Genomic DNA, 72,089 nt, shown 5'->3' with positions numbered 1-72,089 from the left:
TTAGAAAATGTTGATGAGGAACAAAATGACACTCCAAGACATCTCACATCAAAGCTAGGAAATAAATTGCTAGGTCCAAGCATTCTTGAAACTTGGAAACAAAAATGCAGTAGAGTAAGGCTAAAATTAAAACAATCCACAATCTCAAGGGATGATAGGTTTGAATTACACAATTAAGATGTTGATGGAGAACCTCAAGTTCAAATATGGTGTAACGAGTGTAACTCATTTTATGGAAAGGGCACACTAGGAGGAAAGAATGCTGCATATACTTGTTTATCTAACTTCATGAGAACACACATTTTGGATGGTAAGTGGCATGAAAAAAACCATCTTATGTTTCGAGGGCTTAAAAAGGTGAATATAGAATTCACAACGATCGAGCAAGAATCAGATGATAGAAAAGAGATAGAGGCTTCGAGAAACATGAAGGTATTATTTATCTTATTTCTTTGAGTTTATAGATGTGAAATTTTTTCTCTTATAAGAATGGAATTGTATACTAGATGACGCTCTATAATACTAGACTTGTTACATAATATAAGTTTGTTTTTTATGTAGGTTGGAATTTCGAGGTGATTGTAGCCACATTGCATGACTTTAAAGACAAAAGCTTTGCTTGTGTAAGGTGCAAGTATGATGATACATGGTTGCATCTATGCCCTCCAAGCTCTAATTTATATACTATTTTAACTTAACACACAAAGTCAATTTTACATACAAAGGCATTTTCAAAGGAGGTGGAAAAATCGAAGCCATTACTTACAGGCTCATGTGGACGTCATCGGACTAGTACATGATCCAAAGTGAACATCTCTCAGCAAATTTGTATTCTCTACAAAGGTGGGAAGCCCACCATTGAACTCTCTTAATAACCATGAAGACAATGGAAATCCATTAATAATTTTAAACTTGTTATGTTGGGATTTATGGAGTCCAGTTATTGTAGTAAACAAGAAGAAAATGAATGTGAAACCTTTATTGAATGATCAATGCGGTGGTAAGCTTTGGTTTTTAGAGCCTTTTACTAGGGCAAATTTAGAGGATGGAAAAAAATGCTTCCAAATAGATGGTTGTTTTCGAAATATTGAGTGTCAACGTGTTTCAATGAATGGGAAACCATTTAGAGACTTCACTTGTAGCCATTTCAAATTTATATCTAGCCTTAATGACTTTAGGATGAAAGTATACAGGGAGAAGCTAGTACAAGAGAAGAGAGGAAATAGGGGAATAATATTGGGTAGAAGATTAGACTATCTCACTAGACAAGAGCCTAAGAATACAACAATTGATGCCAAAAAACATATAAAAGAACTTACTCTAAAGTTATGGATGAGTAAGTCTCAGCTTGTAGTTCTTTAAGTGAAAATGAGAAGCTTATGCAAAGCCAACATGGAGTCTTTAAATCGAAAAGATGTCCAAAGATTTTGTGACAATATAATAGAAGCCCATAGATTAGGAAAATTTGGTGGAAAGCTTGGTTTGTGGGACTTTTTACAAGATATATCTACAAACATGGTACAATCAAAGGAAGGTCAACGATACAGTGCAAATACAAAGGCTTTGTTCAAGGTTACAAAGATGTGGGGTGGACCATGACTGGATGAGTTTCTTGGTAATAACCTGAATGGTCCTTCACTCTCAACGACAAAGAGGGGCCATAGACAAGCTACCAACTTTATACCAGGGATACATGGATATATATTTGATGCCATTGCTAAAATATATCAAAAGGAGAAAGAAAAACATGGCATCATATAAAGTATTCCATTTATTCTAGTGGAATATGAGACAACCATAAAGAAGTGAATAAGGTGAATGTATAATATTTTCTTTTTTGACACATAAAAAGTATTATTTATTAACTTTAAGATTTTATAACATTTACTATTTTCATTGTAGGTGGAACCCTAAAGATGATACTCTTATTGGGTTTGATGGATACAAGTCTTCAAACCATGAGTGTGGGATTTCATCCATGATAAAAGTTGGAGAAGGAAAAGTCGGATATGATGTGATTGCTGAAGCATTTGAGATTTGTATCATTGGTGGTTATGCAAGAGTCTTTGTTGCAAATCCACTTCATGAAAAACTTTAACTCTTAGTCACGGTTGCCCGTTGCACTTGTAATCAATTTGATGCAAGTTTTGTTCACAAACAATGGATTGAAATTTTGGCATTGTGAAATGAGAAGCTCAAATGGATAGTAGGTCCAATTATTGGACATGCATCAGATGGAGATAGTTGACGAAGAAAATTGATGTTGACAGATTATGTAAATAAGCATGGTATTAGATATAAGATCAAATGGGATGGATGGCCTCTTTCAACTAGCTTGTCAAATGGAGAGGTTTCAAGCATGCATGATCAAGATTTTATACACAATGGAAAAAAGCTAGTCAACATTCTTGACAAACCAAAGTGTCAATTGGCTCTTGGTGATGTCTGGATTACTTTGAATCATGTTACCATTTTCTATTATTCTTTTTTTATTGATAAGCATATGCTTAAGGAATGAGATATTAGACGAGACCATCGTCAAAATTGGGCTACAGCACAAAGGATGTGTAGTAGGCAAGTCACAAGGAGCTTTTGAATAGTTCCTACATAGGAAAACTCTTGGAATGTAGGAAATTCTCTAACTTTTCCTAGGTACGTGTATATAGATTACCTATATATAACTAGGAAATTACTTTCCCCACATCCCATGCTAGGGAATCCTAGGCATGCACGTATGAAATCCTTATATATAACTAGCAAATTTATTCCTTACATCTTAAACTAGGGATTTGTAGGTCATATAACTAGGGAATTTAATTCCCCACATCTTAAACTAGGATTTGTAGGTCATGTAACTAGGGAATCATGTTTCGCATACAACATAGTAGGGAATTTTAGGCCACACAAGTAGGGAGCTCAGCTCCTCACATTTCATACTAGGCAATTACAAATAGCCATATCAAGAACATATATATACTTCGTGCAAAATTACAAAATATTTTATGGGAAATGAGTACCAATAAATTAGGCCTAAATTAAGTATTCACTCAATAATACAACATCACTTCTCATTATTTTTTACAAAATTTTGCAAAATTTTGCTTTTTATTTCTCCAAAGATTAATTGGTAATTCACTAGCCCTATAAAGGTAACTGTGTTGATCAATTATTTCAAGCCTACTTAAGGTTGGGTTAAAGGACACATTGCCCATGTCACCTATAATAAAGTGTAATTGAGGTTAGAAATACTAAGGATTTTAATGGACAAAGTGTACTTGGAGATTAAATCCTTGAGTCAAATGGATTGGGTTCTCAAGGCATATATGTTTTACCCCACTTTCTTTGACATCAAGGAGTACCTAAAAATAATTAGCTTTTGTGCCTATTGTAGTAGAGGACTTGACACCTATTGTAGTAGAGAAGGTAGCTGCAACAGTATAATGTTGACTACCTTACTTCAAAAATGGTTGTACATCGAAAATGGAGAAAATATTGCAGTCAATGCCTCGATCACATATATGGGTTTGAGCTTCATCTTCTTGAGATTCAAAAAGTTTGTTGATGAGATCGCATGCTCGAAGCTTGATGTGGTGGAACTCTCTTTTCCAAATGCTATCCAAGTAAAACTTGTTAGGATAAATCATGTACTAGTTTTTCTATTCTTGACCCACCCCACCTCTGAAGATGATGTTGAGTAAATTGTGCTTGATCAACACAACTAAAGTAGTGGTTTCATATCAATATGACATCCTAGAATTATGATACTATCATGGGAAGTAGGTTGTCTTGATTTGGATCACCTCATATAGCATATGGCCAAATAGACATAGGCAATGTATGAAAAATAGAGGATTTTCTAGGATGACGGACATCAATTGTTGTTGGTTGGCAATATAAGCATATTAATAAGAAAATCATGCCTTATCTCATATTTGCCACTGTGAGAATGTTTATTGCAAAAAAAATTGATCAATGATCTTTGTGCATGCACTCTTAAACTAGGATAGTACAATTTCCTAACAAGCAAGTCTTGAGTGCATTTTAGGTGTTCAATATTGATCTTGTTGCAGTTGTAGAAGTCCATTGATAAGGTGGCATTATAGTTTGTGCATGCAAGCCTAAAGCTAGATGACATGGTGGTAATTTGTTTCCCAAATGCTATCGAACAAGTTAGGATGAATTTGATGTTGGTTAAGTACCTACTATCCACTAGATAAAATTGGAAAAACACTAATTAAACCAAAATGAGAATATCGTAAGCTTAGGTTTATTTGTAGCTGTAGTGATCATTAGCACTGGTAATTCTTGCCCAGTTAGGAAGCTAGGGATCTCATTATTGAGACTTATGCAATGGAAAAATCTAGCCATCAAAGTGGCATCCACCCCTCTGGTCCACACAAGCTAATAGTGGGCGATAATTGAATCTACAAGTCCTCATTTTTCTTTTCCACTCACTTGCAAATTTTCCCTACTTCCTTTATTTTTTCCTTGTAAAAAATTTTAACCTACCATGCTAAATCTAAAGTTTTATTTGAGTTATAATATTCAATGTAATAGATGCATTTGGTTATGGTGCTTACATGAGGGAAAGCGATCTTTGGATATAAGAGATATGTGGCCTATGTTTATTTAGCCCCTGCACGGCGCAGGCAAGACCTCGCCTCCCACAATGCCAACCCTCTCATGCACCCTAACCAAGATCTTCATCCCTATCTATTCGGTCCTTGCACGTGCATGCAAGACCTCGCCTCCCACAAAGCCATCCTCTTAGGCCCCCTCACCAAGATCTGCATCCCTGTGGTTGCAACCATCACCTCCGCCCTCCTACTCTAGCACAGCCATAGCCTATGCCCTACTCCACTGGAGCAATGCCACAGCCATAGCCTACACCCTACTCTAGCTATGGGCGCTACTCTAGTGGTACATTATCTACGCCTGAGCAGGGATGTAGCTATCGCCTACGCCCTACTGTAGTGGTACATCGTCTTTTACATCTTCGTCTCCCTTTCCAAGTTCAAGGACAATGGCATCGAGGAAGCTCCCCTCGAAGAAGGCCCTAAGGGCACCAGCGTGGTAGCCAAGGGCATTGATATTCAAGAAGCCATCTCTGCCGGTGTTAACCCGTCTCTTCTTCACTATCTACAAGTATCTCGAAACATTTTTAGAGATCCTCATCCCCATGTGGCTGCGGTCTTTGCAACATGTAGAGGCACATAGCCAATGGCAAGCCTATCAGAGCACAAAAGTTGAATTAATAAAGGATTTAACAGAGGATACAATAGGTGACACAAGATTTTGATTTTTTTGGTGGAGCTTATAGGGAATCATTTGGATAAGGCAAGGTGAATGAGCTTTTTGGAGTAGGTCTGTGTGGGTGTTGAAATAAGCACGAGTGCACAAATGTATAGCAGGAACATGCACCTTGAGGTTATGACACGGGGGGTTCACTCATAGTAAAGAAGACATGTCACCTTCGTGCAAGGACTTCTAAAAAAACCCCTATTTATGAAGCTTGTAAGACTAATATTTTCCCCTATTTAAGCTTATAAGATATATACATGTATGACTTTTTATGTATCCCCTTTTTTAAATGTAAGTCTTCATAGAACATATACTAACTTTCTTTTTAAAAGTTGGAATTATCCTAAGCAATTAAAAGTATCAAAATGGTCATATCACAAAGTGATTTATATAGTGGCACTTGGATACCATCGAAGCATGTGTTGCAATGTTTTTGAGTGCCCATGCCCCCTTATCACATGAGGAGAGAGAGTAGGGGAATCAAACCCCTTTATACTTAAAGTGACTACACCAAGTGGACACCAAGCTCTCTTTGGAAGAAGGGGAGTTCAATCTCTCTACCAAAACCATGGGAGAGTGCCAACTCCCCCCCCCCCCACACACAATGATTAATTCAATAACCCTACTATGTGAGGGTTTAGGGTTTTAACCTTACTTGTCAAGGTCTCTTGTATGCCATGGAGAAACCAATCTATGGAGAGAGGTGATCAAATGCATCCCCCCTTTCTTTTTTCCCTCTATCCCCTCCTTAAATTTAAGTTCAATATAGAAAATTAAGAGGGGTCTACCTCTAATGTATATGCTTAAGTGTCCCCTTCCAAAACCCCCCCTCCCTTACACTCACGTGATACCATACAACATCTATAGTGAACCCCCCGGGGGTTGTGATATGCAAGGGATCTGCATGCCTTCAATTATGGTATGCATTTGTAGTCATGTAATTGTTTAGCATTTTTTAATGATACCTTTCTATCATGTGAATTGATGCTGAATAAAAGAGGAGTTTGTTTGATGCAGTTTGCAGAAATTTCTTTTGCTCTTAAAGTACTAGCTTTTGAGATCCACATGAGAGCAAGATAAGAAGCTCAAATATTTACAATTGGTTTCCTACTTGACCAACAATAGGCTATGGGGACGGTAGAAATGTGTATGTGTTTCTTAATTAGGCCAGACACAAGTGCATACAAAATTGTAAGAGCTTATTCCAAGTTGAAATTTTAGACTTTGTGGGAAATTTAAGGGGTTTGTTCAACACACTTTTGGTATGGAATGAGTATATATACATCCAGTCTATTTTGGTTTGAATTGTTCTCTTTTCAATGTAAGAAAGTTTTTTTCCTTGTGGGTTTATTTCATCAATCCTTTTTTGAATAGGTGTTGAGGTGTGACAAAGACCTCATCTATCATTGATAGTTGAGGTGGTAGTGGAGCCTTTGTAGGGGCAGCTTGTGAAGCCTTCCAAGAAAATACCTTTCAAGAAAGTATACCTAGGTTATAAGAGGTTAATATTTGGGATATACTAAGGAGTACTAGTAACAATGTATCAATGGATTGTTTACGTTTTTACTCCCCTTTCTTATATATCATTTTATGTTGCATTTATTGGGAATTTGAAGCAAATTTCCTAACAAGGACTACAAAGAGAGCTTAGCCTCCTTTCTATACAAGTTATGGTAGACTTTGATTGGAAGTCCTATTGTTGGATTTGCATTTAAACAATATTTTCTTGCAGCCTTTCCATATTCAAATGAGCCTTGAAGAACAATGTACTCGCAACTAAGGGGAGGAATGTATATCAATAGGTGCTAAATAGGTATGTGCCCATATTTATTTGTATCAAAGATGTCTCTCAAGCCAATTGTTGGTTTTCTCTGTCTTGCTTTTGACTTCCTTATTCTTATGGACATTTTAGCTTAGATGAAAATTAGATAAGCTCTTATTGGTTGCAACAAAAATAGTTTATGTGTGCAATGCTTTTAGTAATGACTAGTTTCTAGTGCATCATGCATTGTACTCTACATCACCTATTATTTGCATGATCTAAAGTCATAAGTGTATGCATAAACAATTAAATTTTGTGCTTTACGTGAGATGCCTGCAATTATTTTCTTGGTCTAGACCTCTCTTTCTACTTCTTTCTTCTTTCTCTCCTTTTTTCTTTTATGTTGACCTTGAGAAGCAAATCTCCCTAAACACTAAATCCATGCATGTTCACTAATCATATCAAATACCCCATGTGTTATAGCTTGATGTTTGAACATGTGACTTCTTGGATGAAGATATATCAATCTTAAGATCATTGAAGTGATGCTTTTAAAACTAAGATTAGTTCTTATTGCCTTGTGCATTGCCAGTCTTATGAAATGTATTCATATTCATGAAAACTATTCTAGAGTTACAATGACTTCAAGTGAAGTAGCAAAACTAAAGCTATAAAATGGTCTATAATTTTCTTGAGTGTAGGGTAAGGGTCCCTATTTCAAAGGTCACTATCAAAGTGCAACAAATGTGGATGTGCATGACTAGACTGAAAGGAGGACATGAACATAGAGAGAAGAGAGAGAAAGAAAGTAAACCATGATTTAGGATGCCCAGTCCATGTTAGTGCATGGGCATTATCTTTTCTTACACATTTTCTCTATCCTTGGATTGCATGTTCAATGTTGTTGAGAGGACAATGTTGTTTGACAACTTGTAGCATAATGACATCATTTGAATACTCAATCCATTTACACATAGCCATAATGAAAGATGTACAAAGCAAAGATGGCATCCCTAGACATTATGGTCTTTCCAAAATGTACACTTGCAAAATATGTTAAATATTGTTGGATGAAAGGACAAATGGATCAAAGTGGTCTATAAAAGGACATGTCATGGGTTGGCCTCTCCATTACTACATTCTAGCCATTTCATTGCCATCATCTTGGTCATTATCCCATTTTCATCACTGCTTCCTCATCAACTACATTTCCAATTGAACCTATATTAATAGCAGCCAGCCATCTGCACTTGTGGTAACTTTTCTCCTATTGATTGACATCAAACTTGATGTTTCTCAAGGTTTGTTGCTACTATTTTCTATTGGTTTTATAAGTCCCCACTAAGACCTAAACTGTTGTGTTTTCACCTTGGTAATTCTACTGCCATCTCCGATGGTCTTTCTTAGTTTTCCATGCTAACAACCAGCCATCATAGTTGGTTTTTTTTTTCTAAATAGCCACACAATTGAGTGGCATCATGTTCAAATCATAGATGGATGACTACTTTGTTTAGGATCCATATTGGGTACCACACATTCTCAGACCTGCTTCAAAATTCATCAACTCACCATCAACTCGATTCCACCAATCCTTAAGATGTGGAGGTCAAGGGCTCATATTATTCTTATTTTTTTATACACACTTATCTCATTGAGTATTTATTATAGATTGTTATTGTCTAGGAAAACATATTTCTACGTGAGTAGATTTGAAAAGATACATGTGAGTGTATATAGACTTGTGGGGCCTACATATCTTAAGAGTTGATGGTTACAATGAGATATTTGATGATGCCATGGTGAAGATGTACCATACATATTAGTATGGCTAAAACTCTAAATTGGTTCTTGCTTTTAATAATTACAAATTAGAATTGGAGATTACATATTTATTATGATTAGGATGCTCCATATTCATCTCAAGGTATTAGCATCTTAATCTATAATTCTAAGGATAAATACAATAGTTGGAAGTTTTTCTAATAGGTATCATTCATCTCAAATTTTCTCAATTAGAGCTATGTATATCATGTGCTTTAGATGGTGATATTGGACCTCTCGGTCAATATACTAATAGTCAAATTCTTATACTCTATCTCTGATCTCACTAGAACAAATACATCACTTAGTACTTGCTTTGTTGGTCTACAATTTTAATAGTCTTTGGCTACATGTAGGTGTCTCATGTTGCTAGAGATGAATCTTCTTATGCATGTTATATCATTCTTTACATTGTGATATTGGTCTTGCTTGTTAGTACTAATAGTCAAAATCTTATGCTCTTTCTTTGAGCTCACTAGAATCAGTATATCATTCAATACTTACTTACACGTCTAAAATTTTAAAAGGTTTTGGTTATAAGACTTAGGTGTCTCATGTTGCTAGTGGTGAACACTCTTATGTATGCCAATGTGTAAAGCTTCTGCTTGATTGCAACATCTCATAATTGTAGGCCTTATTGGTGCTCACTAGGTTTATATTTGAGTATTGTTGCTTCTCATGCTTTGAGTGGTGACAAATTATCATTTTATTTAGTAAATGAAGCTTTAGATTGTCCTTGTTAGTCCAAAAATGCAAGTCTAGAGGTGTTAAGAGTACTATAGTAAGTCTGTTATAATAGTTATAGATAGATTGCCCTCTTGATCCATGGCATTCCTTATCATTTTCCTAGTTAGAAATACGCATAAGTAGGGAAAGTAAATAATAGGGAAAGTGGAACATTCCCTAGTTAGAGAAACTAGGGAATTACATAGGAAATTTTTATAGATAAGGAAATTTCCCTACCTTAGTTAAAGAAACTAGGGAATCGCATATGAAATTTTCTAATTTCTCTAACTAGGAGAGAGAGTAGAGGACATGTGATTCCCTAGTTTCTCTAACTAGGGAAACTCTTTGGTAGAGAAATTTCCCTATGTAGGAAATTTCCTATGAAATTCCCTAGTTTCTCTAACTAGGGAATGTTCAAATTTCCCTATTATTTATTTTCCCTACTTAAGTTTATTTTTAACTAGGGAATTGATAGGGAATGCCCTTTTTTTTTCCTATACAGGGAATGATTAAAAGTTCCTTGTGGGTCCAATGGTGTTTGTGAGAGTTAGCAAACAATGGAAAACATAGAAAAGAGTGGGGCATGATAGGAACAAAGGCTTATCTTGAAATTGTTGGAGACTACATTGATATTTTCTTGTCCCTGCACTTGAGCTTGGCGGAGAGAGTCCATTTAGCAACAAAAGTGGCATTCTTCTTCCAAATTTGGAGATATTGGATTATAAAACATGTCTCTTATACACTATCAAAGAATTTTATTAGTAAGGAGGCATTCTTAGACGTGCAGCTCTTGTGTCACTTCATTGTAGTATTTCTCATAAAATATTTTAGAGACTTTTGTCCAAATAATATGCTTCCGATACATCTCATAGGATCTGATGCAGTTGAAATCTTTTTTAGCAAGGTTGGTAGCATGGTTGGGCAAGATCGTGCTTATGACTTGATGGACATGTTGCACAGTATAGGGATCTTAAATAGGCTTTCACATTTTGAATGCAAGGAGGATGGTATGAAATTTGGATGGGCCCATTAGACGCAAGAACATGTATGGAGAGAGTTAAATCTCAAAGAGACCATGAAGAAAGCAGCTTTAGGTGATTACAAATGTGTTTCAACAACTGATGAGAAGATCATTGATGCCTTGAAAATGGGACTACAAAGTGCTCAAAAATTTGTGAAGATTTGCAAATGAAGCCAAAAGGTAAAAAGGATAAGAAATGGTGGCTAGAGCCTTGGTCTGAAGGCTTATTTGAGGCCTATGCCAATTCAAATCTACAAAATTCTGATACAAACTAGGAATCTTTAGTTCTTGTCGATGATGGAGTGGATTCAGAGGAGGAGATATCTACAAGTGAGCTCAGTACTAGAGCTTGAGAATAGTAGGTTTCTTTTTAAGTCTACGTTGGTAAGCCAACTCAATGGCAATCCCACATTGTCAAAGGATAGGCTTACGAGGGTGCGACAAGGAGTATACTATAGTAAGGAGAAGTATCAAACTCAAACAAATGATCATTTGTTTGCTACTAGTCCAGATTGTGCTATGTTCTTCCAACATGAGAATACCAATGGAAGGATCACAAGGTCATCAAAGGCAAGCTTTTCAAGAAGTATGAGACTATACAAAAGCCAAAGTGTATGGTACTTGGGAGGAGTTTAAAAGATGAGAAGAAAAAATGTATGTGCTTGTGTGGAGTATAAGAGAGGGTTTACCCTCTCGGATAGGCCATTCGGGGTAGAGGTTCAACTTGGATGGTATCAAAAATCAAAGGGACTAAGGATTTTTACATATGATTTGACAAACCTTGATATGGTAGATATTGAAAGTATCATTGCCCTTGCAAATCTCACATATGATTGCAACAATAACAAATATAAACTTGACGAACATGATTGGAAGATCTTCAATGAATTTGTAAAGGACCATTGAGATTAGGTAAAGAAACATGATTTTTTCTTTTCTTCAATATTGCTTGCTATGTAAAATGACTTTAAAAAATGTCTTGTCAATGTGTTTTTTTTGGCATTTTCCTTTATGTTAATTTCTTGTAATTTTATATTGGCTTCAGGAACATGACTAATGGACTATGGTGATGCATCTACAAATGTGAGAACGAGGATGGAGTCTGGATCATTAACAATGTTGGGGTGCTAAATAGAACACATTTATGGGCTAAATGAAAAGTTTGTATATTCACCTTTTTTGTATAGCTATATCTACTTTATAAAAGAAAACCAAGTTTTATAAATATGCAAACATAAAAAATCATGCTTTTAATTACATCATTATGCAAATAATTTTGGAATTTAGTCATGTGCCATAGAAAGGCAATATGTTTTTTCATTTAATATAGCTACCTTCAAGCTGATATTCATTGTCTTATTTTATGGTTTGATAATATTGTAACTAGGTGAAAAATTTGGAGTATTTTTTTCTTGCTATCTCTAAAAATGTGTACGTGTGTATGTATTACATGCACATGATTTTTTTTGTAGGAATGGTGGAGAAAATAATCTATGAAGAATCAAATGCAACATATGTAATGATATCCCATTGCTATCACAATAGGACAACACCAAGATCAATATTGCAATTAAGAGAGCCCTAAGATACTACTAGGATGGTCAAGATGCATATTCTGACATTTCTATTTCAATTTTTGTGATTAAAGACCACAAGACTCACTCTACGATAGAGTTGAGCAACTAGCTTACTAGTATGTGTACATTGTACATCTAGTGTCTCTATTTGGATTTTTTTTCAAAACCCTATCTTTATTCATAAAATTCTAAAATTTACCATTGGATGTTGTATATCATGAAGTTATTTTGCAAAGGTTCATCATCACTAAAGAGCTAAACTCTTTTATGAACCCTTAAGAGCTAATTGAGATCAATTCTCTGATAAAAATAGTGTTTTGTATGTATTACATAAGGATTTGCTAAATTATTTTCTTAAAAAATAAATTTAGAGTAAGGGATTTATAAACTATGGTAAGAAGTTATAGAAGGGTTTTTAAAAAAATCTAAAAAAAGGTTACATACGGATATATAAAACATGCCATGAATGCACATCATATATAGGATTTATACATAGTGACCCCCCAAGTCCCCAAAGACTTGCTTGGTGACCTACTAATCATATGAATGGTTTTCATAACAGCCTCTACCCAAAATCGATGGGATAATGCATCATGAGACAGCATTGTATGGGACCTTATCCTGTATGGTCCGATTCATGTGCTATGCAACTTCATTTTGGGGTGGATTATGAGGGACAATCAGAGGGACAATGAGCTCCCTCTTTATCCCCTTTCTATCACAAAATGCCTAAAAGGATTTGGATACATACTCCCCACCATTGTTCGAGTGAAGACACTTAAGTGTCTAATCAGTCTGGTTCTCAACCAATGCCAATAATTTTTGAAACTTGTCAACTACTTTATCCTTGTTACAAATAGGGTAAACCCATACCTTCCGAGTAGCATCATCAATAAATGTGACAAATTATTTCTTTCCTCCTAGTGATAACCCTAGTATTTGACATACATTGAAATGTACTAACTCTAGAGGCAAAGAATTTAGTGAAAGGGTCTTTTTATGAGATGTTGCACATGCTTACCATAAACATAATGATCACAATGCTCAAAATCAGCATAACGAACACATGGCAAGTAACCCAAATGAGAAAGTACTTTCATTCATATTTGACTCATGTGTCCCAACAACTAGCCATGCCATAAGGAAACACTTGGCTTCTCGGTCATGGCGACAACATGGTCACACACACTAGATACATGAAGTGGATACAAAGTATCACTATTTCAACCTTTAGCAATAACCCTAGATCCCTTATAGATCTTCCATTTTCCATCACCAAAGGTGGTATGAAAACCATCATCATTTAATTGACCAGTACTAATCAAGCTCTTCTTGAGCTGTTGTACATGCCTTACATTCTCAAGAGTGAAGATAGATCCATGCTAAAACTACAGTTGCACACTGCCAATGCCTGCAATGTCACATGCATAATTGTCCCCAAGGTGGACAACACCATGTCAACCTCCTGTATAGTCTAAAACCACTCACAGTGAGGGATGACATGAAAAGAGGCACCTGAATCCAAACTCCAAGTGTGTATGTGATCATCCATATCGGCTATCAAAGCATGTGCATTGAAACATGAAGAGACAAAGAGTACATCATTCCCACTATTACTTTCATGGCTGACTACATTCACCTCTTCGATCTTTATACTACTCTTCTTAGCAGACTGACTCTCTTTCTTCTCTTCCTTGCTATCATTTGTCTTCTTGCCCTTCCCTTTCTCTTTCTTCCATTTATAGGAGTCATGTTTGAAGTGACCCTTCTTGCCACAGTGATGGTATTAAACATCCTTACCATGATATTTATTGCATTCCTTGCTATCATGTTTGCCTTTGTATTGTGATCTGCCTCTAGTATGCAAAGCATTAGAAGACTTACAAGATGCATTGTTTTGCTGATTCATTTCTTTCATGAGTTTAATATTGATGATGACTTCAAATCTATGCTCTTGCTTTGCACTCTGCTAGAGAGATAGGATACCTTCAGGACTGCTATGAGAAATTTCAATGCTATGCTTTTGTATGCTAATTAGACTTTGCTTGTAGCACTCTTCTGGGCATACAATTCTTCCAGTCGCTTCCAAATGTCATAAGAAAAATCCAACCCTTCAATGCTAAACATCAAGGCATCAGAATTGATAGCTCAATGGTCGAGTGTGCAAGCTCATTCAGCTCATTGCAATCATCCTGCTCTACATCAACTGGTTTTGTTCCCTTTACTTTAACCGGCTTTGCTTGCTTTTTTTACAACAAGTTATCATAGCACTACTTTTTCCAAAGTGCAAAGTTGTGTGCTCCTTCAAGGTTCTTGATATGCATAAGATGATTGTCACTGCTGCTAGCCATGATTCACAGCCAATGACAGTAAATGACAACTAATGCCAAGCAATGAAAGCTCCAAAATCCACTCAATAGTATGTAAGGGATATTCCCAAGTATGTACAACAAGAACATACATCAGTTCATTGCCCAAAATGCCTCAAAAGTATTCAATGATAGTAAACATACCAATTTCCTGACAAAAAACAAAGTGCAGTCTTGAAATTCTTGACAATATAGGTAGTTGTCTTGCAATTAGGAGTGCAATCCCCTAGACATTCAAGAAAAATCTGTGTTGAAAATTCAAAACTGAAATAACCTCTTATACTAACTAATGTTGAGCTCCAAAGACCATGCAAAGTTTCTCAAAACATGACCCTAATGTCCTTGCATAGAAACATATCAAATTTCATGATAGTGAGGTATGTTGTCCTAGATATGTAGGAAACTGTCCTAAATGTATAGCAGTAGATCTGTAAGTAAAGCTGATCCAAAAAATGAGCTCTAATCACTGCTCAAATGCATTGCCGAATGAAATCCAAGCATGTAACATCAACCATAAGCATGAATATATGGTATAGAATGCCCGAGACCAAGTCTAGAAGCAAGACATAATGCATACGCAGTCAAAATGTCATTTAGCCCTGTTATTTTGGTAGCCAAATCTCTTTTAAAAACTGAGTGAAATCTCAGTCAAAATCAGCCCAAAAGCACTTCAATACATAGGCATATCATTCCTCAGTGCCTTGACATCACTTGAGCATGTATATGCATCAACATGCATGTCCAAGGACCAATGTCATTAAAGGGTAGAGAGCTGCTTATAAATTGCAGGATGTGGATTGTGTATTCCAACCACAAGCAAGTTTGCAAATTGAGGTAAATCCTTGCCAAGATTAGCTCAAAATGACCTCAAGACAAGGCCACATGATTCCCAAATCATCCAGCATCAACATACATCCAAAAATAGCTATCATATGAGCATCAATCTCAAGAGAGCAGGTGCTGCCTTATTTATTTCATATTTGAATACTCTGTATTTCAAACCTGAAGCTAAATGTATATCAGCTCCAAGTGTAATATTACACTTCAATGCTCAATGCTAAGCATTAGATGCAAAGTCTAGAGCACAACCATGATGCCAAATGAAGAGGAGCAACTACTGCTGTAGGTCCTAAGCATGCTGAAAACCAAATGTGCATACCCACGCTAATGACACCTTTAGCTTTGAAGAGATTGGAATGCTAGTCCAAGTGTTGGAGATGATGGGGAGGGTCCCCAAGTAGCCAAGGATGGCTGCCAACAAGCTCAAATGAAGAGGGAAGCTTCAAGCTTCAAGAAGAAGATTCAAACCTTGCTGCCTTGCATGCAGACTCTTCACACTGAACTCTTCTTCAACTTCAAGCTCCTACACTTGAAGAAATGCCAATCTTCTGATTGCCTAAACCAAGCTCTGATACCAATTTGTTGAGTTAGCTGCAATGGAGCTTTTGTGTAGAGATGCAGGTTGAGAGATAGAAAAGAGATAGAGACGCATCATTTGTGGTACTGAAGAGTGTACCTCAATAATGTTTTAGATAATTATATATACTATGTACTGCCTAGCCCTTACAGATGGACATGGGCACTGCCCTTTATCCCAACAGTATAAGGTTACTAACTCAACATTCTCGATTCTATTGATTACATAGAAATGGTAAGGTGCAAGGCCTCAAATTAATTCAACTTTTACTTATGGCCTTTGATTGAGTAAAGTAACGTAAGCTCCCCCTTGTAGAAGGATCTTTGTTTAACATGCTTGTAAAACTAGGCCTTAAACCTAGCCTTTTTAGCAAGTAGGGCATGAATGCCTAGGAGCCATGTTTCAACCAATTGCATGAGCTCTTCTAGGAAATTTTTCCAAGCCTTAGTGCCTTCTCGATCATCTTGGATAATAATGCACATAATAGGGATTAGAAACTCAACTATCAGAATGGCATCACTACCATAGGTGAGTTGGAATTGAGGTTGTCTTGTGGCTATTTTGTAAGTTATATGATAGGCCCAAAGTGCTACATGAGCTTACGATCCCAACTTGAGCATGATATGGAGATAGTTTTAGTCTAGATACTAATAAGAACCTTGTTCATGGCTTCTTCTTAACCATTTTCTTGGGCATCGTAAGGGCTAAACTTCCTATGGTTTACAATGAACATAGATAGCAAATAACCAATTACTTCATTAAGAAAATGTGTTCCTTGGTCACAACTCACAATCTCGATGGAGTAACCAAAGAACGAAACAACTTGGTCCCAAATAGACCAAGTAGTGGTTCGTGCATCATTCTTGTGGGTTTCCTTCGCCTCAACCCATTTAGTCACATATTTTATAGCTATGATCATATATCAAGAATGCAAGTATTGTGTAGCAAGGCTCATGGGTCCCATGAAGTGGATATCCATCTTATCTTTGGGCATGGATAACTTCGTTCTCTAGCACTCATCATAGTGCTTGAGAAATTTGACCACATCTTTAAAGAGAGTGGGCCACCACAATTGGGGTTGAAGTTTATGTTCGGAGACACATCTTCTAAGGAGAATATCTTGGTGTTAAAGATACAATTAATCAAGATAATCAAATGGTAAGTTCGAGTCTTAATTGAGAGGTATGTGAGTCTAGCATTCTTGATTGGTTATTTTGATAGGCCTTCCTTAGAACATAGACAACCTCATTCACCTTGTGAGATTTACGGTCAACCTTAAAGAGACGAGATTCTTGTTTAACATAAAAAAGTTGAGCATTTGGGAGTTAGTTATCAATTGCTCTAGCCTTCACTAGTTAGCATGACAAGTGATTAGCAATGAAGTGCTATTTAGACTTGGGAAAAACAATAGAAGCTTCAAATTCCAACAAAATTAGAAGTCATGAGGGATGCATTTGGTAGCATAAGGCTTACTTACAAGATATAGGAGTGTTTGATTATCAATAAACAATGTGAACAATGTAGTGAGGAGATAATGTCAAAACTAGTTGTTGCCAAGGTCTCTCTTTTAGTGGTGTATTATTTCATCTCGATATAAGTGAATTTTCAACTAGAAAACCTCAATATCAAATCCATATTCTGACCATTGAGCTAGCATAATACTATTCCAATTGCAATCTTAGAGACGTTGATATGTACATGGAATGTTATCATCTAATTCATAGCTTTCAAGATGGGATTAGTCATGAGAGCCTTTTTCAATAGTACTTCATAGGAGGTTTGGCATTTCTTTGTCAAGGCTAGATAATCAATAGCATACAGAATGGTGGAGCAATGGTAGGGCAGTTCATCACAAAAGGCGAAAATAATACATTTTATGAATAAGGAAGCATTATACCCCTTTTGTGTTGGTGGGTGGAAAGAGACTCATAATGACCCAAATTTTCAACATGTTAGTTGTGATTCCGTTTTTGGACATGATACGACCTAAGATGATGCCGTCTTTCACCTACAGCTAACACTTAAGAGATTTCAAGGATAGGTTATATTGCCAGCATCTCTCAAAATCTAGTTAGATTTTCTCAAGGTGTTCCTCCCAACTAGAATGGACAAAAAGATCATCGATGAGCACCTCAAGCCAATTCCTTATCATACCTTTAAAGATTGTACACATGAGTCTCTAGAAGGTTGCTAGAGCATTAGTCATTCCAAATGGCATGATGATATAAGTAAATTATAATCCCCATTCAATGGTGAATTAGGGAATTTTTGGTCTATCATTTGGATAGACTTGTATAGTTGTAACTTGGGAAATTTTCTAAGAAGATGTAGGTTTCCTTTCCTACTACTTGCTCAATCATATGATCAATGTATAGAAGAGGACAATGATCTCTCTTGCTTGTTGTGACATTTCACTTCTTATAATTGATGCATACTATGATTTTTCCATTCCTCCTGACCACAAAGATCATTGATACGCAATCCATATGCTCAATTTCATAAATGAATACTACTTTCTATAAATTTTTTATTTTTTATTTGGCATAATGAGCATAACAAGGATTGATAGGATAGGGTCTCTACTTGAGAGGCTTGGCATCAATCTTGAGAGGAATTTTGTGTGTGAGAACTTATGGTGGTATACCCTGAAGGTCAGAGTAGTTCCAAGCAAGCATGCCCTAATATGTTTAAAGCTAGTAAATGAGTCATGCCTCAACCTCTTCAATGATGTCCTCTACAATGTACACATATTTAGGGGGTTTTCCAAGCACTTCAATGTTCACTTGTTTGATATTTATTGGTCCCTCAATGGGCTCATTAGATGTAACTTTGTGTCTTGCCCCAAGTAACACAACCAATCAATCATTCTTTTTGAACTTTGTGAATTGTAAGGAAAGGTCATGTAGTCTTTCTTTTACTTTATGTTTCTAACTCATTGTTGTGGATATTACATTTAAGTGCTTTTTTCTTGGATAGTCTCGAAATTTTGTCTTAGATCGAGTAGATTGGGTTGATTGATTGGATGAAGTATGGGTTAGAATCACTATGTCCTTTTGTATCAAAGTTAAAAATTGTTGTGATGCTCTCTTAGACTTTATCTTTGTCATCAATCTTGCTCATCCTTAGGGGGAGGGAATATATCTAGCCAATGGTTAGAAGATCAAATGGTTCTTAGAGTCTCCATGTAATAATGTAGTGATGGCATTTGAGTTAATGGGTGAGGTTTTCAAAGATTCCATCTGAATGTGGAGTGTCTCCTTTCTGTTTCCTAGAAATAAAAAACCATTGCATGAGTCTTCGATGAGTTGTGCATTATGCATCATTGTTGATTGAGGAATAGGTCAAAGTTAACTCCTTTCATTACAATGAAGTTATCCTTTAACTATACCATAGTAATCTTGACTAGCTAATCCCTTAATACTCCTAACGGTCTAACTTTAAATCCATTGGTGATAGTCAAATTAAATTGCACTATTCCAATTTCTATACTTTCTTATGCTTAGAGTATGCCCTGATTAAGTATGCTCACACTGGATCTAATATCCATGATTCCTTACCACATAGTGTCTCCAAGGATTTCAATGGAAAGAATGGCATGTTGCTCAACTTCTTCCAATAATGTGTTAATGTCTAAAGTTCTCAAGGTTAGAAGGGCACTAATGTTGAACAAGGTGGAGAATTTGAAAAATCTAAAGCTGTAGACAAGGCCAAGGAAAAAGTGAAACAGAAGATAAAGAAAAGCCAATAAAAATCCGGAAATACAAGAAGTGCAAATAAGTCCTAAATCAAGGAGAGAGGTGTGCAAGAAAAAGTGCAAGTCAATACTTTTGTAAAAGAGCGCAAGGCACACCATGATTTATTTTAAGAGCACCGGACCCGTGCAAATTGTAAAGGTAGATGGGCGGTAGGAAGGAAGGTAGGAAGATAGGAGGACAATGGGAAAAAGGGGATAAGGGGATGACCACCCAAAAAGGATTTAGGGTTTTGTATATAATGTTGAAACGTGAATGAGAAGCTCATTCTTGTGTGTGGCCAAAAGTAGCTCTCTTCTTCTTCTTCTTCTTCTTCTTCTTCTTCTTGCTTGCTTTAGCTTCTACTTGAGAAGGGGAGTGTGAGAGTGAGGGTGAGGGACCGTGGTGGAGAAGCTCTCCATCTTCACCTCTCTTCTTCTCTTCTATTCTTTTCTCATGTCTTGCTCACAACAATGGAGCTTGGAGCGTGGAGCTTGAGGATCGAGCTCGCTTGAAGCTTGCACTTGGATCCTGGAGCTACCAGAGTGCTTTCGAGAGAGGAGGCAAATCGATTGGGCACGGAGGTAAGCTCACTACACTCGTAGAGAGAGATAGCACATCGACTATGTGAGAGAGGTAGCCATTAGTGCTTCAATTGAAACATTTGAAAGAATAAGTGGTCCATGGGTCTTGGCGGTTGAGCTTGAGCTTACCTCTACATTTTGGTTCCATTGCGAGGACCAATGGATTTAAGCCTTGAGTGCTTGCACGCTCCAAATCGAGCATTGAAGTAGGGTTTTTCCCAAACGGGTGCTTAAGGTAGATAGGTAGGAAGCGAGAGTTTGAAGAGGTATTCGATCTCCTTAGAAAGTAATTTTTTGGTTTTTTGGATTTGGAAAATTAGGTTGGAGTAGTGTAGGTGTTTGCTTTGTCATTTGGATGCATTAGGGTAGGAAAAAACAAAGGAAAAAAAACATGCATTCAGGTTTCTGCTATATAACAGGGCAAGAGGATTTGATTTGTTTACTGATTTGTATTTTGGAGTTTATTTGCTATTCCAGGTATATACAATCCTTCATTAGGGTCTATTCTTACATTCTGGAAGTTTGTGTGACCCCTCATAACCAAAATCATTGGAATCAAGTTGATTTTTGTCATCTTTGGAAACTCGTCTGTAGGAATCAAACACTATTACTAGAGTTCGATTCTCAGAATGGGGCTCGCACAGTCCGATTTTCAGACTCAGACCAACCCATTTTGTTTGATCAGACATACCTTGTCTAATTTCAAAAATTGAACATCCCATAATTGGACACGAAAATTGGACAACACTCCAAATCGAACATCCTAGAATCAAATATGAAAATCATACCATCTAGAATTGGACACCTGTCAAATCGGACTCCCAGAATCAGATGCAAATAGATAAAAATTAGACCTTAACCCATAATTGGACCAGTAGAATCCGATCAACCAATATTGGACCACCACTCAGACTCGGACCATCCGATCAGCCGATGATCAACCGATCGGACCAACCCAAAATCAGACATTCGATTATGATAATTGGACATGTGAGAATCAATCCTTTGAGAATCAGATAGAAAACTATCAAAATTGGATAGGTAAACATTGAATACAAATTTGACACATCCTCAGGGGGCTCACTATAGATGTTGTATGGTATTAGGTGAGTGTAAGGGTGGGGTGTTTTTGGAAGCGGACACTTAAGTGTATACATTAAAGGTAGATTGCTCTTAATTTCCTATATTGAACTTAAATTTAAGGAGGGGATAGAGGGAAAAAAGAAGGGGGGGATGCATTTGATCACCTCTCTCCATAGATTTGTTTCTCCACGGCATACAAGAGACCTTGAAAAGTAAGGTTAAAACCCTAAACCCTCACATAGTAGGATTATTGAATTAATCATAGTGTGGGAGGGGGGGAGTTGGCACTCTCCCATGGTTTTAGTAGAGAGATTCAACTCCCCTTCTTCCAAAGAGAGCTTGGTGTCCACTTGGTGTAGTCACTTTAAGTATAAAGGGGTTCGATTCTCCTACTCTCTCTCCTCATGTGGTAAGGAGGCACGAGCACTCAAAAACATTGTGACACATACTTCGATGGTATCCAAGTGCCACTACATAAATCACTTTGTGATATGACCATTTTGATACTCTTAATTGCTTAGGATAATTCCAACTTTTAAAAAGAAAGTTAGTATATGTTCTATGAAGACTTACATTTAAGAAAGGGGATACATAAAAAGTCATACATGTATATATCTTATAAGCTTAAATAGGGGGATATATTAGTCTTATAAGCAAGTTCATAAATAAGGTTTCTTTTAGAAGTCCTTACATGTAGGTGACATGTCTTCTTTATTATGAGTGAACCCCCCATGGACACATCTAACCCTTAAAACTGACCCAGAGACCATACTCGGCTGAATTCTAGAGCAAGTAATTCAAAACTTGGCTACAAACAGTCCTTCAAACCACTCATGGTGTTTAGCATAAGTAACGGCCCTGCGGGTATCGAGGGGACTACCCCCCCCCCCGAGCCCTGCTGCAGAGGGGGCTTTGTCCCCTTCGCACCTCCCCCAAGTAGGCTCGAGAGAAAATGTGTGCCGTGACAGGTCCTCCAAATTAGATCCTAATGTAGTAATGGCTTTGCACAAGCATACATTCTCACTTGCAAAACAACAACCAAAATCCCATACCTGAACAAAGACAGACATAGATCCTAGAATCTCAATGGGCCAAACTACCCAGTAAGGGCAAAAAGGCCACACCCAAAAAACATGTATATGTTGCACTCAGACTGCATCTAGTCAAAGCAGAATGCAACAACATCAAGCTACAACTTTGAGGATGACTAGACATGACAGCCTTGATAATAGATTCACCTTGAATGGCACTACACAAACCCAAGATATCAATAGAGAATCCACATTTGGTTGTGCAGTTGAGGATTCAAAGGCATGTATCAGAAGACTTGAACTTATAATAAACGACAACCCAAAAGATGAAGACATAGTACCGCCTACTTATATTAGGATCAAACTCATTGTAAAAAGAGAGCATAGTGTCGATGCTCTCATCAATGAAGGAGCTAATTTTAATATCTAGACCTATGAAGCATGGACCCTACTAGGCCAATTAGAGCTCACATTGACTAATGCAACTCTTATTCCTTACGAAGGACACCCACAAGCACTTATAGGAAAGTGCAAAATCCTTGTAACTATTGAAACAAAAAGCTTGCCTATCATATTCCATGTTTCTCCAAATAGTGCTAATTGTGGAAAGGAAACCCTCCTAGGAAGACCCTTCAACAGGGCAACTAAGTGTGAGGTTGATTATGTAGCATAGAGGATATACTTGACACTACCGGGTGTGAGGATAATCACAACCTTTAGTAAGGGTGACCTCATCAAACCTCGAGGGAAAGACAAGGAATATTCTAACATACCAGGCAAGCCTAGTAACAAGAGTAAGGACTTGTTGAAAGAGTTGATAAAAGTGCATGTTGAACAGAGAGAACCAGTGAGCAAGGCCATGCTTGAAACAAGAAGGTTAGGAGACAATGCCAAGGATAGGCTTTGGACTTACAAATATCATAAAAGACCACAAAAGAAGCCCAAGCCTTATAGACGAAGGTATCGATGGAGAGCCATCACAACGCCGTCATGGATATCCAAAGTATTGCTAACGTGCTCAAGGGTATTACGTAGAACACCATATTGGGGAATATGGAAATTTCCCATAAGTTTGGGACACGTGGTCAAATTTTTGGATTTGTCATAACTTGAACACTATAATTCCAAATTGAGCGCTCTATAGCTTAATACATTCTATTTTTCAAGCACTTTCCAATGATAGGTCACATCATATCGTTTTGTGAAACTTATGGACATGTTATCCCGTTGCCACCTTTTTAGTATTCAAAAAATGGGAATGGAGAGATTCCCAAACTCACTAATATTGTGTTGTAGGTAACTAATGGATTTGGGTACCAAAACCCCCTGCTAAACTACCTCTATCAGTTGAAGGCCAGATCGTATCAAAAGCAAAGAAATGCAAGAGAAAATCTAAACAAAAATCCAAGTCTCGAGTCAACAACCTTGGAGTGACTAAGCCCCTCACGATTGAAATCAAGAAACCAAACATAACTGTTTGAAAGGTAGATCCTCAACCTAGCATTCTTAACAAGTGGATATCAAATGTAATCGTTGAGTGTCCACAAAGACCACTAGTGCCCATGGATCCTTTGACTTCCCAAGAGGATAATGAGCACCACATGCACAATGCTACTCATGATAAGGCTGATTGCTCAACAAAGCACATGGCAGAATCATCTAATAGCCCAATCTCTATCTCCATCAGAGCTTCCAAATGACCAAGGTACGAGACATGACACCACCCCTAATTCTCAGCCTAAGGATATGCCTATGCAATACACTATGACCAGCTCAATTGATGCTTGATCTACACAAGTAAATGCACAAAAGGGCAACAAAAGACATGAATACCTCTAATCTTCCTAAGGACTTGACACCGCAATCTACCAACAGTAGCCAATCCACTAAACTAGCAGCTACCACTTCCAATTAGGAATCACACTGGTCATAGCATTTGGTTGTGACGATGCCCCTTGTGGAACATGTCCTTAGTAATACACCTGCGGAAGAAATGCCACAACTAATATTCTTGACACCTCAAGCTCTTTTGAAGGACTTGAATCCTAGGCTTCAGGAGAAACCTCCTGAATATTTGGCCAAACAAATAGTACATCTGACCAATGAACCAGAGATGAAGTGCATGATGAAACTTGATCACAAGCTGACAGCCATCACACATGCATACATCCATGTGTACATTGGAAGGCCAACACCAAAGCACATAAAGCTCATAGCCAAACCCCTAACTTGAGACCAGCAATAACATGTTTACTCCTGCTATGTAGTTATGGCACTAAAGTGATAAAGGACATCCCAAAAGCCACAGATAGGGAATTGCACTTGATACCCTCACTCTATACTACTAAATGTGAGACAAACAAGGAAAATCTAAAAGCAATCAAATGAAAAGGGAAAGGACAAGGTCAGTTTGTACAGAAATGGTACTCCAACGAAAGTTTGGCAGAGCAAAAATTGGCCACCAATTAATGACACTCATTGAGCAAAGGAAATCCCTTTGGACATCAATAAATGATCCCACGTACATTGCCTCAACCTCATTAAGAGTGTTGAAAATGGTCCATGACGTCTAGCTTTTTGTCAATGTCCAAAAACATCCCTTGTACAATAAATTGCTTCTAGAAGAAGATCTACATGTGGCTAGCAGGCTAGGAGTAGGAAGCATGGTACTTGACATTAGCGCATATGTCTTTTGCCTCACCCAAAACCCTGCAATCCTAGATCTCTATGCTTCCCATAAATACAATCGTGACTTCTTTAGCTAGGTTTGTCCAAGCCTATACAAAAGGAACCCTAAAATGTTTATTGGTTCTACACTAGAGTCACCCAAACCTCAAGCGTAAGAGAAGAACAACTCTAAACACAACATTTGCTCTGATAAGAAGCAATGGAGGCATTTTCCAATGGATAAGGACAAGAGTTTGGAGCAAATGCCCAACCAGGAGCAACTGTCAATGCAATCGGATGAGGAGTTAATGGAGGGGAATTAGCTGAAGAGCTAGAATCTCCAAGAAGAGAGGCAATTGTACCCTTAGAACCTCGCGAGGCTGTTCAACAAGCCATGGCTATGTCCCATGAGGACACACCAGAGAAAGAGAAGGCTGAGGCCACCGAACCAAGCACATCAAAGATTGATCTAGTTCAGGGTCCTAAGTCTTTAAAGGATACACCTCAATTGCCCAAGAAAAAGAGGAGAAAACAATGAAAATAACGGTTGTTGCAAGTGGTTGTAGTAGATGCCAAGAAGATTAAGACCAAGAGTGTTGAAGAGTTGAGGAATAAAGCATTGAGTCCACCCACAAATAAACCCATTGCCATCTCTCCTAACGATGGTGAAACCTTAGACACATCTGTGTGTTTTGATAAATCAAAGTAACCATTACCATCAACGATTGCTTGCAACGCTCAATCCACTGACAAACAGAACTTGCATTGACCAATCAAGAGTGGATACAACACTGTCACAATAGGTTGACAAAACTATACGAGTCACATCCAAGGAGAACCATGACACAATAACAACAAAGTCTCAGGAGAAACATGAAAACCCCAAGAATATAAGTAATCCTAGCATTGACCAATCTTGCTAATCTAGGCTGAGCCCCCAACTATGCTAAAGCCTAGGGAAACTACCAGAACCTTGCATGAGATAGCAACTGAGCAAGCCCTCATCAAACATAGAAGTGTGAGAGTGCTTGACCGAGTTGGATACTAAACTCAAACTATTCGCATGTACCTACGTCCTTGCGGACATGGAAACATTTCCTAGGGAATAGATTGAGGAATATTTTTCATATCTGCTATCCTAGAAAGAGCAAGAATATCTTAATGGGCACTATGACAAGCTCTTACATGAATGCATGCAACTCATCTCTAATGAGGAAGTCAATCGAACTACGCTTAATTGTGACATTCAATGAAGCACTTTGATAATCAAATCTCTTTGAGATAGAGCAACTAAAGCAACAATTAAAGCTCAAAGTCAATTTGAAAAATGTTGGTTTGAAAACGATGCTACAATGGGCAAACTTGGAGCCTAGATTATGACAGAGTCTTAGAGGAGCGATTGGCCCAATGGTGGTCTCAAAGAGACTCGGACCTATGTGTCACCAACTTCCTTTCAAGTGTACTGACTGTCGTTGTTACCCGAGCAGTGAACGAGAACTAGCCTCTCTCACAACCCAATAACAAGATGTAAAGGAGTGCCGGTTAAGGTATTTGACCTTGTCGTATGCAAAATTCAACTATAAAATTTAAATATTCAACGAAACTCACAACCACACAAGACAACTCACAAAGTAAATATCCAGAATTTTTACAACAATCAAATAAATTTTATTCTCATACCTTGATAGCCTCGATCTGAAGCTTGGCACAACAAAGTCTAACTTCTTCCTTCTCCACAATCCACGATAGCACGTCCAAGGATTTCTCACATGCGACCCTCCTCTTACATCTCTCACAAGATGACAAGTAGATACAAGGGAAGGGGGGCCTAACTCTACACTCTCTTCTCCTTTTATAGTTTTCTCATCCTCTCTTACGTTGAAGAATGCTTTTTGCTTTCTCAAAACGCCTTAGGCTTTTTATGCCTTTAAGGCAATTTTATGCTTTTAAGATTTTTAGAATTAAGAAATTTTTAAGCCTTTAAGGCTTCTTATTACAAGTGTTAAGTTTAAGCACTTGTTGTATGGCCTGCTTTGTCTTGTCCTTTTTTTAATTGTCTTCCCTCCTTTTTTGCCGTTTCGCTCTGCGTCTTCCTCATTTTCTTTTTGTTCTCTTTCTTCCTCTGTTCTGCTCTTCCGCTACTCCTTCACCTTCGGGTGGGTTTAAACCCGGCAGACAAATAGGCATCCCAAATACAGATGGCCAATCAAATTTCAGCATAGAAAACTGTATATTCACACACATGCTGGAAGGCCAAAAAAATTAGGGGCCTTTTTTGACACGTCATGGCCAAGTTTTTGCTCCTCTCTTCCGGCCTGCCCTGCACGGATACTTCTCCTTCATGCCATGTCTTCTCTTTGGCTCCTTTCCTTGTCCACCACTAATGTGAATGAGATGGCGGACAACTCTTGGGAAACCCTTGTAGACGGGTGGAAAAGGGGATTTTTCACCTTTTTGTCCACCGTGCAAGTGTGAACCCACTGTCTCTCACAAATTTTGCATTTTCCCTTCACTGAACTTCTGGATAATTTCGAGAGGGAATACGCACTTTTCTAAGACTATACTGATGTCTCGGACTTCTTCTATATTCTGAGAGAGGTCACAGGTAAACATCTGACAGGGAAGCTGAAGAATTCGGGAACTCGCCTGCCCTTTGTCACCTTCAGCAGCTCGTGACACCCTTCGATGTCTTTGTTTGTCTTCTGCCGCCCTGATACGATCAGAAGACGGTGCCTTACTTCATCTCTGTCACAGCAGTGTCCTCATCCACCCAGCAGCCATTGCCTTTGACCATCTTCCGCTATGTCTTTGTCTCCAGTTTTTGCGTCACTTAGTTCCTTGCTTTGCTGAAGACGTCGAGTTTGCTGATAAAGTCCGCTTTGTTATCTCTTGTTTTTTTCCTCTGTCTGAACTAGCCGATTCGTCTTCGATTGTGGTGCCTTCCTTGATGTCAATAAAATTCTCTGTCACTATTCCTTCTTCAGCTTCTTTGCTGGCTCTCCCACTTCATCTTCAGAGTTTGCCCCTCCCAGCCTACTGTCGAATTCTCGTCACCTTCTTCTTCATTCATCGTCTCTTCTCGTGAGTCGGCTACGTCATCTTCAGTCTCCTGAACATCTTTGTCCGTCTTCAGCATCAACCTCCACTGCGCAGTCGCCTCCTCATCTTCTTCATCTTTGTCTACAGGCTTTGTCGAAGCCTTTTCGTCTTCATCATCATCTTCTTCTTCTCCTTCTCCTTGTCTTCATCTACTTCCTCAAGTTTTCCCTCTTCCTCTTTTAGGGACAAACAGGACAGCCTTGAACTCCAGCTGCCCTTCCACAAAAAAATGTTTCACAGCAAGGTGCTCCTCCCAGTCGTTGGTCACATTCTTGTAAAAAGCGGCGTACTCATCCTTCATGACCTCTTCAGGCTTTCTCATCCAAATAGGCTTCTGTTTGTTCACAAGAGACCACTTGTGAGACACTTCCTTGACCTTCTTCTTCTTCTCATTTCTTTGCCTGAACTGAGAAGGATTATGAGTTGAACTCCGAGAAAAGCCCAAATGACTACTTGCAGGGTGTTATCGATGTAGGAACTAGAACTAGCCTTAGTATTCCCAGGATAACTATGTTGATATGCACCGTGCCAAGACATCATGGAACTTTCATGGCCAGAAGTTCGGTTTCCACTGTTTGTATTTACACTAGAACCGGGTGAGTTCCAACTTCTACGCTTGTACTATCCAAAAGAAGCAGCTTTTCCCATGGCAGCAGCACCTGTGTGGCATACACTATTCCCCTTCTTGTGGTAGATTCTCTACCAAGAGAGCCACCAAGGTCCTAGGGCTTCCCAGTTACAACTGCTGCTGCGTGACCATGAAATTTCTCCTCATACCGTAAAGTAAAGAATGACAACTTCAAGTCAGGGATGATTTTTTGTATCCACATCTATCCAAACAATCTGTCACAAGAAGCACCCTGGTCTTCCTTGAACGAACTTTGCAAGATGTATTTTCCTGGCTGCCTGATCCATGGACCCATAAAGAATTGACAGTTCAAGGCCCTCTCTATGCAAAAGCTCTTGCAAGATCTCATTATGATGTTTTGTGGAAGAAAATATCAAAGTCTGCTGGTCTGATCCAATATGTTCTCTCACCAAATTGACTAATACTGCAGGTTTCTCCTCAGGCATCTCTATAAATGTAGCTATTTCCACAGTTTGCTGACAAAATGGTCCATAGACAGTACCATCTGAATCCCCAGTAGCAATGATGGCCTCTTTATATAGACTCTTTCAAACTCACAGAATGGAAAGTTATTGTCCAATTGAACCCTTTGGTGTACAATTAGAGCAGCTTCCTGTTTTTCTAACACCTGTTCATCTTGTGTAATAACTTGTTGATTAAAACAACCAATACTTAATAGCCAAGACTCTCTCCTTGAGTTTTTAAAATTTCTTCTCTTCGACAACCCTCATTGCTAAACATCTCCTCTTTTCTTCATTGCCTTCAAGTTTGTACGTTGTTGTTGCCGTTAAATCTGTATGCTGTTTTATAGGTGCAATGCTTTTGTGCCATGATTCTTGTATAAACTCCAATGCGGTTTTGACATTCGTGGAATTTTCAAAATTAATCTGTATTTTTATGCAATGTGCCCTAGCAGAAATATGATTTGCTAGGAACTTCGTGCTCAACCATACATGATTTGATAAAAAAATGCAATTGATCTATGATATGCAATCAATCAATCCATGCTACACATAAAATAATGTATGCATTGAAGAATCGTGCCTAGCCTTTCTAGATGTGATCGTGAGTCATGAAAAATGCAAACAAAATTCCTTGTTAATTTAAAATTCCTTATCCTCACCTCTCAACTCTTATAGGAAGATATGATATACTCCACTCCACCCATCCAATATCTCACAATCACTCTAGAAAATAGTGGTCGTCAAGATGTTGACCAAATATGAACAACCCTTCTCACGATTGATGGCGTCCTTCATGACCCTCGAACTCTCCCAACCACCTTACCCTCTCAACCAAAGGTTCCTAACTTTGTGATGAACATCCCAAATGGTGTGTGCAAGAAACGTGCGTGCTCAATGACAGGTGCTCTCTCATGTGCGCGTGCATCTAAAATTTACTACATATAGTTGTAGTCGACCTCATGCCGTGCTAGTGTTCAATGATGGTGCAAAACGTGCATAATCCCAACCCATGGCATGGCAGTATTTGATAAGAACAGGAGATGACCCCCGAGTGCAGTGCATCAACAAGTGCAACGTGAACTGCTTGTGAACCCATAATCCCTGTGATGTGCATAAAGTCTCAACAAGAATACATACCTAGCTCCTCAATGTTCGGTAGCTAATAGCAAACTCCAACTTTATCCTGTTCAAAAAAATACCAAGGTTGACCAAGGCTATCAAGTTTCACACTCAACAAATCAAACAAAATGACAGAAACAAATCCTAAGCTAGACAAACACAATAAATCGAATTTCAAAACAAACTGTCACACAACAACTAAACTAGCAAAAAATCAAACCGAACTACAATTTGACTAGGGGATTTTAGTTTTCAGAAATTTTTTTGACATATTTAGCCCTCCCCCTAGTCTGCAAACATTCATGTGCAGCAGTTACTTTCATATAATGATGCAACATCTATCATCCATTTGGTTTCCTCATTCTTTTGTTGAAATTGTTGTTCAGACCACTCCTCTATTTGTATTGTCATTAACCTTGATATGTATTTCTTTAATCTATATCCATTTATCCTTTGCTTATGTGCTTTCCCATCCAAATTTTCTGATGCATAAGTTCCATTTTTAAAAACTTCAGAAACCCTAAATGGTTCTTCCCATTTTGTTTGGAATTTCTTTTGAAAAGTATGATCCAATTTACTATTGTATCTCAAAATTAAATCCCCTTTTTTTATATTTTTATTTTCTATTTTTTAATTAATCTCTTGTAAGTTTTTTTCTTGACTTTTTTCATATTGATCACATACTTCCTGTCTGTTTAATTGTGCTTCTTGTAATTGTATCAACCTTTTTGTGAAATAATTTTTTTCCTCTCCTTCAGTCAATTTTTCAATCATCCTTAAAGCCGGTATTTCTACCTCTATAGGTAATAAGGCTTCCTTTCCATAGACTAATTTAAAAGGAGAATAGCCTGTACTTTCTTTTCTTGCTAAACGATATGCCCACAATGCACTTGGCAATTCAATATCCCATGTTTGTGGACGATCCTTTGTCATTTTAGACAGCATTCTTATTAACTCCCCGTTAAATCGCTCGTTGAGACCATTACATTGAGGATAGTATGGTGAAGCAAATCTTTTTGTTATTTTCATTTTCTCACAAAGATAGTCTATTAATTCTCCCTTAAAACCTGGTCCTCTATCTGACAAAATCTCTAAAGGTGTTCCAAATTTACAGCATATATCTTCATAAATAAATTTTCCCACATCTATGGCTCTGATGTTTTTTACAGCCTTAGCTTCTGCCCATCGAGAAAGATAATCAACGGTTGTCAAAATATATATTTTTCCTCGTGAAGTATGGGGTAATGGACCAATTGCATCAATTCCCCATTTTTCAAAAAAGTCATATGCTAGAATTGTTTTTCTTGTTTCCGGTTTCAATATCCTCTTACTCATTCTTTGACATTTATGACAGGATTTGCACCAATGATTAACATCTTTTTGAATACTTGGCCACATATATCCTTCAGTTAAAATCTTTTGTAAATTTATTTTATAAGAATAATGTCCCCCACAAGCCCCTTCATGACTTGTTTCTAAAATGTGATATATTTCTTCTTTCCAGGGTACTCTTCTTAAAATTAAATCCACTCCTTTAGCATAAAGAACATCGTTTACCATTTTATATCTTCCAGCTCTTCTTAAAAACCCATATTTTTTGTTTTTTTGAATACTTGAAGATACTTTTCCTATTAACAAAAATTCTTCTTCCAGGTCAAGAGCTTCTCTTCCCCTATAAAGAGGGAGATCTGCTTTCATTACAAACACTTGGCAAATTGCTAATTGGGCTGCATTGTGAGCATCCTGGTTTTCTTCCTTGAAGATATGTTTCAAACTCGAGGCTTCAAACTGCTTTAGATCTCTTCGAATTCTATTACACAACCTCTTCAATTTGGGATTTTTGATCTGTCAAATTCCGAGTATTTGCTTTACTAATAGCAAAGCATCACCTCTAATTCTCAACCTTCGAATTCCCATTCTTCGACAAAGCATAATGGCTGCTTGTAAGGTTGCATACTCAACTTCATTGTTACTTGTTGCCTCAATTTTAATTGTTTCTTTTTTTATTAAATTTCCTTGAGGATCATAAACCACTATTCCTCCTGAAGATGCTTGGTGCGCCTTACGATACGATCCATCAAAATACATAAAAAATGAGTTTTCTATTTATGGTTTTTCTTCTTCTTTTTCTCCAAATTTTCCTTTAAGTAAAAAAGAACTTTCTCTATAGGTTAAAAGGTCTGCTATTGTAGCCCTAGTTGAATCCTCAACCTGGAATTTATATTGAAATTCTTCTAGTTCAACTATCCATTTCATTACTCTTTTTGATAAGTTTGAGTTATTCACCAACTGTGGTAATAGTGTATAGCTTGTTAGAATAGTAAAGGATTTTGGTAGTAAATATCTCCTAAACTTTCTACAAGCAAATATTACACTTAACATTACCAACTCTATTTCTGTATATGTTTTATCTATTTGCAACTTCACTCGACTTGTGAAATAGATAGGTCTCATATATCTAGAATTCCTTCCTTGTTGCATTAGAATTGCTCCAATAGCATCTTCCCCAACTGAAGGATTCACAAAAAACTCATTTTCCCAATCAGGTGCTTGAACTGATGATGCATGACTCACAGTTTCCTTTACCTGTTGAAACACTTCTTCGGCCTCTTTAGTCCACTCTAAAGGATCCTTCTTGGCTACCATCTGTAATGGATAGAGTTGTTCTGAAGTTAGGGGTTTTAACTTTGGACATACTGGCTTGGCATCTTCTTTCAATTCTATTTTTAGCCCTTCCCCTTTCATTCCTCTAATTTCTAAGTATGAAGTTGCAAAAAGGTTGGGATATTTATTTATAAGTGAATGATATTGTTTTCTTTCTCCATCTATTAAATCTTGACTTAACATTTTTTCTAAAAACTCTCTTTTTTCTGTTGAAACTTGTGGTGACTCCATTAATTTTTCTAATTCCTCTAATTTTCCTTCTTCATCATCTTTAAAAAACCCATTTTTTAATTCCCTTTGGTTTTAACATTTATGTTTTGTACTTTTTTTTGAATTTTATTCTTCTGAAGTTGATTCTTTGTCTTTTAACAGGAACAAGAGTCCTTTTTCTTTAGAAGGAAAATTTAAATTAGGACTTTTTTTGTTTCTTGATACCCTTGTAACTATTGATGGTTCTATATGAGTTATTGATCCTATTTTGTTTCCTAGAGATATTTCTTTATTATTATTATTATTATTATTATTATCAATTATTATAAATGAAATTTCTAGATCTGAATCACTTTCTGAACTACCCTCCTCAGTTTCATCATCTTCTTCCGTACTATGACTTTCCTCTTCTTCTTCCTTGCTAGTATCCTCATTCTCTAATTCCTTTCTCGAGGCCATATCAAACTTCTTTGCTACTCCTCTACGGTCATAAATTGTTAATATTCCTTTCCCCCAGTCTTGTATTGCTCCTGTTTTCCTAAGCCAGGGTCTACCCAGAATAAGCGGAAGCGCTCCTAACCCTGCTGGCATAACATGACAAGTAATTTTCATGGCAACTCCATAAACCTTGATCTCAAGATTTTGAATTATTCCTATGCATTTCACTTTAGCATGATTTGCAAGCCTAATTCTAAAACCGGATCCTGCTACTTTTTGAAGTCCAAATTGTTCTACACATGCTTGGGTAATCACACTGACTTGTGCTCCTCCATCTATATATGCCTCTCTTATATTTTGGTTTTTGTACCAAGCATCTACTACAGGACAAATATCCAGTAACTCCTCTACACTTAAAACTCTTACAATACCTTTTTTCCTTTCTTTCCCTTTCGGATTTACTAATTTCTTCCATTGTCCTCTCATCCTAGGGTACAACTCCATCAACTGAGCAAAAGATATATCAGCTTTCCTACCCATCATATCTTTCTTTAGATCATAATCACTTTCTCCTTCTCCCAAAGGAATATCAGTAGTATGATAATGTTTTCTAGGTGCTCTCGTTTTATTTTCTTCTTTTCTATATTTCTTTTCTCCTCTCTTTGTTTTTCTCCCTCTTTCCTCACCAGCCTTACTAGTTTCAGGTTCATCTCTCTCAGCATCTCTTCTTCTTTTAATTGCAGGCATAACATCAATAGTTTTATTTTCTTCTTTTCTCTGATTTTCTAAAAGAATACAATTTATGGAACTTTTTCCTTTCTCTTCCTCCTTTAACTTAGAATCTTGAGAAGTAGAATCATTTTTTATTTCTATCCCAAAATTATTCTGTCTGTTTGGTAAATTTTGAGGTAAAGGATACATATCCCCCCTTGCCCTAGGTGGATATGGACAGTTTGTACTTATATGACCTATCTCTCCACATGAATAACAAGTTACCATTGGTCTACAAAAATATCCTCTACCATTTCCTCCTCTTCCCCCTCTCAAATTTTCTTGATTTGGTTGACCTATAAGTCCTCCATCACCTCTTCCTAAGGGTCGACCTCTCAATGCTCCTAGCCTCATGTTTTGCATTTGTCCAGATAATTGATCTTCAACTTCTAGTGCTAGTTGAGTATTTTGTCTAGCTAAAACTTGATAATTTTGTTCCTCCCTTTGCCAAGTTTGGTCTCTATTTTCTATAGGTATTCTAAATGACTCTCTTTTTTTAATTTTCTCAATTTTTCTCTCTTTTTCTATAGCAATCATTACAGCTTCATCAAAAGTACTGGGTTCTTTAATTTTCAATTTTGTCCTCATATCTCCTTGTAAGTTTTGAATGAAATTTTTAAATTTTAACATTTCTGGGGCTCTCTCTCCTGGGCCTAAAGATACATTCCAACGATCCCAAAGTCTAGCATACTCTATGGCAAAAAATTCTATGGTCTGGTCTTCTCTCTTTTGACATGTTTCTATTTTTCTCCAAAGGTCATGTGAAGTTTCAGTTTCTTTAAAACGGTCAAGAAACGCTTGTTTAGTTGCTTCATATTCCATAGGAACTGGAGGATTTCTTAGTCTAAGGATCTTTTCATAATCTTCAAACCAATTACGACCTTCATCTAACAATTGAAATTTCAGAATTTGAAGTTTTAGTGCTGAGTCATTTATTCGCTGGACAATACATCCAAGCTCTAATTTCTCGAGGAATCGTTGAGGATCCTCTCATTTTTTACCATAAAATTCAGGAAAAGAACTTGCCATTTAAAAATGATTAAAAATAAGCAAACAATCCACAAATCTTGAACAAAGTCAAAATTTCGGCACTCCTCAGTAGGGGCACCAAAAAAGAGATGTTACGCAAGCGGTGAACGAGAACTAGCCTCTCTCACAACCCAATAACAAGATGTAAAGGCGTGCCGGTTAAGGTATTTGACCTTGTCATATGCACAATTCAACTATAAAATTTAAATATTCGACGGAACTCACAACCACACAAGACAACTCACAAAGTAAATATCCGAAATTTTTACAACAATCAAATAAATTTTATTCTCATACCTTGATAGCCTCGATCTGAAGCTTGGCACAACAAAGTCTAACTTCTTCCTTCTCCACAATCCACGATAGCACGTCCAAGGATTTCTCACATGCGACCCTCCTCTTACATCTCTCACAAGATGACAAGGAGATACAAGGGAAAGGGGCCCTAACTCTACACTCTCTTCTCCTTTTATAGTTTTCTCATCCTCTCTTACGTTGAAGAATGCTTTTTGCTTTCTCAAAAAGCCTTAGGCTTTTTATGCCTTTAAGGCAGTTTTAGGCTTTTAAGATTTTTAGACTTAAGAAATTTTAAGCCTTTAAGGCTTCTTATTACAATCGTTAAGTTTAAGCAACTTGTTGTATGTCCTGCTTTGTCTTGTCCTTTTTTTAATTGTCGTCCCTCCTTTTTTGCCGTTTCGCTCTGCGTCTTCCTCATTTTCTTTTTGTTCTCTTTCTTCCTCTGTTCTGCTCTTCCGCTACTCCTTCACCTTCCTCTCACTATCTCTCACAAATTTTGCATTTTCCCTTCACTGAACTTCTGGATAATTTCGAGAGGGAATACGCACTTTTCTAAGACTCTACTGATGTCTCGGACTTCTTCTATATTCTGAGAGAGATCGCAGGTAAAAATCTGACAGGGAAGCTGAAGAATTCTGGAAGTCGCCTGCCCTTTGTCACCTTCAGCAACTCGTGACATCCTCCGATGTCTTCGTTTGTCTTCTGCCGCCCTGATACGATCAGAAGACGGTGCCTAACTTCATCTTTGTCACAGCAGTGTCCTCATCCACCCACCAACCATTGCCTTTGACCGTCTTCCGCTGCGTCTTTGTCTCCAGTTTTTGCGTCACTTAGTTCCTTGCTTTGCTGAAGACGTCGAGTTTGCTGATAATGTCCGCTTTGTTATCTCTTGTTTTTTTTCCTCTGTCTGAACTAGCCGATTCGTCTTCGATTGTGGTGCCTTCCTTGATGTCAAAAAAATACTCTGTTACTATTCCTTCTTCAGCTTCTTCGCGGGCTCTTCCACTTCATCTTCAGAGTTTGCCCCTCCCAGTCTACTGTCGAATTCTCATCACCTTCTTCTTCATTCGTCGTCTCTTCTCGTGAGTTGGCTACGTCATCTTCAGTCTCCTGAACATCTTTGTCTGTCTTCAGCATCGACCTCCACTGCGCAGTCGCCTCCTCATCTTCTTCATCTTTGTCTACAGGCTTTGTCAAAGCCTTTTCGTCTTCATCATCATCTTCTTCTTCTCCTTCTCCTTGTCTTCATCTACTTCCCCAAGTTTTCCCTCTTCCTCTTTTAGGGACAAACAGGACAGCCTTGAACTCCAGCTGCCCTTCCACAAAAAAATGTTTCACAGCAAGGTGCTCCTCCCAGTCGTTGGTCACATTCTTGTAAAAAGCGGCGTACTCATCCTTCGTGACCTCTTCAGGCTTTCTCATCCAAATAGGCTTCTGTTTGTTCACAAGAGACCACTTGTGAGACACTTCCTTGACCTTTTTCTTCTTCTCATTTCTTTGCCTGAACTGAGAAGGATTATGAGTTGAACTCCGAGAAAAGCCCAAATGACTACTTGCAGGGTGTTATCGATGTAGGAACTAGAACTAGCCTTAGTATTCCCAGGATAACTATGTTGATATGCACCGTGCCAAGACATCATGGAACTTTCATGGCCAGAAGTTCGGTTTCCACTGTTTGTATTTACACTAGAACCGGGTGAGTTCCAACTTCTACGCTTGTACTATCCAAAAGAAGCAGCTTTTCCCATGGCAGCAGCACCTGTGTGGCATACACTATTCCCCTTCTTGTGGTAGATTCTCTACCAAGAGAGCCACCAAGGTCCTAGGGCTTCCCAGTTACAACTGCTGTTGCGTGACCATGAAATTTCTCCTCATACCGTAAAGTAAAGAATGACAACTTCAAGTTAGGGATGATTTTTTGTATCCACATCTATCCGAACAATCTGTCACAAGAAGCACCCTGGTCTTTCTTGCACGAACTTTGCAAGATGTATTTTCCTAGCTGCCTGATCCATGGACCCATAAAGAATTGACAGTTCAAGGCCCTCTCTATGCAAAAGCTCTTGCAAGATCTCATTATGATGTTTTGTGGAAGAAAATATCAAAGTCTGCTGGTCTGATCCAATATGTTCTCTCACCAAATCGACTAATACTGCAGGTTTTTCCTCAGGCATCTCTATAAATGTAGCTATTTCCACAGTTTGCTGACAAAATGGTCCATAGACAGTACCATCTGAATCCCCAGTAGCAATGATGGCCTCTTTATATAGACTCTTTCAAACTCACAGAATGGAAAGTTATTGTCCAATTGAACCCTTTGGTGTACAATTAGAGCAGCTTCCTGTTTTTCTAACACATGTTCATCTTGTGTAATAACTTGTTGATTAAAACAACCGATACTTAATAGCCAAGACTCTCTCCTTGAGTTTTTAAAATTTCTTCTCTTCGACAACCCTCATTGCTAAACATCTCCTCTTTTCTTCATTGCCTTTAAGTTTGTACGTTGTTGTTGCCGTTAAATCTGTATGCTGTTTTATAGGTGCAATGCTTTTGTGCCATGATTCTTGTATAAACTCCAATGCGGTTTTGACATTCTTGGAATTTTCAAAATTAATCTGTATTTTTATGCAATGTGCCCTAGCAGAAATATGATTTGCTAGGAATTTTGTGCTCAACCATACATGATTTGATTTAAAAATGCAATTGATCTATAATATGCAATCAATCAATCCATGCTACACATAAAATAATGTATGCATTGAAGAATCGTGCCTAGCCTTTCTAGATGTGATCATGCATCATGAAAAATGCAAACAAAATTCCTTGTTAATTTAAAAAAATCTTGACATTGTTTAGGATATGGACTAATCCGAAACTAGCCAAGAGAACTCTCTGATTGATAAAATTCTCATTGAGGAGGAGCTACATGTTTCCAGTAGACTCAGACAAGGTACCATGCTACTTGATGTTGCAAAATATATGTTGTTATTCACTAGGCTACTATGATTACTAGATACGAGTGCTACACTCCAATATAATCCTGAGTTCTACAATTGGTTTTTATCCTCACGAAGTGACATGGATTTATAAACATGTGATATGCATCAAACAATGATAATCAAGCACAGGTGATATGCATCGAAGTCCGCACTATGGTATTCTGATAAGTGATGTCTTTTTTAGCTAAACCTCTTCATTCTAGTTGAAGCATATGACTTGTATGTGCTCTCATGAGTTGCAAAAGTGAATGTAGGATGACACAAGTCTCTATATGGAAGCATTCAATATCCAAGTCACCACAAGTCCTCCAACCCCACAAAGAACCATTATGGAGAAAGTGACAAAAATACCAAGAACAAAGAGCCATGACAAAAGCCCCGTGGTTGGAAGAGAAAATCACCCCTACAAAAAGCACACATTGCATTTGAGCATGTCCCAAAGCGTAGTCATTGGCTATACTCTCTTTCTTGGCCAAACTCTATGTATGAGTGGGAGCCACAATCTCAACAATGACAACTTTTTCTTCATCAACCAGGATTCAATTCACCAGATGCTCTGTCCCTTGTCCATGCACAGCTCACTCCACTTGCTACCTCAATTGTTCTAACATCTCACATGTTACCAAGAGATTTGCAAAAGCTCAAGTGTATCTCTTCATCTTAACAAGTGTTCCTCTAGCATCGAGGCTAGTAACACAATCATCTTTGTAATATCCATTCACAGCCTTTGGATCCATCTCGACATTTCTCAATCCAAATGAAAGGTTGATAGCCTCAACGTATTACATTGGTTGTATTCATTTTATCTAGAAAAAAATACAAAAAAGAGAAAAATTAAAAAAAGAGAACAAAAAGAAAATAATAGAAAAAAAAGAAAAAAGAAAAAAGCACCCACAATCACAACACATCACATAAGGGTCCTCAAATTTGGTACGCCACTGATCTTGGTCGACTAGCTCCATCCCTAGTCCTATAGCCCTTTACACATCCCCCACCAATTGTTCAAGGCATATTAAGGGCATGACATACCTAGGGAGCTTGTCTCACCTATGGTTAGACCTATCACCTTGAACCATTTGCACAATTCTTTTTTGCACTCCATCTCCATACCATTGCAATCAATAGTGGTGAGCAAGGCATGAAAGACCATGGAAAGTACATCCTACTCTTCAAACACTACAAGTAGCCACCAGCTACCAAAAGTTAAGGCATCAATGAGCTCAATTATGCTACATCGTGTTGTCAAAATCACAAATGATGTCTCAACAAGCCTTCAAGTATACTTCTCCTCAGCATTGACAAATTTTTCTACCCCATTGAATCCTTACTTCATCCACACATTGCTATGAAGAACCGAACCAGCAGTTTTCTAACTACGTACTATCTAGGTATGCACATGCACTCACATAATATCTGCACCACAACAATACATAATTTAGGTCCTCACGTAGTGCGGGACAATACTCTTGGCTTGCTTAGATTTCGACCTATCTCCCAAACTAATCAAAATATGTCTTGTGCAGGATATGAAGACTAGCCACTAACCCCTAGGGAGAGACCATATGAGAGGTTTTTTTGAAGACTCTAACAAAAGAATCGTCATGCGTAAAATCCCCAAAAACCAACACCTGTGCTAGCCATGAGTGCAATTCCCAATAAATAACAATCCTATCACCAACTACAACAACCCTATTACCAACGAATCATGCCAACATAGTACCACCAATGACCTTCATCCACACCACCACCAAAACTCCTCTACGGCAAACCACAATAGTCCCTTCAACCCCATGTCTTTGGTGCATGCCAAAGCCTGCTACCTAACAACGATGAATGCCACAGAACTGGCACTCGCCTAGGGGGGTAATGTTAACCCTCAGACGAATAAGATTGAGATTTCGAAAAATCTAAAGATAAAGACAAGGCCAAGAAACAGAAGAAGAAGGTACGCTAAGAAAAATCCAGAAACACAAGTGCAAAAAAGTCCTAAATCAAGGAAAGAGGCGCGCAAGAAAAACTGCAAGTCAATACTTTGGTAAAAGAGCGCAAGGTGCACCATGATTTATTTTAAGAGCATAGGGCTCTCCCCTGTGCAAATTGTAAAGGTAGATGGGCGGTAGGAAGAAAGCTAGGAAGATAGGAGGACAATGGGAAAAAGGGCCTAGCCGGCCATGTAAAAAAGGATATAAGGGGATGACTACCCAAAAGGGATTTAGGTTTTTGTAAATAAAGTTGAAAAGTGAATGAGAAGCTCATTCTTGTGTATGGCCAAAAGTAGCTCTCTTCTTCTTCTTCTTCTTGCTTGCTTGCTTGGTTGAGCTTGTGCTTGAGAGAGGGAGTGTGAGAGTGTGAGGGAGTGAGTGTGTGAGCATGAGGGACCATGGTGGAGAAGCTCTCCATCTTCTCCACTCTTCTTCTCTTCTCTTCTCTTCTCTTCTCTTCTCTTCTCTTGCTCGCGGAAATGGAGCTTGGAATGTGGAGCTTGAGGATCGAGCTTGCTTAAAGCTTGCACTTGGATTGTGGAGTTACCGGAGTGCTCAGGAGAGAGGAGGAAACTCAATCGGGCAAGAAGGTAAGCTCATTACACTCGTAGAGAGAGATACCGCATCGGCTATGTGAGAGGTAGCCATTAGTGGTCGGCTTGAAACGCTTGAAAGAATAAGCGGTCTGTGGATCTTGGCAGTTGCTTGAGCTTGCCTCTACAAGTAAAGTCACATTTTGAAATCTCGTGGGATTTGGTAGGATTTCTTCCTTCTACACAACATATTAATTCCTACCAAATCAATGGGTTTTCTTTGAGTACAATTTCAAGTGGAATGGTAGTTTCTATTGATGGAAGACTGGTAATAATGATAAGATCAATATTCACGTAGGTACACTATGATTGGCTTGCACTTGGGGATCCATGGGTTGCTAGTCATTTGGGGGTCCACTAATCATTTCATTAATTTTTTATGGCTTCCCTTGAAGAGATATATAAGAGATGGGAGACATGCTTGGAATGCTCAATATTTTACTTGCTCTATCTACAATTCATCTTGCATTGCCTCTATCAACTTCTTGACCTCTTCAATTGTAGCTGGCTCCTCAACTACAAAGCCTTATCTTTGGCAAGGGTTTCCTAATTGTCTAACATGCTAGTCTAGCACTCTCTACACTACATATGACAACTATTTGTGGGGTTATTTACCTTGTTAACTTGCTCGAGCTATTCAATGAAACTATAGAGGTCGTCATCAGTCCAATTGTTTCACCACTAAAGGGGATCTTTGACTATTCTCTAGCGCTAGGTGTGTTTTCATTCCAATCTAAATGGTCTATGCAATATGGATCCTTACTTACATCATGTTAGTGTGGTTAAAGAGGAATCTTTGCACAATATTATGTGATCCATTTCTGCTTGCATGGTCCCGAGCTGATGCCTAGTATCATTATGGATATGCAACAGCTGATTGAGAGTGATTGTTCCCTATCCTTGCAATTCTACGAGCTCTCTTTCTATGGCTTCATGGGTTGTGTTTGAGATGTCAAATCTTGTAGCCTGCTGGACGGTGTGAAAAATGCATTGAAAGTCATTCGAGTTACCTCCTGAGTTGTTGAATCTTTCCATAGTGATGGCTATGTTTCCCATGGTCTCTAGATTGACTATGTGGATGAATTGACTAATGAGGTCACAAATAGGAGTGTTCTCAAAGTCGAGAGATCAACCAACACTAGGATCTCTACTAGCAAATAGAGTTAGAAGTTTGCATCCACTCCATAGGCACATGTACCTACATTTTAGATTTCATTCCTAGGGCTCCTCTCGTTCTGCCTATTGTCAACCATTTGATTTTGATTTTTTTTTTTCAATATAACTCCTTCAAGTACACATAGGCACGGAACTCAATCATGCTTTCTTCTTTTTTATGATTTGTGATTTTATCAATGAACTATAGTTGGTAATTGAAGCATAAGTTGGATTCAATGCGATGTGTGTGTTTTTTTAATATTTTGTTTTTGTTCTATTTTTTGTTTTTTAAACTATAAATATAACAATTATAACTATCAGGTACGCAACTAGGTTACATGCATTTATGCTATGCAATGGGGTGATGTGATGTGGGAAGGATGTGCATATGAGTTAGCCTAAGGTGACTATGACTTAATAATGCAATGAATATTTGCGTGACCATGTATACTAGTGCATGCTTAGTGGTTTGTGACCATTCTATTGGTCAAGTTTCAAGTGTTTAGTTTCTGCATAAGTGGGGTGTATGGGTACTCAAGTACATTTGATCAATGATTATGTACACTTATACATGTGTGTGCTTGTGCATGTATACTAGGATCAATTATAAGCTTCCTAACATGCACTAAGGAGAGTGGGATGTGACAGTTAGATGTTTTCTAATTGATGTTTTCTAAGATGCAATGGACAAGAGGTGGCCCTAGTGTACGTGTTTACTAAAGTGGGAGGAAGTATGCATAGGTGCATAGTGGTGCACATGTGTGCTAGCATGCTAGGATAATGTATCAAGTGCACTTCCCATGATAACCCCTTTGTCCTTAATATTCTATGAGATCCCCCATTGTGAATAGGATGAGAGTCAAGGGACTTGAGAGCTATATACTTCTTGAGGTTGTGCACAAATAAAGATTGTGTTATATATATATGCACTATTTGACATGTGAGAGGTAACTACACAAGGGGGTCTTAAAGTGGAGCTCTAGTGCATATGTGCACTAGGGTAGTATACTAGAGATGTGCATGCGTGTACTATAATAGTGCACTAGATTAAAGTATGCTAGACTAAGCGATGTATATGTGACATGCAAGGTGCAGTTAGTGCATGTGTGCACTAGACAGTGTGGTGCAAGGTGAGTGTACTAGTGCATGCATGCGCCAATGGGTGCGCAAGTGCACTTCTAGGTTTCTATTAGTTTAAAGTGGTGTGGCCTATCTCCACTGCAAGTGCAGGGGTAGTGCATTAGTGCAAATATGTACTAGGGTGCAATGATGGGTGCTTATGATGTGTTTATGTGTAAATTGGGTTATAGAGTGCAAAAGTTCAGGTTAAGATGCATGGGTCTAGCCTGAATGGTGGTTGATATACTATGTAGTGCAAAGGATGTGTAAGGTACACTGATGCTCTTATGTCCATTGCACTATGATGTGGGGTGGGTGTTTTGGTTCATGTGTGTGCACTTGCTACCTTTGCACTATTCCACACATATGCACTTGATGTGGTAGGCTAGCATACTAGCATAATAGGTTGGTGCATGTATGAAGTGTCCTAAGGGTTGGTGCAAGGGTGTGGCATGTGTAGCATGGGTGCTATAGGATAGGTGTATGCATTAATGTGGTTTGTGAATGGTGCAAAGGGTTAGCATGGTTTGAATGTGCTAGGTGTAATGGGTAGTGTAGTGCAAACATGTATGCACAATGTTCTATGTTGTGCACTAAGGATCTTTAATGCATATGTGTACTAATAGTATGTCCTAGAGATGTAAGGCCTAAGGGTTTTAGCTTTATAGTGGTTGGTTTTGGTTGGGTGGTGATGCATAATGCTATAGAAGGTCCTAAGGTGTGCAGTACACTAGTGTGCATAGTGCACTATGTCAAATACTTGTGGATCTATGTTTTAGTGTACTAGTGCACATGTGTGTGGTAGTGTGGCTTGTTGGTATTCCACGGTTGAATTTACTGTGGTGCTTGGGGAAGGTGATGTACTATTGCATGTGCATCATGTAATGATGGAGGGTAGTGCTCAAGGCATAATGCAACACTAAGGTTGGTTGACTCTGATGCAAGTGTAAATGTGTGACTCTAAGAGTGTGACCTAGTCAAGCTAGTGCAAAAGGGGTATTGCACAGTGGGTGCACAAATGCAAGTGCAATGCAAAAATGTAGTGCAATAATGCACGTGTGCACTCAAGTGTGGCAAGAGCACATAGATGTGTTCTTTGTTTCCTATTGCCTTCCAACTCTCCCTTTCCAACAGCAAGGTGGGTTTATAGGGTGTACAAAGGGCACATGCCATGCATACTTGCTACCATAGACAAGCATACAAAAGTGCAAGTCTAGGATCAATGCAGATGTGGATGTGTTAATGTCTTAATATCCTCACATTCTTCGTCTATTTTCCCTAGAAAATAATAAAAGATGTATGTTATAAACAAAGTTCATGGAGTGTACATTGGAATCTAGGTGATCTACATTCATCTAATTATGGATCTAGGAAGACATTTCCATAACTTTCTAAAATAATGTTAGAGGATAGTCATCCAAACAATCATGAGATTGATAATTGTGATAATTATTGTTTTGGCATAATTTCAAGATATGGATAATTGTGACAATAATAGTGTGTACTCAATAACCATTAAAACTAAATTCCTTACATGTTGGACCTATGTTTTCAATATTCCAATGCCTATGCCATGGCAAAGATATAATGTAGGAAATTTTAGCCTAGGATATGAGGAGCTAGGGTTTGCTATGAATAAGGCCACGTGCCAATTGTATGGCATCTTGTCATTTTTGGAATAAACACTTTTTAAGGTCCATCATAGCTCCTTCCACCTTGACATGGGTGTGTACATGTCCCACCATGGCATAGAGGTGAGCCTCTTTGCCCACTTTAGCATGAGGTGAGTTTCATGTTGTAGCTCATCATTGATTCTCAACTTATTTGAGAATCCTTGATAGAAATTTTATATTGTAATGTTTTGATAGTGTGATGTAATGATGTTACCTTAACTTATAACTTCTTGTGTTTAGAAGAATAATTTCATAGAGAATGTTTGCCTTAAGGTTATGGTATTAACAATCATACGCTTTCTAAAAGCAACACACACACATACACACATTACTAATGGTGTGACAATTTTTGGAACGGATGCATCATTTTAAGCTATTTCAAAATTTCACAATGTGACACAAATAGTTTCTTTTTTGTTTTACTTCTTCTAAACCCTTCGAATAATGCATCTTTGAGTGTAACTATATTGACCCCTTAGAGTCAGTATTGTGTGTCTGCTTTGTCTATAACGTGTCTACTTGATCAATCAAAACAGTCCAAGCTTTTTGAGTAGCAGAAAAACTATATGTATAAGCTATTAACATATTGTTTAATTGAAGTCATCCAAGATTTGATGGGACCCCTTAAATGCAACTCTATCGGTCCCTATGCCCTAGAGGATTTTCACTTAGGGGTGTGAATATGTTAGTGTTAACCTTTATGTGCCTCATTAGGACATACTTTTAGCGGTGAACAATCACTTATATCTTTGACCTCCTTTTTCATGGCCTAGGTTTCTAGTGCAACTCCCGAGTCCCATATCAAGAGGAAAAAGGAGAATTGACCGAAGCAAGTCCGACTTAATCAAACCTGTCCTGTCTGTTTGTATAAATATTTTGGTGTCGTTCCCGACCTGTCCTGTCCCTTTGTATAAAACTTTGTTGTGTCGCACGAGCTGACTGCGTTTCGGACGAGGAGCGTTTGATAGAGGCAATGGCGGCGCAGCTACTCTGCAGCACTCTTGTGTTGCTTCTGATCATCCTATGCCGCTTTGCAGGAACGACGCACGCCTGCGCTTTGAAGATCTGTGCAGATCCTCAGACTAATACCAACTGCGAGTGCATAGTGGAGAGCCTACCGACAGAGACTATTCCGCGTAAGTTTGTTGCTGTCGCAATACATCGCTCTGTACATTAGATGTGTTTCCATGCTTATGATCATATTGCGAGCTGTGAGTTTGCTGCTGTCGCTTTGCATCATCCGCGATGTTACAATGCACCTGCATGCATCCAATAACGCAGTCAAGATGAATTAGTAGTATGAGTTGGATTGTGATATACATTGCAGCAGGACAATTCGGTCAACGCGATCCGCTGCAGCATGAGGAAGCCGAGGTGATAAGGGCTTCTGATCAGAAGGAGGCGTACTGGTGCATAGCGCGGCTGTCGACCCCGAACGCGCAGCTGCGGGAGCTGCTGCGCTTCGCGTGCACGCACGGCGCTGACTGCACGGCTCTCGTGTACGATGTGGGGCGCTGCAGCCTTCCTCACGTTGCTCATAACGACTACCACGGCCTGCTTTACTACTACACAGCGTACGCCCTCAACAGCTACTGGCGCCACCAGCTCGGGGGCGCCCTCGCATCCTGTGACTTTCAGGGCCTCGCTACTCTCGTCACGAAAGACCCAAGTGAGCCATCATTCTCCTCCTCGTTTTCAGTTGTTTCCCTTACCTTGTTTTCCCACTTCATCGTTCTCGCTGTCAGAAAGATAGAAAGACACATGTGGGAGGGTTCAAACATGGTTGCACGTGGGCTCGCCCAAGAATATCACGTTGTTAAGGCACCATACAGCCACTCAATCGTAGGGTTTGAACTCTTCACGTCCCATTACTCACATCTTAAAGTCTTAATTTCGACACATGTTCCTCCTTGCAAGTGCACTTTGGTGTTTCATGACCAATAGCATTAGGTCATGTAATTCATCCTCTACATGGATATCTTCCTTGAACTCATCCTTGCCTTGCAAGGACCAAGAATACGTTTACATGGGTTCTCCACCATGGATATGTATGCATCAATGATACCTAATGAGGAGTGTTGCTCACATGTGCACTTCTCTTGCAAGAGGTAGGATAGATTAATGTTGGGACCCCACCATGGACTTGGTATACGTATCGAGCATACCTAACAAGAAGTGTTTGTTGCATGTTTGCTCCCCTATTGGTATATGTATCGAGCATACCTAATTGGAAGTGTTTGTTGCATGTTTGCTTCCCTAATTTTTAAACATATATGGCCCTAACTTGAATTAAAATATTCATTTTACTAAATTGCATGCATGAATGAATTGTCGTAAGTATCATCCCTGTACATGGCTTTCTTAATTATTCAGTTAGCATAGAAAATTAGTGCTATGAATGCTATCTACTAGTGTAAAGCACCAAGGAAGGGAATTCAACGGAAGAGAAAAGAAATGAGATTATTTAAAGTGCTCATTTTCTTATTTTTTTGACATACTTAACTCATTTGGGCATCAAACTTAGATCTGACATACAATCAAATGAAGAGATTCCTCTATGTCTATTCACCCATTATTCACATTTGTCAAGACTAGGAATCAACAAACCATTTCATGCTATAAAGCTTGTGTGGATTTGTCCACATGTCCCTTACCTGGTTTCTTTACTAGCTATGTCCTTTCCTAGTGCTCGAGAAAAACATTTTTGAGAAATAACACAAAAAAATCAAGTTAAAAGGTTGAAATAATTTTGATATTTCACATAAATACCATTGCAATATAATTAAAGTAATGCTAGATGTATCGGTTTCAAGACATCATCTCCCTAATGCTCAAAACCCTAGTCATATCTTTTGAGGAAAGATGATAGATATTAATTTTAGTGGAAAAATATGTTCATCATATGTTTTATAAATGCAAATTTCTTCATCCTTATCTCACTTGTTTATTATTGGAGACTACAAACCTTGATAATTAAAGCTTTTATTATCAATTTCAATCAAAATAAGAGAGTATTAAAAACCATTCATTTTTCTTGCAGGCTACAACCAATGCATCTTTCTACCAGCCATGGGTGTCTCCTCCAATCAAGCTAATAGCCCCTCTCCATCTTATGAGCCTTTGAATGGAGCTTGATTAACCTTAGTAGATAGTGTTAGTACAAAATGTAGTTTATCTATGTCGAAAAGGCAATAGTGTCTACATTTTTGGTCTTTCTATTGAGGAACTACTCTTTTTTAAAAAAGATAGATTTGTAAGCTAGAACTTTTCTAACTATCCAAAGTTTGGTTATCTCAAAAATGTGATAATGATCACAAAGGGTATGCCTTTATTGTTTCTAAGAAGTAGTATGTATGTGAACCATTTTTTTCATTCAAGGGCCAAATATGTGGATTAACTTCTAGACATCATTTTCATTAACATCAGTGGCTTCTAAACTAAGGAAATATTATTTTAGTGATTATTCAAGCAAGTCAAAGATCAAGAGTAATCAAAATGGTAGGTTAACAAAGTGATAGCTCAATGCCCATGGATCAAAATATTTAATGGCTAAAGATGCATTGTGAACTTGCATCAAGTTTCATTAGAGAGGAGATTTCGTTAGTTTGAAACTATTGCTTTTCCTATCCATTGGCCTTTTCTACTTAATATAATGTGTGAAAGTAATAATAAAACATACTTCGGACAAATTTGAGATGATAGAAGATACAATTAAAAGATGACTAAAGTTGTGATTCTCCAAAATATATTTGAACATGAGTTTTTCATTATATGTATTTTATGGGTGGAAAATAATTTCCCAAGTTTTACGAAAGAAAGTTGCAACATTTGATTATTGACAATACATGTTTTTCTAACATTAAACGTGCAAAGTTCTCCTAATCAAGCACCCATTGAACATTAAATTTACCTCTCAATGGAAATTGGAAAAAACTTATGTCTAAACTCCTCTCATATAAGCACATATGACTCAAAAAACCTCTCTTGTAGATCAAAACTCTAGTGTGCTTAAGGGCATGTCTAATACTACTACATATAAAAACATGTTCAAATGTGTAAACAAGAAGATAGTCTTATTGCACACATAAATGCACATAAACTAGTTGGACTCTTAGTGCATTGATACCATGACAAAAAATGTGTCATGATTCAAACTTGTGATGGGTCTAATTTCAAAAATTCGTTCCTAAAGAAGAAAAATGTAATACAAACAAATAGGACTTGTAAAACACACACACATAGATACACACACATACAAACACACAACATTTCAAATCCTATTTGAGAGTTTTAATGCCATGAAAGAAAGGTAGCTTAGAGGAAAAGAAGAAGAAGCATGCAAGTTCTATCGAAAATCAAAGGTATGCTTGCTTTTTTTCAATGTATATGGTTTAGAGTTTGAATTACTATTTCTCTTTTTTATTGTTGTTTTGCTCATTGATGCTAGAACATAGACCACATTTATAGGTGTGTTAAATGTAGTTAAAAATGCCTATATCCACAACATTAAATATGATACTCTCCTACAAAAGTGCATAATTACTCTTATCATTGTGTCACATTTTCTAATTTTTTGTTATTCTCTTCAATATTATATTTTCTTATTCATTTAATTAACACGATATTCTTCTAGTATTTTATCTATTATCATGTCAAGTAAATGTATTTGAATTGCATTGGTTTCTCATGCCCAATTGAGGTGAGGTTTGCCAACCATCACACACACATATGGACTCTTTCTTGGGGATGAGTGAACCAAGAAGTTTCATTCCCTTTTTGGTTCTCTGATTTGTCAATAATCCTCTTTCAAGTGTAGGGTAGAAACATTTGTATGTATATGTGTGAGCGCAAACTAGACTGGACATAGGCTAGGATAGATACCTTATTTAATGTAGGTATAGCCATAGATCTAGCATCTATTAAGCATCAGTCAATGGCTAGCATTCCCCTATACCTAGCACTACCTAGCCTATCCATACACCTATACCCATATCTATGCACGCACCTATGCAGAGCCTACACATACCTCTACACCTATACCTATCTCTAGCTTAACATATTTGCTTGGCATAGGAATTGCCTATGCAATGCCTACACATAGCTTATGCCATGCATATCCTAGGTCATGTGTAGGCTACACATGACATATGTATAATCTACATTAGACATAGGCTAGATGAAGGCCATGTGTAGGCTAGGCATAATTGTATGCTAGGCTAGGCATGGTATATGCTATAAGGGCAAGCATAAGCATATGTCTATCCTATCTTATTCCTAGCCTATATGTGTAGCTTGCCTAGCCTAACATGTGCTTATGCCTATCCCAAGCTAAGGGGGCCTATTCTATGCATGACCTATACCATGCCTAGGAATCAAGCTATGCATATTCATTTTTATGCCCACGCATATGTCTACATGTATTCCATGAATATGTGTATATATGTCCATATCTATATGTGTATGTATATGTGTATGTGTGTGCACATGCCATGCCATGTATATGTTTGAGTATTCCACACCATGCATACTTCTATGCATGTCATCCCATGTGTATGCATAGGCCATACAATACATATACTTATGCATATCTATATCTATATCTATATTAGTACATCATGCCATGCCATGTTTATGAATATGCATATATCACCCCATGTGTATACCTATCCCTATGTTTGAATGGTAGATCATAAGCGTGTTACTGTTATTAGAATGTATCTTTAAGTACACCACTAATCCTAATGTGTTATGATTTTTTATATATGCATCTATTCATCATGGTGCAAAAGTTGATGTGATCTAGGTTGACATCTTTGAATCTTGACCCCAATGTTGAAGATAGTGCAATACATTACAAATTCATAGCAATGGTAGAGGCAATTTTTGGGGCATCCTCTTACCACAACTAAGTCATATTTGTATATGGTTGGTTCTCAACATTTCTTTAGGTGTCCCCCTATTGTTCCTAGGTATATTTGTAGATGACTAGCCCTTGGCCTTCTTGATCATGGAGGGTTGGAGAATTCCCATTCATTTGTCCTTTTGCACCCTAGAGTCCAATCTCTCTCTCTCTCTCTCTCTCTCTCTCTCTCTCTCTCTCTCTCTCTCTCTCTCTCTCTCTCTCTCTCTCTCTCTCTCTCTCTCTCTCTCTCTCTCTCTCTCAATGTTGTGACTTAGCCTAATAAGTGTTTGTGTAATTAAAGTTTGATATTAATGTATGCAAGTGTATCACAATAGAAGATAACATACAACATAAGTAAAATGAGATAATATGAGATAATTTTTGTACTCTTTTATAAAATTGATACAATTTATGTGTGAAGGCTTCGTTTGGATGATGGATGGAGGCTAAGAGCGTAGAAGGTTTATAACAATACAATCAATAGATGTGTTGTATTTATATTTATAACAATCTCATAAATAGGTCAACATGGTGGGTGAGAAAAAGAATCAGTAAATTAGATGGTAAGTGAAAATATAAAGTGGATGATAGGTGGGGAACATATGGATTCATAAAGTGAGATGTGGAGAAACGGAGATGGATGGATAGTTGAGGAGTAGGATATAGATATTCTCCAGCAACACATACAATCTTAAATATCATTCAATGAGATGTGCCTTGTCTCACTACTCATATGGTTCACCTTGACCCACGTGGTCCATCTTAGGACCTATAAACCCACAAGTTAGGAATATGCCATGGAATATTCCATAAATCCCCATAAATAATCACTTTGTGTAAATCACCACTACATTCATTAACCCTTTCCCATTTGACCCAATGGTCAATGTCCATATAGGCCATGTCATAACCTTATGTTCTTTAAACATCTAAACTAGGAGCTGTGCCAATGCCTACTTCTCATCATTTTAGGGCCATAATACAATGTTTCGCACTTGGAGCATAGGCATGTAAATCAATGGTGGTTTTTGAGTGAATTTCAACACTCACCTAAATGTCCATTCAAATTCAATTGTTTGGTCCAACAACAAGCAATTACTAAGTGAATGAAGATGAGAAGCTATATGTTTATTTCCAAGAGACTTGCTAAATATACGAGTACAATTTTCCTCTATACAATGATATTTCACCTCCACGACTCCATCTCTTTGCAGTTGCCATACAATTTATTAAACTTCATTATTATTATTATCTCTTTTACTAGAACTCTATAAAGAGAGGAATGATAGCTTATATTCATCCTCTATTAAAGATAATGCCATTGTAATATGCTTTTTACTAAGCTAAGAGAATCATAACATTTGAAGATAGAAGCAATATCCATATGATGATTTCCTAGAATCAATATTTTCTTCCAAAAAATAACTACTATCACCTTCACACTAGCTTGACCTCTTTAGAAAGCATGCAAGCTTTCACTAATTAGACATTAGTTAATATAGTACCATGTCACCACCATAGCATATAATTGCACTATCTTGAGGCTTGTATACTACAGTCCACCTATATATTGCAGTCCACCACCTTTGCATATTCAGCTGCTCCTTTGCAAATACTGTAAATGGTATTGTAAATGGCTCCTTGGGCCCCATAAAATATCCATGCAGTCTTCTGAGAATAGCACTTTTTTCTTCCTTTAATTTTGATTAAACATGTGTAATAATGAAGACCTTAAATCCATTCAATCCATGGCCTCCATGGAAAAAAATGATGGCTTGCATCTCAAGGGACTAATCTTAGCTTCTCAAATCAAGCTTAACTTGTTGTAACACGGTCCCTTTCTTCTAGATTTTCATCTAGTCTATGATCATCAATCAATGTAGAAATAATTTGTCCTCAAATGTAAAGTTGAGTGAATGCTTATTTGTTGTAAAGTTTTGTCAATCATGATAATAATCAAACTAGTCATTGATCCCTTCACCAATAGCTACTCTAACTATAGCACCGCATAAACAATGATTAGACATATAACTTTCAAATCTTCTTCATGTCTTCAAAAGACATTTTTTTCTTCAGATGTACTTTCTTGATTCCATGAAATGTGTCCTAACTAAAGATGTGCTTTGAAATTGAACTCAGTGATTAGTCACACATGTTTTAAGAAGAAGTGCAAAATCTAAATTTATGACATGCAATCATACAAGGAATGCCACACGCAAAAGATGGATGCCTTGAAAATAAAGTGCCAGCCTATCTACAAGTTCACATGCATCATGCAATATGTAAACACAATTCATTGAATACTTTACGATCCTTATCGTCACCTCTCAACACACTGAGGGAAATAAATAGTTGATGCACTTTGCTCTACCTACCCAAATCTCACAGTATCTTAGGAAAATATAGGTCCTCATGATGTTGACCAAGTGAACAACCATCTCACAACTCAAGAAGTCCTTCACGACCCTCAAACTCAACCAACCACCTTTCACACTTGTAACGTTCTTATCCCCTCCCCTATATATTTGAGGGGGCGCAGGCTAAAGGGAGGCTACCAAAGATCGGGTAGAAGACGTTGTACGTCGTCCTATTCCAGAAAGGGAGAGAGTGAGTCTCCCTGTTCAACTTGTGAGGGAGGGAGAAGTGATTGAAGATATGGCTGAGCTGAAAGCCCTAGAAGGGAGAGGAAGAGCCGTGAGTCTGATGTTGTGGCATCATCGTTGTCGTGAGTTGGAGGAGAGAGGTCGAGCTGATCATCGCCAGGAGATCAGTAAGGGAGTTCGCTGCCGTTGTCCATGCCTTTCTCCCTTCCACGTGGAGCTTCAAGAAGCCTTGGAAGCTTCCAAGGTTGGGCTTTCCAAGTCCCCCTTCTTGTGTCTCTTGATACCCCCCCCCCCCGATTTTCCTCCTAAGGCTCTATAAGCCCTTTCCTCCAAAAATTCCTAAAAGGGTCTTGATATGGTATCTTTAACCCTTAATTCCCCCATATACAATTCCCTCATGTGCCTCTTTTAAGGCCTTTTCCCTTCTCACACAAAAATAACCTCTTAAAGGTCTTACACACCTTTTTTCCCCTTTCTTTTCCACCCAGCCCCAGGATCCAAAGCCCTTTTCCGTGAGCCCTCGTATTTCCCTCTCAAGTGGGGTTTAAAAGGCCGTTACCCCGTTGAGATCAAGGCCTTTTTCCCACTTTTAAGTCGGGGTTTTAAAGACCCTTCCTGTAGGAAATCCCCACTCAAGTTCATAGGAGGAAACATTCTAGAAACCATTTCCGACTGAGGGTGCAATTTATTGCAAAGAAAGCCACGGTGGAATTTCAAAAAGGAGTTGTAAAGCTGCTTCCACGATGGAAAGACTACAATTGTGATGCCTCCTAAGAAAGTCCAAGGCACAGTTGCGGGAGGGTCGTCTCCTGGCATCCACGTGGACATCTCACCCCAAGTCCAGGTTTTCATTCCTAATTTTTATTTGGTATTGTTATAATTCAATCGTGCAAAGGATAATTGTTGGAAATAGGTTGCATTGTTCGTCTTAAAGGCTTTAGAAAAATTAGCTCACGATGGAGGAATTTAGTCATTAATGTTTTCAATAAAACAAGCAAAATAAAGGCCGCATAAATGAAATTCTAGTAAATAGCTTTACGCAGTGCAATGAATTAAAATTGGATTAATGTCCATTGTTATAGAAGGAAATTAAAATAGTATACTTCGTTTAAGCATAGAAGTATAAACTGCATATTGCACTATTAACCCATATCCTCTTCGCAATGAGTCATCATGGAAAGTGCTAGGAATCCTTAGGAAAGTGCAAGGCAGGAAATGATTCTTACGATGCATAACTCTAGGAAATTATCATTTGTCAACTGCATAAATTATCAAGTAAAAGGTTGCTTGTTTAGCATGAATTTTGTTTGCAAAGTTATAGGAAGATTAGTTGGAATTAACCTAACCTATGCCTGACCTTAAATCAATAAGTTAGGGTTGAAAAATCAATTTACGCGTAGACAACGAGTCATGTGGAAATGATAACGTAATTATATTCTAGAATTAAATAAATTGGCATAAACCAAAAACACCTAAACCGCGGAGTACTCATTTAGAATGAGTTAAATTCCAAGAAATTCACTAGAAAATTAATACGTGACCTAATCGTACGTATTGCTAAAACTGAAACTCATATACCCTTAATACTTACCCACATTCACCGAATGTAGGGATAATGAAACATATTTGGGAAATGATCTAGGGTTTGTCCTTAAGAATCTTACAAGATGGAACTTGGAACCCTAGGACTGACGACGTCAGCCCAATGTAATCCGGAACAGATTGTTTCGTAACTCCACTCGATGAGTAGAATAGTCTCATAGTTCAATGCGACACTTGCGCAACAAGTGCGGAGTCATATGATCTTCTGAATTGGATCACAAGGGAATGGCCAATTCTCGCAATGAGGTTGGTAGGTCCTTATGCAAGTTATCTTGCAAGAGGATGAATAATCATCCTAATTTAGTATCTTTCTTGAGTAAAGATAATTGCTCGGAGCAAAGGACAAACCAATAAATTGGTATAACATATGAATTTAAGGTATTGACCGAGTCATGTTAGTAGGGTACGCCCTAATCTAGGATATAGGAATCTTGCCAAGTCGCAAGTCATTCTAGATCGAGTGCTAGACGCATTCGAAAGGAAGGATTCATTCCTTAGCAGTTTGCCAACAAAAACGACCAATGGAAATATTTGTGCTTGCTATAGATTTTAGAGCACTGTTTGGCTTTGTTTTGACCAATGAATTAAAAGATAAATGGATATCTATACTTCAAGTTGAAGGCCTGAAGAGAGAGGCAGCTTCAGTTACCCCTGACTACCTGCTTGACCCTAACCAAGGGGGTTGTTAACCGCGCCGGGAAAGTGGACCGAACCCGCCGCGAGAGGTCCCTCCGTTGAGCGCTACTTGGAGCAGGAGGACACTAGGGTGCCAGAGGGGGATCTGGCCGTAAATCCCTCGCCTTCCCGGCCCTAAACAAGAGGCTAATGTGACTCGAGATTGGATCTCGAGACCCGCATACTAGTCTACGAGCAAAAACTTGGATTAGTGGTCCCTATGGATTGTTGGATAGCCTGTTTGACATAGTATTCTATGTCAAGTGATATGATTACGTGAAAGAACCAGTGCCTAACGAGTTAATTAAAGAAGTTGATTGTTACATGTCCAACTAAATGTGTTAGGTAATTAAATAACTAAAACAACCCGAGGAAAGTGCAGAGGATGTGGCCATAGGTCCGTCCTATGGATGGGTGGTCCCGGTTGGCCGGGAACTTTCTCAAGTCACGATGGACAGCCAGAAGAATCGTCAAGAATACGCACATCAAAATTCTTGACCTAGAGTTATGATTGATCCTGATTTACGCTGTTTTAGGGGAACGGAATGGGACTATGCCTTATGGTAGAGAGGTTGAGCCTTGCATCCCTCTCATTTCCCATTCTACATGAACCAAGTGCAACGTGAATCCGTTCGGACCTGGCGTTTCTGCGTAAAGTAGTTCACTTGGGTCCGATGCTAGTTGCCGTTAGAAAATGACCAATAATAAAAAACCCTAATTTAGGTCGATCCTAAGTGGGAATGGCCGGAATACTTCCGCTACGTGGCAGACGTGGAAAGCCCTAAATCGCAAACCTCGTAACATTCCATGAGAGTGCCGGGCGGAGCTTTCTAGATATCCTTTCCAATGGACTGCTAGGACGTGTCCTGAAGATACAAGTGGACACGTTACAGTTGGTATCAGAGCCAACCCACAACGGAATTGTTTTTATGAAATCTTAATAAGATAAAGTAAAGCAAATGTTACTGTCCAAACATTTCCTTACTTCCAATGTTGTCTTGCAGAATTACGAAGCGTGGAATAAGTTCTTAGTATTTCGAGTCATGTTTATGACTGCAATGCATTCTCCGCATTATCGACAAAGGGTTGAGATGATGAACATACTGGAGCAAATCTATAATCCATCATCTTTGTACATGGAACAAAGATGGATGGGTGCCTCAGGAATCTACTATATAGCCGCCCACCGGTTTGCTTATCTACAAACCAACCTAAAGAGGATCAAGTGGTTGGAAGACCTGAAAGTCGTGAAGCTGTTCATTTTTGTGGAAGCTCATGTAAACTCAACTTTACATATTCGAGGTCGGAGGGTTGAGATGAACTCATATGTATATGAGGAGATAACCCGTGTGATCCATGTCGATAGGATTAAAGTGTTGGGGCGCCATGAGAAGAATGGGTTCCAAAGGAAAGGATACCCTGAACTTCCAATGACTTACCGATTCCTGAAGATCCATGACCCGAAACCATACTATTATACAGTTCCTGTAGATAAATGTAATACAACATTGTTCTCCCCAAATTAAATGTAACAGTTGGCTTATCATCGCAAGAAATGTTGTGTTCCAAAAGGACTATGCCCATATAAATACAAATAAGACTTCTTTTTATCAATGTCTACTGGTGCATGAGAAATGATAAAAAATACAGTGGTTAGATTGCTTGGGTGATAACGGAATTGAAGATGTAATATAAATCAATAACGATTATCGTATAATAATGTTAAAAAACCTTTATCCAGGCACAACTCTAGGTACAGGTTCCTAGTTCGCCTCCTACATTAAGTACTGATGTAATCTAGAAGAAGAAGTTTCTTCTCAAGCAGATTAAGCCGCCCGAGTTTGATGGGAGAGGCAGGTCCGTTCAAGCTGATGCTGAAATTTGGATTGAATCCATGGAGGATTACTTCGAAGCAGTCGGTACTGCACCTGCCAATCAGGCTATGCTCGCCAAGCTAAAGCGAAGCCAGGCTTTGGTGGAAGCAATGGTGCAGGGATCAAGGGATCGCGGAGGGATTCGTTACCTGGGAGAAGTTGAAGAAAGCCGTGAAGGGAAGATACTTACCACTTGTATATTGCACGCAGAAAATGAATGAGTTCTACGAGCTAAAACAACTGGGGCTCACTCTTGACGCATACTACTCTAAATTCGTCTAACTTCTTAAGTATGCGCCGCAGATGGACATGACATAGTAAGTGTCCAAATTTTGTGCTAGTTTAAATCCACCAGTAAATACCCATCTCGAATCTATACATCCGTCAAATCTTCAGGATGCTCTCATTCGAGCTGCACCTATAATTCAAAAGGTGCAACTAGACCAAGGGGTAACAAAACTTGGTCTTATAATGACCCGAACAGAGGAGCATTCAGACCTCAAATGAAGAGAGTTCAAGGTCATAATGAGGAACAAAGAAATAAAGCAAGGACTAATAACGTCAACAACTTTGTTCCTACTCAAAGTAATGGCCGAAACGTCTGTTGTTTCCACTGCAACGAACCCGGTCACTTTAAGAGGCAATGTCCCAAGCTTGGTGGAGGACATCACCAAGCACCTTTCCAAGGAACAGGCCGTGGTCAAGGAGCCGCTACCCGAGGCAGAGGAAGAACCGCTTGCGTTGCCAATAGGCAAATGTGCGAAGAAGAAGAAGAAGAAGATCCGACCATGGAAGCAGAGTTTGAAAGGGTGACAGTCTATGCCGCTCTACACAAGAAAGGCCCGAATCGCTAGTTCTCGGTGATTCAGACACTGTTGGACTATCAAGGTAAAAGTTTCAAGACCTTGATTGATTGTGGCAGTACACATTCCTTTATCTCACCAGCTTGTGCAAAAAGATTAGGAATAACCACAGTAGAAGCACCTACCTTGCTTGTGGAATTGGCAAATGGTCATGAGGTTACTTGTACCAGGCAAACTGCTAAGGTGGAATTCTTTCTAGGAGGAAAGAAGACTTCAGTCAAATTCAGAGTCATGAATTTAGGTATCCATGAGTGTCTACTAGGAATGGATTGGCTTAAGCCTAATGACGCCCACATTCATTGTGGAAATGGCCAAGTTTCCTTTTGAAACTCTGAAAATGAATTAGTCACAACTCAAGGTGAGGCTAGAGTGCCAAAAATCCAATTGTCCAAAGTATCTCGGATCATAAAAGGAGTCGGAAAAGGATTACCTGTCTACTTGATCAAACTCAACAAGTTAGATCAAAAGCAAGAGTCTAGTGAAGGACCTTCTTGGCTAAAGGAATACGCGGACATATTCCCTGAAGAGTTGATAGAACTCCCGCCTCAAAGAGAAGTGGATCATGAGATTAAGTTAGTACTAGGAGCCGCGCCAATTGCAAAGAGACCTTATAGAATGTCCATACCAGAAGCAATTGAGTTGAAGGAACAACTCAAGCAACTGCTAGATCAGGGCTACATCCGGCCTAGCAATTCACCATGGGGAGCTCTAGTATTGTTCCAGAAAAAGAAAGATGGAACACTTCGACTATGTATTGATTACCAAGGATTGAATCAATCAACTGTCAAGAACAAGTACCCTATTCCTAGAATAGATGAGCTTCTTGACCGTCTTCAGGGTGCAAAGATCTTCTCCAAGATTGATCTTAGGTTAGGTTACTATCAAATAAGGATCAAGGAAGAAGATATCCCAAACACAGCCTTCAACACAAGATATGGGCACTTTGAGTTCCTAGTTATGTCATTTGGGCTTACGAATGCACCTGCCTTTTTGAACAGGTTAATGCAGGATATCTTTAGGCCATATCTTGATGACTTCGTGCTCGTCTTCTTCGATGACACTTTAGTCTATTCTAAACATGAAGAAGATCATGAACCCCAACTTCTGATTGTCCTTGAGACAATGAGGTCACATAAGCTGTATCCTAAGATGAAGAAGTGTGCATTCTTCAAACGGCAGATTGAATATCTGGGATTCATAGTATCAGCAGAAGGAATCTCAGTGGACCCATCCAAGGTCAGAGATGTGCTAGAATGGCCAATACCAACATCTGTTAAAGAAATACACAGCTTTCTTGGATTGACAGGATGGTATAGGGTCAAAGAAATACACAACTTTCGTGGACCCAGCCAAGGTCAGAGATGTGCTAGAATGGCCAATACCAACATCTGTCAAAGAAATACGCAGCTTTCCTGGACCCAGCCAAGGTCAGAGATGTGCTAGAATGGCCAATACCAACATCTGTCAAAGAAATACGCAGCTTTTTTGGATTGACAGGATGGTATAGGGTCTTCATAAAAAACTATGCTTTGATTGCAGCACCTCTGACAAACTTACTGAAGAAGCAAAATTCTGTTGCATGGTCAACTCTTGAACAAAATAGCTTCTACAGATTGAAGCAAAGTTTGGTATCAGCACCTATCTTAAAACTTCCATACCTCAATAAGGAGTTCGAAGTAGTGCTAGCACACTTGCCTTGGGATGTGTAATCATGCAGGAAGGTCATCCTGTAGCATACTCTTCAAGGAAATTGAAGAGTCATGAGAAGAATTATGCTACGCATGATCTGGAATTGCTAGCTGTCATCCATGCTCTAAAGCTTTGGAGACACTACCTATTGGGTAACAAGTTTACACTAGTAACTGACCACAAGAGTCTCAAGTGGATCTTTACCCAGAACGAGCTCAACATGAGGCAACGTCGGTGGATAGAAGTACTGGAGGAGTATGACTTTGAAATCAAGTACTGACCAGGGAAAGAGAATGTAGTTGCCAATGCACTTAGTCACAAGGCATTCCTTAATTCCCTAATCTTGCAGAGCCCATCAACAGCTAGATCCCTAGCTACAAAAGTATCTATGCCAAACAACCCGATACTTGAGTTAGCTAGAGAGGATGCATCCCATGACCCGGCCTACCAAACAATGCTAAGGGAGATCTCTATCAAGGATCAGAACCAAAAGTTGCAAGCTAAGTATCATGAATTTTTTATCAATAGTGGACTTGTCTACTATAGAACAAGGTTGTGTATACCGGCAAGTCAGTCACTTAAGCAAAAGATATTGTGGGAAGCTCATGATTCCCCTTTCGCAGGACATCCTGGCTATGCCAAGACTCTCAATGCAGTTAGGAAGAGCTACCATTGGGAGAGGCTCAAAGGTGACATTCTCAAATATGTCACCGAGTGTTTGTCTTATCAACGTATCAAAGCCGAACATGTCAAGATGCCAGGGAAGTTGCAACCACTTGACATTCCCCAAATGAAATGGAAATTCATTAGTATGGATTTTATTGTAGGCCTACCCCAAGTTCAGGGAGGATACAACTCCATCATGGTTGTGGTTGACATGCTTACTAAGGTTGCACACCTTATTCCAGTAAAGACAAACTATAAAGCCTCAGACATTGCAAGATTGTTTATCAAGGAGATATTCAAGCTACATGGGTTACCCAGAAGAATCATTAGTGATCGTGATTCTCTCTTCACATCACACTTTTGGAGAGCTATCTTTGAAGCTATTGGGACTCAACTCTGCTTTAGCACCGCTTACCATCGCCAAACAGATGGCCAAACAGAGCGAGTAAATCAAATCATCGAGGATATGCTTAGGGCATACTGCTGTTGTGAGCCAAAAAGGTGGATTAAATACTTACCTTTGGTTGAATTTGCCTACAATGCTTCTTACAAACAAAGCATTCAGATGACCCCTTTCCAAGCATTGTATGGTCATGACTGTCAAAGTCCCCTAAACTTCTCAGATCCAACCTTGAGGGTTAAAGCTTCAAGGCAGATGTTGGAAGAGATGGATGACCAAATAAAGTCAATAAGACAGGACATCCAAGCTACCAAGGATAGACAGAAGGCCTACGTGCATTTGAAGCGTCAAGATAGAGTCTTCAAAGAAGGAGACATGGTCTTCATTCGTGTACGCCCTAAGAAGAGTTCCCTATCCTTAGGTGATTGCAAGAAGCTAAGTCCAAGGTATTGTGGACCGTACAAGGTCCTCAAATTCCTAGGACCTAATGCTTATAAATTGCAACTCCCTGAGAACCTAAAGGTTCACAATGTATTCCATATCAGCCTATTGAAAAAGTATATACCTAATCCTAACCATGTACTTGATGACCAACAAGTTGTAATGCCTAGTCAAGGAGTCCTTGAACTAGGGTCTGGCAGGATCTTAGATGTTAGGGAGAGACAATTGAGATCCATAACCTTGAGGGAATGCCTCATCCAGTGGAAAGATTATCCTGAAGAGAATGCCACTTGGATAGATGAAGGTACTTTCAACCATCAATTTCCCTAGTTTATCTCGAGATGAGGACATCTCGATTCCTCCAAGGGGGAGAGAATGTAACGTTCTAATTTTATTTTCCTCCTTTCACGCGTGAACTACTTCTAATAGGGCATAGGGATAATTTATTTTTTTTAAAGGCAAAAATTATTTCCCTCTCCTCCAGCCGACTGTTGAGCTAGAGGAAGAGGGGAATAGCAAGAGAGGCAAGCTCCTTGCTGGAGCTTGCCTAGGCAATGGTAAATGCCCCATGACACGCAAGGGGGGGAGAATCTTATCCCCTCCCCTATATATTTGAGGGGGCACAGGCTAAAGGGAGGCCGCCAGAGATCGGGTAGAAGACGCTGTGCGCCGTCCTATTCCAGATAGGGAGAGACTGAGTCTCCCTGTTCAACTTGTGAGGGAGGGAGTAATTGAAGATATGGCTGCTGCTGGAAGCCCTAAAAGGGAGAGAAAGAGCTGTGAGTCTAATGCTGTGGCATCATCGCTACCGTGAGTTGGAGGAGAGAGGTCAAGCTGATCATCGTCGGGAGATCAGTAAGGGAGTTTGCTACTGTTGTCAATGCCTTTCTTCCTTCCACGTAGAGCTTCAAGAAGCCTTGGAAGCTTCTTGGAAGCTTCCAAGGTTGGGCTTTCCAAGCCCCCCTTCGTGTGCCTCTTGATACCCCCCCCTCCCCAATTTCCTCCTAAGGCTCTATAAGCCCTTTCCCCCCAAAATTCCTAAAAGGGTCTTCATATGGTATCTTTAACCCTTAATTCCCCCCATATACAATTCCCTCATGTGCCTCTTTTAAGGCCTTTTCCCTTCTCACACAAAAATAACCTCTTGAAGGTCTTACACACCTTTTTTCCCCTTTCTTTTCCACCTAGCCGCAGGATCCAAAGCCCTTTTCTGTGAGCCCTCATATTGCCCTCTCAAGTGGGGTTTAAAAGGCCGCTACCCCGTTGAGATTAAGGCCTTTTGCCCACTTTTAAGTCGAGGTTTTAAAGACCCTTCCTGTAGGAAATCCCCACTCAAGTTCGCAAGAGGAAACCTTCTAGAAACCATTTCCGACTGACGATGCAATTTATCGCAAAGAAAGCCACGGTGGAATTTCAAAAAGGAATTGTAAAGCTGCTTCCACGACGGAAAGACTACAATTGCGATGCCTCCTACGAAAGTCCAAGGCGCAACCGCGGGAGGGTCGTCTCCTGGCATCCACGTGGACATCTCACCCCAAGTCCAGGTTTTCATTCCTAATTTTTATTTGGTATTGTTATAATTCAATTGTTGTTGTAGAGTTCACGCAAGGGCTGCAGAACACGGGGTTCAAGATAGAGCAATGGAAGAGACTAACAAGAAGAAAATCGAATTGTTGATGCCAAAGTATACTATATTTCTTGTCAAGTGAGTTACATGAAGCTCATTTTCAAAAAAATATGAACATATTCATTTTTATACAGATGCTTGAATTCAGTTTTTCCATTGGCACTTGATAAATTCTACTGGGTAATAATGTCTGTGAACAAATTTTCAGGAATCCTTACAAAGTAGGAGTTTAGTAGGCCACAAAGCCTATCATTGTTGCTTCATGTTTGGAATACGAAACCCCTTCGCACAGATTTCAGATACATAAACTCTAGTGAGTTGGAACTAACATAGATATTCATTATTTAACTTGCTCCAGCTTACTCTAACTTCAATTGCATGACATGCACTGCAAAGATATGGAGTCCTCTTCTACGTACAATATCAGACCTCCTACCTGTCCCTGCTGGCCTTAATTAACTTACAGTGACTTCTGGATATAAATTACATCCGCCTCAGCCTGGTCAAGTCCCGAACTACCACTTTGTATATAGCAAGAGCTTCCAGTCCCTCTTGACTTGAACATGTTCCCGAATACACAGCAACAAGCTCACTGAAAGTAGCAAACCAATTCAATCTTTTGATGATAGGTCAGTATCATTCTGATGTCCAGATCTTGGGAGACTTTAGCTTAACACCTACTACCAGTACTGAAAACATCAGCACCTTTGTGTACCCCGTTCATAGCCTTGACTTTGGCATCCATGTACCTTGTCAACTCTTCTAACTAAATGCAGCAGACATAGACTGCTTTGTCTTCTCTTAGTTCTGCTAGCCTACCAAACTTCCATAGGACAGCCATAGAGATAAGCAATTAATCTGGCACCAAGTCTTGTTCTGCCATTGCACAGAGTAAGCAGCAGCCCACCTTATGAATGCAACCTAAAATTCCCTGATTTCAGAGGCAAAAGATAGTTCTGATTACAGGTGCATCTCTCTGGCTCTGGTCTCCGACTCCCTGTTTGTTACATAGCAGCACATTTGGAAATCTCCATAGTCTCTATTTCTTGCACAGGTCTGATTCCCCCTCTTATGAATGAGTAAAACACAAATAGTGAAGTGCATCCATCTCTCGAATGTGTGACTGCATATACACATGAGACCCAAACCATGAAATCCGAAACAGAGACCAATAATTACAACACTTGGTTTTTTTTGTGAAGACTAGAACATGGATGTATGGCCATTTAAGCTGTCCCACAGTAGCCATAACCAGTCCTGTGCCTATGAAGCCGTTACTCGCTCCGATTGCTTCACCATAACCATCCCTTCTACAAACGTATACTGGACACCTATCACGACAAAAATGTTCGGAATTATCAACCTTCCCTCTGAAAAAGTCACAAAACTATTCCTCAGCTTCCCTTTGCTTTTTGCTATCAAAAGATGCTTTTTCCCTCCAAAAACGGTTTTTGAAACCAAAATTAGTCTCCCCTTCTCCTCTTTTAGTTGAGCAGGGATTTAAAAAAAAAACCTCCTCTTTGACAAGATAGTTTCTGTACACCCTTACAAGATTTAAGCACCAGCATTGATTTAGACTTTGAGGTTTATCTTTGAAGTCATGCATTGCCCCTTTGTCAGTCAGCTTTACAATGAGTAATCTGCGCATAAACTTCGACTTCGGCCTTGAAGATTGGATGGCAAAATACTCCCTCGGTGCTTCACTAGTGCTTTGCTTGCTTAAGCAGCTTTTGAGAGACTTCCTTCAACTCTATGTCATGGGAACTTTTGAACTTAGATGATCGCTTTCACAAACCTTCCTTTGATTCCATAATTCCCTGCACTTTTCTTAGAGATCATCATTGAAATTATCAACTTGATAATGTCCTTTGGTATCAGTTTTTCATATTTTTCTAAGACACACACATCATGCATCCAAACAAAATCATACACACACACTAACGGAATATATACATTGGATGCGGATCATCATAATGCATCTCACACACAATGAATCACACGCAGAAAATAGCACAAATGCACAACAAAAGAAATGGAGGTGTATACGACTCGGATGCGCAGCAGCACGACATCCATCCCCTCTAAACCTGCGCATGATCCGGATGTGCCAACTATCCAGGATCATTCAAATCCACAAACAGGTCGAGTCCATCTTCTGTTTCTAGTAGACCTGTTTCTCCATCAGCTTCATCATCCATATTCTCTACTTCTTCTACTTGACTTTCTTCTACCTGCTCTTCTTCTGTCAACGCTTCAAGTGCATATTCTTCATCTTCTCTTCTCTTGAAAATCTTGACTTGTTTTCCAGCAATGGGCACCCTCAATACTATTCCATCTGATTCAGCCAACTCATAGGTACCATTGTCAAAAACCTGTTTCACCTCATACGGTCCAAACCATCTTTGAACCATTTTTCTCATGCTACTATGCTGATTCTCTAGACTACTGTCGTAGACTAGAACCCAATCTCCTTCTTTTATGGCTCTAGGCCTCAAACGATGCCTTAAATCAAACCTGTCCTTGTTTCTGAGTCGGGCTGCCTTCAAACGATTAACTGCTAGCTGCACATCTTCTATCATTCTCTCTAGTTGACGAATCCGAAGAGCTAGAAGCTCTTCCCTTGATAAATTCTCATGCCACGGAAGAACACTCCAAGTGAGAGTACAAATTTCTGTAGGCATGACAGGTTTTTGCCCATACATCAACTCTGTAGGCATGTATCCAGTAGTCACACTATGTGTAGAGCGATCAGCCCACAATGCAAAAGGTAGTAATCTTGGCCAGTCCCCAATCCGACCTCTACAAGCTTTTGCCAATGCTTTAACTATCGGCGGATGTCCTCTTTCACTCTTGCCATTTCCCTCTGGATTATAGGCAGTAGTAAGAGCCAATTTAATCCCAAACTGTGAGAAAAATTCTCTAGCTTCATCTGCATCTAGCTCTCCACGATCAGCTGTAATCTTACCTATACATCCATACCTGCAAAATATTTCTTCCAACAAGAATTTACATACTGTAGTGGTGGTCTTTGTCTGCAAAGATCTGCCTTCAACATAGTTTGTAAGATCCTCCCTAGCCAAGACAAGATATCTCATCTGCCAAAGTCCCACTGGCAAAGTAACCAAGTCTACCACCCACTTATAATGCATACATAGTGGATAAGTCAGATGCAACTCATCACGATGTCGCACTAAAGAGTAAAGCTGGCAGTCCCTGCAAGTCTCCACAAAGTGAGAAACATCTTTATACATCCCTTTCCACCAGTATCTTTCTTTGATTTTCTCATAGGTAGCCCACACACCTCTATGTCCAGCCCATGAGCTCTCATGAAACTCTCGCATAATCTGTATCTGCATCGCTACATCACAAACTACTCTCAAGGGCAAGCCTCCTCTCTTCTTTGGATGCTTCCAAAGAAAACCATCTTTCAAGAAATACCCATAAGCCTTCCTTCTGATTTTCTTGAATTCATCATCTGTCCAATCAGCTCTTTGAGTCAATGAACTTAGATATTGTCCAATTTGCAGCCACTCGTCAACATAAAGTTCTTCAATAAAGGCTTCAACAGTAGATACATGACAATCATGAACAAGGACAGAAGCTGCAAACTCTGTCTCATCATCTTCTGCAAGCATTGACTCCTCATCCTCATATCTCGCTCTAGATAGCATGTCAGCAACTGGATTATCTTTCCCTGCTATGTGTCGAAATTCTGGATTCAATGATTTGATATAGGCAATCCACCAAAGCATCGCTATATCTGGAGTCGAGCAACTAGTAATCATGCCAAGCAAAGGCAAACAATCTATTTCCACAACAACTGAAGCTCCAATGAAATACCCTTTATCACACTTTAGTGCAGTAACTACTCCCCACAACTCTCTTTTGATTTTCGGATATCTCCTCTGTCGCTCATTAAGAACTTTAGCTCCAAAGTAGATTGCATATCTATTTCCATCAGCATCATCCTGTCCCACTGCCCAACCTATGCCAATAGGGCTAGTATCAACTGTCAACATGATCGGCCGTCCACACTGATAATCCGCCTTGTGAAGAGTAGGAGCAGACTGTAACAGCTTCTTGAGTTTACGCATGGCTTTCGAATGCTTCTCATCCCAATGAAATTTCTTCCCCTTTCGGAGCAACTGATAGAGAACATTTGCTATATGAGCAAAATGAGGAATCCAAATCATGTAAAATACACAAGCTCCCACAAATCTCCGCACCTCTGAAGTAGTCGAGCAATACTCTGCAATCCTGCTTATGGCATCCACCTTTGCAGGTGAAGGCTTCCTGCCATAATATCCAACCATATGCCCAACTATGATGACTTCATTAACACCAAAGACAGATTTCAACCCTGAAAGAGTCAAGTTTACCTCCTCTAATCGTGTCAATATTTTCTCACAAGCAACCAAGTGGTCAGCCACAAATTGTCTACATCCACGCAAATCAAGACTTTCATTCTTTTCTTCTGCACAACCCTTAATAGGCACATCATCTAGAAAAGGCATGGTATACTGCGGAATATAGTCTCATAGAACTCTATGCATAGCATTCATCATATGAGCAACTGAGTTTGTGGCACCTTGAGGCAAGGTACACATCCTCACAAGACCAATAGGTGTCCGCATAGTAGTAATATCTCTGCTTTCCAAGGCAAGCTGAAACTGATCATAACCTGAATACAAGTCACCTAGAGAATAGATGGCTCCTCCTGCAAAAGCCTCAGCAAATTCATCCACAACTGGACCTGTTCCCACATTCCTGATTGTCACTTTGTTCACGGGCTGCATATCCTGAATAAATCTCAAAGTACCATTCTTCTTTGGTACAGTAAACCACCTATTAGAATAGGGTGCAAAAGAGGGTTCCAAAATTCCCATCTTAATCTTCTCATTCAGCAACTCTATCAGCTTTGGCAAGTGTGCTTTAGGCACAGGTATAGGACGTATATTCCATGGTACATGAGGAACAGTGAAGACGACTATAGGTGCAACCAATTCGGGACTAATGCAGCCAATTTCATGTGGAAAGAAAGCAAATTCCTTACCATGACGTCCAAGCATCTCTCTAAAACATTCTTTTTCCACTAGAAGCAAGAAATCATCATTTCCAATCTTCAATTCTGCAAGAGTTTCAGCTGTAAATTTATGTCCAATATTTGCAGGATCTCTCAACATAGGCTGCTTCATAGCTTTTTCAATCTGCTCATCACTATCAGGAGGAAGCGGCCCTGCAACCGACTTAACCTTCTTATCAACTGTTTTATATTTTGTGTCAACCTTGGCATCATTCAAGCACTCTTTTCTTTGCTGCAATTTCTGCAAATTTTCAGTAACTCTCAACTCTGTTGGCTGAAAAATTTCAGCCCTTTGCTCTATGGACTGCATGGGTGCAGCCTGAAACTCTGTATGCTGAAAATTTTCAGCATTCAACTCTGTTGGATGGATTCAGCCCTCGGCTCTATGGACTGCATGGGTGCAGCCTCATACTCCATATGCTCAATTTTTCCAGCATTTAACTCTGTTGGCTGAATGATTTCAGCCCTCTACAACTCTGTTAGCTGATTAAGATCAGCCATAAATTTTGTTTGCTGAGTTTTCTCAGCCTCTAACTCTGTTTTCCGCATAAAACCAGAAATTTCCTGAAACATATCCAAGGTTTGTACAGGTATGATCTTTGAACCCTTACATACATCAGTTTTCAGCATTGCTCCCATCTCAAACAATGTATCTGCATAAGATATCCCTTCATACAATCCATCTACATGCTCTTCTGCTTGCAAAATACCTGCATTCTTCAACTCTTTCTCCTTATGTCCAATGTACTGCCTGGCAGCTCTAGGCAAATCTGAAATTTTCTAATAACTCACTGAACAAAAACCAACAAAATTATTGGAGAAAGTTTGGCTGCCAAGAGGCGAGATCTCCTCTTTTCTCCGCTCCGTACCACTGGCGTCTCGCAAGACAGGGGTACCTAATGAAAATCCAACTCCTTCGCAGGTAGTGGTGCCTCCCGCAAGGAGTCCCTGTTTCTCGGATGATTTACCCCAACAGTCATAAACTGAACAGCTCGCATACCATCTTTACTGCGTATACGCGCATAAGCTGACCCGTCATCCATCACTTTAGTTTCCATTCTTGCTTCTGTAATGAAAGGCTGTCCAAGAATAATCAGATAAGAGTAAGAATCCTGAACAAAGCAATGATAATCCTCTTCAACATTACCAATAGAAATTCTGATACTCGGACAAGCAGCATACATATCACCAGAAGTATTATTGGTGGCTCTCATGCGCCAGCCATGCTCTGCATCCATAGGCCACTTGCCACTCTCATAAACACCTCGAGCAATAAGATTAATCTCAGAACCATGATCGACTAAAGCGATCAAAGGAATTTGTTTCTCTCCAATCCTTACCACCGTCTCAGTGGTTGCTCTAGCCCAATGACTTCGTGAAAAATGGCTGCGAGGAATGAGAATAGGGGTATCATCATCTTCATACTGCATAGGCTGAACTATTTTCTCCAATTGCAGATTAACAGAAGCATTCTCAACCATCACTGCATTATCATGCTCTTCCCCAAGAGCTCCATGCCACAATCCCTGTAAAGCAGGTCCTTCCATCGCATATCATTTCCTCCGCAAAAGATCCTGCATCTGATCCTGTATTTCTCTTCTAGCAATCCCAAGAGCTTCTCCAACAGTAAAAGTAACTTCACTATTCAAAATTCTTTCATGAAAAATCTTACTCATATCCGTCTGCATATCAAGGTCTGACAAGAGCTTGAATCCTGGCTCCTTTCTTGGTTGCCTCTTTTCTTTCATCTGCTTGTCTCCCATAGGTTGTTCAGGACCTGATTGAGCTGGAGAACTTGACATAGGTGGAGCTATAACAGGTGGTGAAACAAAGTCACCCCCTCTAGTCTTTTTGGAGGTGTTGGGACCCTCCTCATCTCTTCTTCTCTTTTCCTCAACCATGGTATCTAAACCCTGTGTTTTAGCCATATAAGCAAAAATAGAATACCTGTCAACAGGAGAATCCCATCCCGTTTCTCCTCGGATGCTGGAGCCCACACAAGTCATAGTAGATGCCTGAACTTTCCCTCTTCTCGCTATCTCCAAGGCAGAGGACCATAAAGCAGAGTCTCCATCTGATTTCTGCTCAAGCTGGACTCCATAAGCTGAAGCATCTCCTCTAACACTCATATAAGCTGATCGCGCAGCCATATCATCAACAAGCTTCTTCATGCCTTCCTTACCAAAGTTCCTGTCAAGAGAAGCGCCAGTCTCTGTTAGCCATATCTTCCCATCTTGTCCCCAGAACACTACATTCTTCGTACGTGCTTCCTGAAAAGCATCACAATCTCTGCAGTGTTGGTGCTCTGTACTATCGCACCAAATACATCGTCTCCCTTTTCTTTGACGAGCTGGAAAAGCAGTCGCTGGAGCAGGTGCTACAGCAGGTACTGACATAAGTTGCTCTTTTAACTTACCAACTTCAGCTTTGACTGCTTCAATCGTCAAATCTGCCAAGCCTTTAATAACATCATCTATAGATAAGGGCACTGGAGCAGTAGGAACTGGTGGATTCACAGCAGGAGGAGTAGGTTTAGGCAAAGAAGTTGCAGTAGGGGTAGAAGAAGAAGTCTCCAAGGATTTTTCAGAAACTGATCCTGTATTACGATGCAATCGTACTCTCCTGCGCTGCTTCTTAACAAGAGCATTCACAGCATCAATGACATGTCTCCACTCGGTCTTTAAACCTGAATCAGTAGCTTGATCTTCCAAAAGATCATCCAACTTTTCCTGTAAATCAGCATCAGCAGCTTGTAAAAATAACTCCACTTTCTACATCTCCAAAGCTTGCTGCTCAGTTCCATCCAACTGATCATAGCGGCTCTCAAACTCTCGTAAAAGAGCGGTAACTGAAAGTCCCTTATTAGGCATAGAAACCCATGCTAAGAAATTCCTGTGATTCATAAGACCTGTATCCTCCAGGAAATATTCATCTTTTAATGCCTTCTTAAACTCTGCCCAACCTGCATGTGTTTCTTGAATTTCTGAAATTCGGACTTCAAGAGCGCGCACCACGATCCGCAAGAAGTAGTGGCTCCAAACATCTTGAGAAACCCCAAAAAACTTCACCTTTTCTTCATACAAATGCAAGTAAGTTGACACTTGCTGGCCATTAAACTGCTTCATCTCCTTTTGGACAGCTTTCAAGGCATCCATAGCATCACTATCATGTTTCGCCTGAGCTTGCTGCTGCATATAAATGGTAAATGACTGAAACAGGTTCTTCATGACATTATCATCTGTCATCTCTTCCTGCGAGTCTCCCATCTTGCTGAAAAGTGACGCAGCACTTTCACGTCGGGTTCACCAGAAATGTTGTAGAGTTCACGCAAGGG

The sequence above is a fragment of the Lygodium microphyllum genome, chromosome 20, assembly GCF_053477565.2.
Source record: "Lygodium microphyllum isolate KBCC chromosome 20, Lygodium_microphyllum_v1.1.10, whole genome shotgun sequence".
Classification (NCBI taxonomy): Eukaryota; Viridiplantae; Streptophyta; class Polypodiopsida; order Schizaeales; family Lygodiaceae; genus Lygodium; species Lygodium microphyllum.
The sequence above is the reverse complement of the archived record's forward strand: the minus strand, read 5'-3'. Positions refer to the sequence as shown.